The sequence below is a fragment of the Netta rufina genome (genome assembly GCF_964035555.1).
Source record: "Netta rufina genome assembly, chromosome: 2".
NCBI lineage: Eukaryota > Metazoa > Chordata > Aves > Anseriformes > Anatidae > Netta > Netta rufina.
The window spans coordinates 54,938,696-55,010,784 of record NC_140124.1 but is presented as its reverse complement, the minus strand read 5'-3'; the positions used below and the strand labels follow the sequence as shown (position 1 = coordinate 55,010,784).

Below are 72,089 nucleotides of genomic sequence, written 5' to 3'. Positions count from 1 at the left end.
CTCATGCTTATTAGAAACTCATTTTTCATCTTACCCTTTTCGTTTTCTGCCTCCCACAAACTAGGCTGGACAGGACATGAAAAGGATGGTTCAGGATGGGAAAGGCATGTTAATCCACAAGTTGACTCTTTCTTGCCAGTATTAAAGCTAGTCACTGGATTGAAGTGGAATTCTACTGCAATTGAATATGTATCTGTTAACATATATTGTTGAGGGCTTTTGTTTTTAAAGATGAATGATTTGTGATCACCTTAGCCAGATTCCAGCATAGGACACGCAACAAATGATATCCTTGCAGCTTTGTCTGTATTTATTATTATTCTTCAGTTTCTAGTCTAAATAAGTAAGTTTTGTTGTTTAGTGTAGTTAAATGTCTATTCTATTCCACTGTGGAAGAGATTGGATTTCAGGTTATAGTAAATGTTTATCAAATTAAATCTACATAATAGCAACAAAAAATAGTACATGTACTGTGTTTTGAGATCCACAACAATCTGCAAGGAAATGTGAAAGTGCAAAGATAATTATACATTTCTGTGGGGGATTGAAACCAGAAAAGGGAGAAGAACCTCCACTCATGTGCAATTTCTTCTCTGTTCTTTGCTGTAAGGTCAGGAATCCAATCTCCAGAATTTATGAAACTGGCATGACTCAGCACCCTCTTGAAAAGTACCTTGCCCACCGAGCTGTCTTGGGGCTTACCTTGCAGAGCAGCATGTCACAGTGTAGGATGTGGTCCTGTCTGGGATTTCGTGCACCTTTCAATTTGATAAAGAAATTGAGGTATCTGTATCCAGTTTGGGGAATGAAACAATTGGGGGAAAAGAAAGAAAGATTTTCTTCATTTTTCTTCTGTGAACTTAAAAAAAAAATAAAATAAAATTGAAATTACTGATTTATCAGCCACTTAGCTGGTGGGGCTGTGGAAAAAGACAGCACTTCAGTGCAGGTGGAACACATAAGCCACCAGCCCCCTTCCATTGCTAAATTCTGATGAAATGGGTGAAGACACTGACTTTTGTGATAGTTGTTTCCTCAAAGGACAGGCTTTGAAACCTGTATCTTTGTCAGAAAAACACATGAGAAAGTGAGGCTTAAATCAGACATCCTTAGAGTGCTTTGATGTTATTGCAAACACTGGGAATGTTCCCTCCTTTTCTCTGAGGCACATTGGATATCTATCCAAGTCTTTGGACAGATGGATCTGATAGCATTAGAGTCTGGTGAACTTTTCTGAGTTCAAGAGAAAATACCAAATGCAGAGAGAGAGCAAGAGGTGAGCAGGTTATCCACCAGGAGTGGTGGGAGTGCTACAGCACTGGTTGTGTAGACATGTTGAAGAGATGAGGAAGTGAGTCTAAGTCAGGTGAGGTTACTGTTGCTTTTTCTTCTCTAAACTTCTGTGCTTAGCTCATTTTAAAAAGAATATGTGTGGGACTCTAGCTGAGCTAGAGCAGAAATGAGGGAAAAAAGAGACCTCAAAAGTTATGGTAGTGCATCTAGATATTTAAAGATCTTTCATCATCAGTGTTGTCCCTGTCATTTATAGTGACTTGCAGTGTCTAACAGCTTTAAATCTGCCTATTTCTTCCCATCTCTTGTTATTTACAGATAGTAATATTCAGGTGTTTTCTGCTTTGGTATTTCTATGTTACCCTATTTCTCAAAGTGATTTCTTCACATATATGAACACCTTTACCTCTAAAATGATAGAGGCAATGGATTTTCATCAAACTCTTGGTGTCTTTACTAGGTAAATGATTACCTTTCCCAGCCTTTAAATGCTTTCTGCATGGTTCTTGCATTTTAATCAGTCGACCAATTGAACGCAGATGTTTCAGCTGTTCACCTCTAAAGCAATGATATTCAGTAGCAAACAGAGATCCTGAAATGCTTGTAGGGCTGTCTCTATTCAAAAAGTTAATTTGCTACAGTAGGCAGTTAATTCTGTCTTTTTCTCTTCTACCTTATATTAATTGTTTAGCACTGTAATAACACTTGTAAAAGAAAAGTACATTGAAGATAGTTTGTTGTCTGAGATACAGCTGTATTGATGCTACTTAATTATATCCAAAGAAAAGTACCCTTTTTGGAATTTTACAAAGCAATCTTAAAATATTTCAAAATAAGATGTTGAGAGTTTATGTAGTAATATCACAAGCTTATAAGTGGAGCACTGTTGCTCATTCAGAGCAAAAACTAATTATGTCTCTTTGGATGAAAGATGCGCAAATCTCCACCTTGCTTCCAACTTTAAGATATATTCTGAAACCAAAAATATTTGTTTGCGCATCTAAAAATGCACATCTGCAGTGGATAATAGTGAAATGTAGGTGGTAGTAATTTGTTGGTTTTGTTTCTAAATCATTTGTAGATTAAATGCTTTCAATCAGAATTTTTGTCTTTCTACTTGTCATGGTTTTGGCTAGGACAGAGTTAATTTTCTTCATAGAGGCTCACACAATGTTGTGTTTTGGATTTTTGATGAAAACAGTGGTAATAACACACTGATGATTTTGGTTGTTGCAGAACAGTGCTTACACAGAGCTTTTCAGCTTCAGACTTTTCAGCATCTCATGCTGCCCACCCAGTGAGGAGACTGGGGTTGCACCAAAAGCTGAGAGGAGACACAGCCAGGACTGCTGACCCAAACTGGCCAAAGAGATATTCCTTATCATACAATAATGTTCTCTGCAATAAAAGTTGGGGTAAAGAAGGAGGAAGGGTGTGGGTTGGGGTCCAGGGGACACAACAACATGTGGAGTGATGGCATTCATCTTCCCAAGAAACCGTTGTGTGTGATGAGCCCTGCTTTCCTGGAAGTGGCCACACACCTGCCTGCTGATGGGAAGTAGTGAATGAATTCTTGGTTTTGCTTTGCCTGCACACAGTTTTTCCTTTACCTAATAAAATATCTTTATCTCAACCCATGAGTTCTCGCACTTTTACCTTTCTGATTCTCTCCCTCATCCCAGTAGGGGAGAGTGAGCAAGTGGCTGTGTGGTATTTACCTGCCTACTGGGACTAAACCTCAGCAATCCTTTTTGGCACCCAATGTAGTGTCTGAAGGGTTTGAGATGATGACAGATTTGATTGCAGTGTGGAGTGTGCTAAATCAAGTCAACAGATGTTATAGTTGTTTAACTACTAATTGCCAGGCTTCTTTGCTTACCATGGAGCTTGCTTGACTTACTCTATTAGAGTCCAGTGCTTGTTAGTGGCTGCCTTTGCTTCTGTTGTTTGTTCTACTCCTTATCTTGCTTTGCTGTGCCTGTGGACATTTTGATAACAGCTACTGCCATGAGCCTGGGCTGGCAGACAGCCAGGGCATTGTTGATGTCCCTTTGCTGCTGTACTGGACAGGCTGGAACTCCAGACTGATCTCGAGTCAGAGGGACTGTGACCTGTGGATGTGCCCACATGGTAAAGAAGTCGTAGAGCACTCAGTGTTCTCCATGTCTGTTGTTACATGTTCACCCCTCTCATCCATCAGAAGGGGCATTGATACCTTACACTCTCCTTGGTCTTTCTTTTTTTGAGCAATATACCTATAGAATTCCCTCCTGTTATTCCTTGGATCCCTTGCCAAGATCAGTTCCATCTATGCCTTGGATTTACTGATCCCATCCCTGCACATCTGGACAGCATCCCTGTGCTCTTCCCAGACCACATGTCACTGCTTCCACTGCCTGTGCATTTCATACAATCATAGAGTCACAGAATATATGAATTGGAATGGACACACAAGGACCATCGAGTCCAACTTCTGAGTCCCCATAGGACCACCCAAAAGATCAGACCATGTGTCTGAGAGCATTGTCCAAATGCTTCTTGAACTCTGAGGGCTTGATGCTGTGACCAGTTCCCTGGGGAGCCAGTTCCAGTGCCCAACCACCCTCTCTGTGAAGAACCTTTTCCTGATATCCAGCCTGAACCTCCCTTGTCGCAGCTTCAGGGTGTTCCCTTGGGTCCCATCACTGGTCACCAGGAAGAAGAGATCAGCACCAGCCTCTTTGCTCCCCCTTGTGAGGAAGGTGTAGCCCATGATGAGGTTTTCCCTCAGTCTCCTCTTCTCCAGGCTGAACAATCCAAGTGACTTCAGCTGCTCTTCATACACCTTCCCCTCTAGACCCTTCACCATTTTCGTTGCCTTCCTTTGGACACTCTAGCAGCTTTATGTCTTTCTTATACTGTGGCACCCAAAACTTCACACAGTACTCGAGGTGAGGCCACACCAGCGCAGAGCTGAGCAGGACAATCACTTCCCTTGGCTGGCTAGCAATGCCATGCCTGATGCACCCCAGGATATGGTTGGCATTCCTGGCCACCAATGCACACTGTTGGGTTATGTTCAGCTTTCTGTTGATCAAAACCCCCATATTCCTTTCTGTGGGGCTGCTCTCCAACATCTTGTCACCCAGTCTGTACATGTAACCAGGGTTGCCCCTTCCCAGGTGCAGAATCCAGCATTTGCTCTTGTTAAACTTCATATTTATTGTTGGTGATTGCCCAGCTTTCTAATTTGTCCAGATCTCTCTGCAAGGCCTCACCACCTTCGACAGAGTCTACAGCTCCACCTAATTTGGTGTCATCCACAAACTTGCTCAAAAAACCTTCAAGTCCTTCGTCCAAATCATTTATGAAAACATTGAAGATGAGTGGTCCTAAAATGGAGCCCTGGGGAACCCCACTAGGAACAGGTTGCCAGTCTGATGTAGCCCCATTTACAAGAACCCTCTGGGCCCAACCCATCAGCCAGTTGTTCACTCATTTATTATTCTTTTATATAACTGGATTCTGGTCATTTTGTCCAGAAGGATACTGTGAGAGACAGTTTTGAAAGCTTTACTGAAATCTAGGAAGATTACACTTACTGTCTTTCTTTGGTCAACTAGCTGGGTGATCTTTTCTAGAAGGAAATTAAGTTTGTTAGACATGACCTTCCCCTAGTGAAACCATGTTGGCTCTGTGGCTCTGACCAATGACTGTGTTGTCTTTTATGTGTTTTTCAATAACTCCCAGAATAATCTTTTCCATAATTTTACTGGGCACTGAAGTGAGACTGACAGGCCTGTAGTTGCCAGCATCTCCCTTCTTGACCTTCTTGAATATTGGGACCACATTTGCCAGCTTCCAGTCAGCTGGGACCTCTCCAGATTCCCAAGACCATTGAAAAATAATTGAGAGAGGTCCCATGATGGCATCAGCCAGCTCTCTGAGTACTCTGGGATGAATCCCATCAGGCCCCATGGGATTGTATGCATCCAGGTGGAGCAGCAAATCCTGCACAAGTTCAGTTCCTTAATTTCCTTCTTGCACCTCAGTTTGACCATCAGGCCCTTGCTCAGCCATCCAGTCTGCCCTCACTGCCCACTTTCTAACACAGAGGGATGGAGAGTTCTTGTGCTCTAAGGAAAACATCCTTGAAGAGTCGCCAGCTCTGTTCAGCTTCCTTGGTTTGATCCATTTTAGGTAGTTCAAAGGCACATCCTTTTTTTTTAGAGGAATTGTTTTTTCTTTTATCAATATAAAATTTAGCCACTGTACACAAAATTTATCCAAGCAGAGAAGTATTATAAAGAGAATTTAAAGAGATGGGTAGCAATATATTTAAATGCTGAGGAGCTTGTATTTTTTTCTTTATTGACATAATATTTCAAAATCTCTATGCCTAAAGCATATGTTTTAGTTCTTGCTGATTATTGTTTTGGCAGAAGAATATAGACAAACAAAATATTTGTATCCCAACATCTCACCAGCTTGATAGGCAAAAGCAGTGAATTATAACAATAAAAATGTGATGATTTGTAGATATTTAATACATTATCTTCATATATCAGTGTATGGTATCAATGTAACAATGTTGGCAGGAATGGTAAGAAGAGAGGTGTTTTGACTAGTCAGGAAAACAAAATGATACCTCAAGAAAACTCCCTGAAATGTAGCCTATGCTGAAGAAAGACCTTTGGATCCTTGTTTTTGGTATATGGAGCCTGAGTTCATGTTTAAATATTACAGGGACAGGTACTCTAGAAGCTCGTGGAGTATTACAAGTTTTCATGACTGCTCTTTAAAGAGATTGTTGATAATAGCACTGAAATTAGAGCCCATTAATGGGTATTTTAGCCAGTAACAAAGGATGCCAGTCCTTAGCCTGGCAGACCAAAACTTATCAGTAATGTCCTTTACTGACCTTGCAATGTATTTATCACAGAAAACAAAGTGAATTCCGTCATCTCCTTTGTCCTACGGCCCAGCTCTTCTCCCAGCTAGGCAGGTCACTATTTCTTGATACTTTACTTCTAGAGTCCACCCTTCCTTTTTGGTAACAACACAGAACATTGCATCAGTCAGCTACAAGCTGTTCCTTCATAGCTTCTTGCATTTCCTATCTTTGCTTGTTAACATCTCTTACAACAATATTGTTTTTGCTGTTCCCTCCAGCTTGTTTCCTTTTGTCCTGGCTGCAGGTATGCTGTTTCTAGTTGTTATCTTCAGCGCATGCTGAAGACTTATGAATACATTAGACTTACAAGAACTGCTGCTATGTGAGGGTTTATTTACGCTAATCTGGGATATATATATATAGATGTATAAACCCACTGACATACATGCATACATTGAAATCTATATATATATTCAGTGACACTATATGTTTGTATATATATATATATATGTATTTGTGTGTGTGTGTGTTACTTTTTCCTGGTTGTTTCTAAGAAGTGATTATGATCATTTTGTACTATGAGTGGGCAGAAGTAAAAGCTGTTTTTAACGTGAACAACAATGTTTTCACTAAAAGAACAGCTTGTTCTGACAAATTCTAAAAAATTATCATTTCAGATAGAAACCCAGCTGGGGCTTTCTTCTGCGGCCTGCTATAACATCCACAATAACAAAATCAGCAACTTTCCCTTTTCTCCTTCTACACCACTCAACAAATAAGGCTTATGGGAGACAGACCAGCGGTCATTCTGCATTTAAAGGATGTGAAAAAACTTGCTGGGGTGATTTGTCATGAAGTATATATTCTGCCTCTGTCAGTTAACTAAATAGTTAACTAAATATTTACTTTCTATACAGTAACCTTTGCTTAAGTGGTATCTAGCTGAGGTTTTAAAAACTATTCTACCCAGCTGAGTCACTTTTTTAATTATTATTATTATTTATTTTAATTGTCGTGGGGAAAACCTTCTCATTCCATGTGGTTTAAACCAAATCAGGATCAAAGTGCTATATTGATCTGTCAGCAACATGAAATTAAGCAGCAATCAGTGAACTCTCAGGATCAATATTAGTAATAGGATAGTTAAACCTCCAAACTGGACATATTGATATTAATAAACATCAACAAATTTCTAAACATCCTTTATAACAAATGCAAAACGGATTGCTAGTCCCATGCTACGGATCTAATGACTGTTGCCCTTCACTGCGCTATGCTGAGACCTAAAATGTGTCCATTCCATCTTCAGTGTACTTTGGTACATGAGACAGACTGATAGCTGCACCTAGATTTTTATCTACTGATGTCCACCACAAATAACTGTGCTTTTTAAGGAGTATTCAGAGGCTATAGTGAGGATGACCAATTCCCGTATTGGGATGTCATGCTCTAGGGTAGTTCAGAAATAGGTTTTTGATCCCTGGTTCCTGCGTATTAGCACACAACAAACTCTGAATTTACTTGCTGAACTCAAGGGAGAAGGAGAAAATAACTCAGTATTTTCTTATATTATTTTTGATCCAAATCTCTGACAACTCTGGCTTTAAAATCACTCCATTGTTTTAAACAACTGATCACTAAACTTCGATTTTTATTTTTATTTTTATTTTTATTTTTATTTTTATTTTTATTTTTATTTTTATTTTTATTTATTTTTTTATGTTTGCACAGTAGAGGGAGCTGGCAGTTTTTAAAATATATTCAGTGTGTTGTTGCCTGTGAAGATAAGAAATGTGGGTGGAATAATGCATAAGGTTTTAACAGTGCAGCTCAGGAAGGTGATGGACATTTATTCTGAGCCATTAAGTGAAGTGAGTCAGAGGATTGTGAGTTAGTGGCATTAATGGCCTTTAATGGCAGCACTACTATGAGTAGAGGCAACATGCTGCTCAACCATATGATTTGCAGCTGATTTTATTAAACTACAGCTTGCCTTGCTGCTGTTGATGTTCACAAATATTTATTTAATGGAACAATTTAAATGAAAGACATGTACATATATGAGAAAAATTTCAGTTACATTTTTATGATTTGAAATCCATTTTTTTTTCCCCCTCATCTTGTATTTTAGTTTCTGTCAGGCTGGTTTCAGTACAGCCTCAGATTTGGTCTGTCAGAGCTGCCATTATAAAGCCACATGTACTTACTTGCTCCTGAGTCCGTTTCTGTGAAAATGATCCAGGTTAACCTCTCATTTTCCTGCCTCTGTAGGATTAAACTATCTATGCTAAACACATTTGGATAAAACTGGGCAAGGGAGAAGCTGTATATTTAGCTGTGCTGCTAGATCTGGAAGAAAGTATAAACCAGTCTTATCTGCTGCCTTCCCAGATCCACAGGCACCTCATACACTCTAATAAAAAGCACCTTGATCAGTGTTTGTTTCCAACACATTCAGGAATGATCAGGAATGATCAAAGAATAAGTAGTCAAGTTTTCTTCATTGTGATTTCTTGGGAGTCTCTAAACAGACGCAGAGAAGTATGGGGAGACTTTCCTGCTCTGCTGAGGACAGAATTTCTATCAAGTAATTTGGCTATATCCCAGCTTCCTTACTAATTACAGAGAGGGCCAGCTCAATCTGCTTCTTCTCAGGGTGCATCTGCTGTGTGGCACAACACCTGTGCTGGGTAGGTAGGCAGAGCAGTTGGAGGATAGAGACCTCATAATACAGCTTAGGCACATCACACTGCCGTGGTGATCTCATGCCAAAGCCATGGTGATCTCTGTGGGTGTGAGTGCTTGTGGTACTACCAGTTGGAGAAGCCTTGTTTTCCTTCATGACCTCTGTCTGTTTAAGGATTAGAGATGCATAAGGGAAACGTAAGTGTATAAAGGTGTTGGCAAAAGGTAGAGAGGGGTGTGTTTTGAAGGAGTTTTCATATAAGGATGAGTTTGAAAAATGAATTTAAGCAGCAGGATTTTCTTAATGTAATGAGCTGGTGAGAGCAGGTGAACTCGTGGCTTAAATTACTTTGAATTCAATTAGCAGGGGATACAATAGAACAAGAACTCTAGCAGCATGGACAGACAGACCTTAAGCAACAGGAGAGGGCAGCATAAAAATAATCAAACCTTTGATATGTGAACTTAAATGGGATCACAAAGTTAACTATATCAACAGCTGGGGTGTGTGAAAGACAGTGATGATGACAGTGCTCACCCAAGTGGCAGAATGAGGCTTGGGGGATGAACAGCAGGCTGGAACAGCTCTGAAGAGCTGCCTGTTGACCAAGTCACCTCACAACCAGCAGTGGGATGTCTCAAAGGAGACATTAGGATGATGGTGTGAGAGGCAGCATTAGGCAGAGAGGAAGAGGTCAAGATCGAAGCAGCAGATTGGAGACAAAGTTATCCAGAGACTGTGGGAAACAAAAGGGAGCCAAGGAGACTGAGTAGAGAAAAAAGGCTGACTGGAAGACGATAGAGTGACATTTGAGAAAAAGACAGAAAACTAGACAACAGTTATGAACAGATAGAGCTGTCAGGATCCTGAGTTCATTAACAGGCCTTAATGAACCCCACACAGGACCCCCCCACACCATCTCCTGGGGCTAGGGGCACAACTCTCTGGCTGAGGCTGAAGTGCCCCATCCTGCCCTGAGCCCCACGGCTGGTGGGCTTGGTCCAGGCTTGCCTCTGGCCCCATCTCTTGGCTGGCTTCCTTGGCTAGGTCCTGGACACAGCTGGGGCTGTGTCAGAAGTGTGGACTGGGAGCATAATGCACTTGGTGGTGTAGGAAGTTGTAGGGTGCAACAGGAACAGCAGTAAAAAGTGATGTTGGAAAAATAGTGGGAGCAGCATTTTGGAAACAGAAATTATCATTTTTCTGTTGGATTTCTGTGTTTTGTTAGCTGTGTTATTAGAATTGATTGCTCTATAGTCTATTATTTAATCATCTTAAGTCACTTATTCTTCTGTTTATTTGCAGGTGACTACAGGAGTGACAGTTTATGCTATTACCACAGGGTGTCTCTCCCTGGTAAAGTTTGATATCCTATCTCTTATGACTCGTATAATCTCTGGTCCGATAATTACTTTCTCTTTTTTTTAGTTGAGATAACTCACTTGAAAGGATTTCTTTGATTAAATGTATCCATTAATATTATCTCTAGAATAAAAAAGGAAATGTGCTTCTTTGCATAAATCCTCTCAGTTGCTGCTTGGACAGCACATTTTTCTACAGCCCTCTAAGGAAGATAAGCGTCTTTTGAAGTTTAGTTTGAATGGAAGCCCTGCTATCAATTAATGAATATTTGATAGGTTCCAGAATTAATTAATTGAAGAAAGTAAATATCTATGTAAGTAAATATCTAAAGTAAATATCTACTGCAGGAAACATATATGCCCATCTCTTACACAGACTGATTTAATGTAAATCCATGGAATTGTTCACCTGAGGAACAGTATCATTCTTGGGCTTTCTCAATCCATCTCACAAACTATCACAATGCTACCCACAATGCTGATTTTTTACTTAGTAGACAAGTTAAAGAAATATTGTTTAGGAAGTTTTGATATTTTTGTTCATTATAGTCATTTCTTCTAGGAAAGAAAGAAATATTAAATGAGTGTTAAAGGGAATCTCTTCCTTTAAGAGATAGGATTGCTATCTCAACCCATGAAAACAGCTTTCTTTATGAGATCAATTGCAGACATTTATTCAGAGTTAGATTACCAATATTATGAAGAGCAGATGATAAACAGAGATGATCCAGATAGAGGAACAGCTGGAACATGGGCAGAAGACAGGGCAAGTTTAAAATATTTGGGAGTAATGCTCCCTTTAAAAGTAGTTGCCAGATTTATGGTGTGCATTGATAGATACTTTTGGTTAAATATTTATGCTTTTTTTTTTTTTTTTTTTTTTTTTTTTTTTTTTTTTTTTTTTTTTTCCCCCCCACAGGCACTTTAAGGACTTTTGGGGAAGTATAATTATATCTTTGCTCTGGGGCATTCTGTCCGGGTTTTCTTTGATATATGCATTTGTTTTAACCTTTGAGGGATGACTGAGGCAAATGACAGACTTGTAACAGCAGTGCAAAAAAACACCTTGCATGTGTTCAAAATTGCTTGACATCACTGAGAACTTTAAATCTTGGCTTTTGGTCTGGGGAGAATTCGTAGTTTCTGATACCTCTTGCTTCCCTGAGCACAAGGCTGTACTTTCCCCTTATGGCTCTTCTACACTGGGATTTCCCTCAATTATTCCAGTTACTCCAGCCAACATCAAGCAGTAAATTCCACCTGACATCATTGAGCTGCAACTGATTAATCAGCCAGCTGATATACTAGATGGAGATGCCGTGTGTGCATGTGTCCTGTTGGTACAACACCTGCTCTGCCTGTCATCCACTTACTCACATCCTTCCTCTGATTTAAAAATCTCAGGAGACAATGGCAAGGATAGCTTGCCTTTGGAATATTTTACATTTATATCTACTGACAAAGGAGCTGCCTATCTCAGTTAATCTAAGTTATTTAAAGCATTCAGCCTATCATGCTCATGATCATTGTCCACTTCCTTTCTGTGTAACAATGTCTGGTACATTTAACTCATTATGAGGACAATTGCTATCTCTTTTTGTAGTTTCTGATCTATCTTGAAAACAAAAAGGACTGATGATAAGAAGAGATCCTGTTTAAGATTTCACTGATACTTCCATGAGATGTGATAACGTACTACTAGAGTTAAAGACAGGGACAGATTTTTACAGAAAATTGACTAGATATGAAGGGCTAGATATTCTGCTAAAGGTAATTAAACTTTCCATAAAGAGTGAACATTTCAAAAGAAAATTTTCTTTTCTTTCTACCATAGTTTATACTTTTATTTTAGGATATACGTTGTTTAATTTTAACTAGCCAATAAATGCATGCTTTAGTTTTCTTAATAATAGCTCAAATTTCCTTAAAATATAGGTTAATTCTCAGTGAATCAGTGATTAGCCACACCCATTTCAGCAGCATATGCTGCTATTTGACACAGAGTGAAGATAGCGAGTGCTACCAAGATAATTCAATTCATTGTTCCCACCCATGTCTAGATCTTATTTCTGTGTTGCTTCAGATGTTTGAAAAACATAATTTTCTTTTTCTTGATTAATTTTAACCTTGATCCAGTTTACTGCACAGTAACATAAATGATTGTGGGAACACCTCAGAGGAATCGGCAAAACGATGGGAATAGGTAGCACTATTGTTGTGAGGGGAGAGTAGAGTAACTTCTCTTGCCTAAAGCGCTAGCTTGTGACTTACAGTAATTCAGCACATTTAGCTCTTCTCTCTTTTGGGGAGTCAGAAGAATCCATGCAGATGCCATATTTTTTGTTTCAATTAAACCTGTAATTGATTCAATGGTAAATGCAAACACTAATTGCATTGCTATATCAGGGAAATTATTGGTCTTTATTGAAGTCAGTCAAAGGGAGTCCCAAGGCTTAAGAATTGAAAAAGTACACTCTTACAAAGTGGAAAAAAAAAAGACAACAACCACAAAACAAACCAGGTGAATGGATACATGTGGGATTCCTGGAAAAAGCTATGACAGTAATGGAAAAAAGGAGCAATTAAGTTCCTCTGACCCTTTCTTTCCTCTCTTCCCTCTTTTCAATGCCAGTGACAATCAGTGATGTGCTTTAGGCACACTGCCAACTAATTTTCTCTGAATTTCACAATGAAAAGAAAAAGCATTTACTGTGCATCACCTCTCAATCAGGGGAAAGGAATGTAATACTTATAAAGTGAATTCATGACATTAGGTAAGCTCTCTGGGTCTTATCTTGTCCTCAAGTGATGGAAACTGGAGCTCTGCACCATTGTGCTACAAAGGAGATGGGTCAAGTAAAATGTGGTAAGACAATCTCTGAGTCTGGGCACACATTTTATGCAATCTGTAGCAACTTCTGTGAGGTGGAGGCATAAGTTATCTGCAGATGAGCTGTGGTTACCTTGGGGCTGTAAAGATTACAAGGTTAAAATAATATGATTTATTATGACAGAAGTATAACTGTGAATGCAATAACTACTTGAAGTCCACCTTAATAAAATTGCTTATTCATTTATTTTTTTTATTTATTTTTTTAAAACTGCCTGTGTTTTACTTTAGAAGGATAACTGTGATATTCCTGAATAGTCCATGTTATGTCTTGCACTCTTTTTGTACTGCCAAATAACCCTTTATTAACTATGGCAATATTTTCCATTTTATATAGTGCTGCATTTTTCCGTGCTCATTTATGGAATTATCCCATCTAAGAAGCATCCTGGGATCTTACCTTGCTCAGCCCTAATGCCAGTCCTTCATTCATCTAAGAAGGAAAAATTGGTCCGTTTCCATGCTAAGGAGATGATGGCTGGCTCGTAATTGCAGAGATCAGAGGCAGTGCATGCAATCAGAATTCCTGGCCTCACTGAACTAGAAAAGGCTTTCCTGCTTTCTGTTGCAAGTAATTTTATGTCAGGCTGTGTGCTGTTTTACCAATCTCTGCAGAGTCAGCTGAATTTCAAGGGTTATAAAAAGATTGTTAAATATTTCTTCAGAGTGCTGCAAAAGAATTAATAATTCAATTTCTGTAAAATTTTGTATAAAGAGAAATCATGACATTTTTTCTAAAAGGAAAAAAAAAAATGTGGTTCCATCACTCTTCTTGTATCTTTCTCCCTAACTTTTCAAGCTGCAATTGACACATTCCCTGCAGACATTTCCTAAGCTGTTCAGTGAGTATTAAAAAAAAAAAAAAAAAAAAAAAAAAAAAAAAAAAAAGCCTCTTCTGAGTGAAAAATCAGGGCCTCAAGAACATATCTGAAACATATCTGACAGTGGAGTGTTTAAAAAGACATGAATTAATCTTGGTTTTATTTAGTCTGGAAGGAATAGAACATTGTGCATGTTTTTGAACGTTTACATTAAAAGAAGCCATGATTTGTTTCCTGTGCTGAAGCTAAATTACAAAGACTTTCTTTTATGCTAAAGCTCCTGCCTGATGTACAAAAAGAACAGTAGTGCGCAACAGGAAAAAAAGATCACAATGTGCATGATGTAAACTTACAAACAGCTTTGGGACGGTCCTTTCGATAAGACAAAAACAACTGGAAATCAGCTACACGTCTTAGTTCGTGCAGGCTAACTCTCAGGTCCCTTGAAAAGACCAACCAAAAAATTAAAGGCAGATCAGATTGGATGGGACTGAGGTCAGAAGAATAGTGTTTGTCCATCTACACCCTTCACAGCTGTGGTGCTGCCATGTCACTGGTGCTAGGGGCAGTAAAGCAGGGAGTGCAGAAGTCTTTCAGCTGCAGCCCAGGCTTTCAGTGGTGTGTTGGGCTCTCCTGATGTGCTCAAGCCCCCAGCTGCGGGGGGCTATGGGAAAGGGCACGTGCTTTGGTGGAGGGCCCTTGACCAAGAAATTGTCCTCCAGTGGGAGAAGCAGATACAGTGTTTGCTGCCCAAGAAGGAATGCCAGCTGCCTTCATTACTATCTGGCATGCGAAGTGGGGCTGGAAGGGATCTACCTCGAGTCCTGGTATCACCGACAACTGATAATTGTCTTTAATTGGATTAACCTAACAGCGGTATTTTAAGTGCTTCTTTCTGGTTTCCAGAGGGAGCTATTTATAGCTAAATATAGGTTAATATTTATATTCATTTTATATTTATATTCATTTTTATTTATATTCAATATAAATATATTTATTCATTATAAACAAAGGTCATTTTCTTTCACAGTAAATACAATGCAAAACACATACAAGCCACTTTAGTTATTTATTTCTTCCTGGAAATAAATGTGTTCTCCCAGAATACCTGTCTATTTTTCCTCGATCTCTTTAAAAGTAATTTTTATGTTATTAGTCATAGGCATTGATGTTGATGGTGCAAGATAACCAAGTAGCTTGAAATTTTTTTTTGGTTTTGTTTTGTTATTGCATGAAGACAGTTAACATGCTAGAAACCTAATAAAATAATTGTGTGTTCTGATTTCTTAGAAATAAGGTTCAAATTTTCAGGTTTCAAGGCTGTCATGTAATAGCTAGGTTTGTAAAATAAAATGGTTGTAGGGGTGCTAGATAGTCACACCTCTGAAACTGAGTGCATTTTGAAATATGTATTGATTGGTTAGGTGCTTAACTATGAACTATGCTCAAATGACAGAACGTGTTCACGTGTCTTGAAAAATGCAAATTTTTAGAATACTGTCAAAGTAAGTTTGCTTTCCTAATCCACATCGGCTTTTATGAAAAAAAAAAAAAAGAGGATTCTTACATGTCCTTTTCTTCCTCTTCAGATCAGATCATATAAGCATAAAGAGTTTCTGCTCATCCGATTTGACTGACTTAAAATCAATTTACCTTTTCTATGCACTGTGGTTTTCCATTCATAGGGAGAGGCCTTTTTAACACTGTCTGTTGGCATATTCATACATTTCCTATATTGGTTGTAAAAATACAGAAGAAAACATACGTGTGAAATTGTGCAAACAGAATGCAGAGGAGGAAATTATTTTAATGACCTGCTGGTGCCTGTTGTTTTTTTAAACTGCTGGAGTAGGAAAGTCACATTCCTAGGAGCACTGAATGGGAGAGCAAGATGACCTACTTTAGCTGAGATACAGATGAAGTGAACCTGCTCTTTCAGTCGTCATGCCAGTGAGCAATTCAAATAAAATATGGCTTTAAAATCTGAATGCAAAAATGTTGTGTTAGAAGAGCACAAAAAAACTTTCCAGTCTGTAACCCAACAAGGTATTTCTTCACACAGACAAGTGAGACTTGAGGCTACAGAAAAAGGTGATGCTTTTCATAGTGTAATATCTCCAACTTTTTATGTTTTATTTTCTAAGCTTTTTTTTTTTTTTTTTTTTTTTTTTTTTTTTCTGTTGCATCAGTTTAGGCTCTAGAGTATGAGAGTTTACTGCTGTATGTAATGCTGCCTTGAATACTCTTGCACTTACAATAACAATGGTCCTATATGGCTTGGCTCCTTCTATCTTTTCTTGTCTTGGATTCCTTGGCAACCTTCAGTGCTGAAAAAAAACTACCTATCTGTCTGTTGCTATTTTTTTTTTTAATCTGGAGGGTACATGAAAAAGGATGATCTGCAGAGGTGGTGTTTTGGGACACTAAGACAAACTATGGTTTTGAGGTTATTGCAACTGCATATTTTTGGGGCAGGATTCAGAGCTAAGCACAGCAGAGGGAATTTGTAGCATTTCTTATTTGAATTGGATTTCTACTGGCACAGACACATAATGTTACTAAGGTAGATTTGCAGAATAAAAGAGTTCACAACCTTTCCGAAGTAAACTTGTTGGTGTTACTGCAGCTGAGGGGGAGAGACAGTCTTAATGAAAACTTTTAAATGTCTTAAGTTGCCTCTTACCGAAGGTTCTAACCCTTTAACACTTGTTCATGGGTACACCTGTGTATCAGATATACTTGCTTTAGTTCACGTTGCTGAAGATATCACCTAGGATACTTGGCCTGTTATATACTACAACCTGACTGTCTCTAAACTAGTGCATTTGCCTATATATTTTAGCTATTTTTCTACCTTGAATATTTGCACTTTCATTCTATCTGCTGCAAGCATAAAATGAGAAGTGCTTGCTAAACCTTCCTAGCTGAAAGCAGTAACTTTCACTTGTAAAATTTGTAGATTTCTCATCTGAAGCATGTGAGGATGATGAATAAAAATTAGAAGAAAAATTAGTGCTGTTATTTCCGTATCCTATGTGACGGAAATATTGGCTGTATGCTGTATATTGTAAAATATATTGTTGAGTACATAATTAAGCACATGTCATAACACTCGTAAAGATCAGTCCAAGTTCCTGAAAATACTGATTGTTACTTCAGATATTGCCTGTAACTGATTTTATAAGGGGAACCAAGATCATAGCGATAGGAAGGATGCTATACTAGATCTGTGGTGTGAGGAGCTTTGTGCTTGTCACTGTGCTGTGCTCTGTACTTTCCTCTGCTCTTGCAGCTTGCAAGTGCTCCCGGCAAAGCACAAGTGGCAGCCCCTGTGCAGAAAGATGATCTCCTTGAGCTATGGGTAATTTATGGCTTATGGCATTTTACAAGATTTCATTTCAGTTAAGAGGAAAAAGTGACACACAAATAATAGAAGGTTTATTATAACTGATGCACTTAAATGTCTGCAGAGCTATTTCAGCACCTTGGAATTGCAGCCTTCTCTGTGGCTTCCCAGGTTTTCCATTTCCTTCAGCCTAGATAAACTCATCAATCAGAGTTACTCTTAGTTTGTGTATTCAGTAGCTTGCACTCGGATGCACGTGCAATGTGTAGTTCTGCCGTGTTTGGGGTCCCACTCTCCAAAAGCATTTGAAAGCACTGTTCTAGGCAAGTGCTTGAAGTTTTCAGGAGTGAAATGACTGACAAAGAAAAGCATCTATGTTCTTGTGCATGGCATGAAAATTTTTCTTAAATTTAAAGATTTTCTGTCATTCGACCTTTAACAATGACCATGATTTAATGTTCCACTGAAAGGCAGCTACTGAGGTGAATCGTTCCTTGTGCCTAGAAACACACTCTGACTTATTATTCCCTAGCAGTACAAATATCTTTAGCTAAGAAGATATTTCTTTAGGAGCTTCTCAATCTGTTGTTTCTTGCTGGAGACGGTAAATTACTAGAGAGAGGAGAGAACTCAAAGAATAAAGCGTTTAAGTATTGATGAAAAGGAGGAGCCTTACCATCCTCCCTCTGGATAGTGCCACACAGAGATGAAATAGAGACACAAAAATAAGCATTTTTGTAGAGCTCCTGGCTGCTCTGGCTCTGTGTGGGATTAGGCTATCTCTCTGCCCATGTTCAACCGTAAATATTAAGCAAGTTAACATGTTGGTGCTGTGTAGGCCAAACTGCAGGGGCTGAAGGTGGACTAAGGCAGGTGGCCACCAGCCCCTTGTGCTTTCAGCCAGGGTGAGGTGGCAGGAGGGGAAAGGCTGTTGCAGCTCCCTGGGGCAGTAGGGGTCCCCGACTCCCCTCCCCTCCCCCGTCACTGAGGGGCTGGGTGTTTGGGGGGAGAGACATTCCCTACGGGCAGGAGGGTCTCGCCCCCACCTTTGGCTCAGTAGGGTGGAAATGGTATTCCTCTGCTTGTCGTGGCTTTGGGAGGTCCTGGAGGCACAGGCTCGTCCCCACGCACACACATACGCGTGTGCACGCAGAGGCACACGCGCACACTCGTGCACATACCCCCACGCCCGCTCTTACACACATACAGGGCTCCCTCTCCCTGCCTCCACCCGGAGCATCCCCCCGGTGCAGCCCAGCCCAGCCCGGCCTTGGAGCCGCCCCCCCCGCTGCCGGCAGCCCCCCGGGGGCGGGGAAGCTGCTCCGCGCCCCCACCCCCCCGCGCCCGCCCCCGCCGCCGCCCGGGGCTGGCCGCCGCGGCATGACAAGGAGCCGCCCGCCGGGGGGCTGCGGCTGCCGAGCGGTCACCCCATGCGGCTTCTGTCCCCCCGCCGCCCAGCCGAGCCGGGATGGAGGCGCCCGGCTGCTGCCGCCGGCATCTTCCCGTCCTGCTGCTGTGGGGTGAGCCGGGGGGGCCGGGCCGGGGCGTCCCGGGTCTGGGCGCTGATGCTCCGGGACGCAGCAGCCCCGCGGGTGACGGCGTGGACCGGCCGAGCATCCGCACGGCGCGGGGGTGAAGCTCGGAAAAGGGAATGGAGCATCTCCCGGGGAGGGAGAGAGAGAGAAGGGTCGCCTGCCGCAGGGCCCTGCGGGGACCGGGGTGCTGAGTGCGGTGTGGTGCGGGAGGGCGCTCCCCGCCGCGGAGCGGGGTGGGCTGGGGTAGAGCGCAGCATCCGCTCTGCTGGTCCCGCAAACAGCACTCCTCTGAGAGACGGACCCGACTTGGTCAGCCTCGCGGAGCCCGAATCCGACCCTGGGGGAGGCAGGTTTGGTCGCGGGAGAAGGGGAAAGTTTGCAGCTGACGATGAAGAGGGGGCTGTTGTTAGAGCGCTGAGTTACAAATGGGCGTTGGTTAGAAGTGTAGATAGCCTTCAGCTCTTTTGCTAAATGTAAGATTAACTTTATTGCTAGAAATACTTGTGTAGTGCTTTTTTTTTTTTTTTTTTTTTTTTTTTTTTTTTTTTTTTGTCAGGTTTCTAGTGTTAGGACTCCCAGATACAGTGTGTTGCAGTTAGGTCAAAAGCTGCTGGGAGGAGGCATTTCTGACCTTCCCTTTACAATAAACCCAGAGATGAGGTTAATTCCCCACAAGTCACAGATAGCGGAGAAGAAAATCAGACCTTGTAGATTTAGAAGGGTTATCTGAGGACTTTATAACTTCACTCACTAACTTCACACTCCTACCGAAGTACAAAGCTGGTAAACACTGGACAGCTTTCTATAAAAAGACCCACAAATAAATGAGTAGTTGTATTTATAGTGTTCAGCATCGTTGTCTTACCTGTTCGGTCAAAAGAATTACAGGTCAAATACATAATTTTTCTGGTCTCTGTGACTTGAGAATTGCTAAAATCTTATATTGATTGTTCATTTTATTTTTCTTTACTTCTCATCTGAAAATGAATAAAAAAATGTCTAACACCTGCCTTGATAGATGAGGATTTATGCAGTCTTGAAGTTAGGGAAACAAGTAGTAATTTATTTATTTATTTTTTGACTGTGGAGACATCCTGATGTTTCTGTGACTTTTACAAAACAAAATTACTTAGTGAAGATTTACTTTCAGAGAATGTGTGGAGTGAGGGACAAATCCCTGTAGCTCAGAAAGCTAGCAGACATTTTTTACCAGAGACACAGGTAAATCAATTGTGCTAGACATTTTTGACTGTGCTAGTTGCTTTCTTAAAAGCATAACAGCGAAGAAATGAGTTTAAGGATATCTGTTAACTGATAATACATCACTTTTGCTTTAAGTTGGAAAGGACAGATATAATCAAAAACTAAATTAAATCAGAGTAATTTCCTGGTAGAAAAGCCTTTTGGGAGCCTTGAAATTTTTATGACATAAAATAAGGAAAGTTTTTAATAAGGAAAGCCTTAACTGCTTGAAAACTAAACTTCTTCAAGCAATGCAAACATGCTTTTAATATCAGTTATTTCAAAAGGTTTCTATTTTGCTTTCCTCCTCATTTTCTAATGTCTTCTTTTGATTAACCAGAGACCCATGAACTCTCTGGAAGGTGAGGAGTCTTCAGTGTTAACACTCACCGAATTCTGTAGGGAGCTTGTCTTGGTAGGGACTGGGACCTTCTCCCAACTCAGGACACTGCTTTCTGAGTGTCTTTCCGTCCGTGGCTCTAAAAACATTATCGCTATATAGAATCATTGGCTGTGTTGTCTCTCTTTGCAAAGATGGCAAAAAAACCAGTGCGTTTGCTTCTCGGAAGCTCAGAAAATACAGGAGAAGTTGGGTTTGTGGTGGTGTGTGTATGTATCTGCTGGTGGGAAGGAATCTGTGAACTGAGGTGGCTGGCACAGGCGCACATAATTGATAGTTTATCATAAGAGTGTGGATGCTTAGAAGGTATCTGTGGGTTGCAGAATCTAGGGAACTGGGAAATAATCATATATTTAAAAGAATCCAGTAGGATATTATGATATTCCACTCCTATGTATGGAAGCTAAAGCAAGGAGAAACTTAAGACATTTAATGACTTTAATGACTTGACTAAGACATATAACAGACGAAGTAGGCTTTTTATACAAGTAGTTGTTGTTTTGACATCCCTGTCCAAAACTTTGCTCCTCCATCGTTTGCATAATATCCACATTTCAGTGGTATTATTTGTATATGAGTTGAAAGATGCTATCAGAATAAAGCTGGATGTTTTTTCTAAATTCTAGAGGAGTCTTTCTCAGTATGTGTATATATACAGCATGTGTATTTATACACATACAGAGAGATTAAAGTACTTATCAGAAATAGTTTCCTATGCAGATTTCCAAGATTGTATATGGTTGTTCACATTTCTTAATCCTGTTTCACAGCAGAAGCTTAACATTTTGGCAAGAGGTGAACAACCGGACAGTTAGAAAGCTGGGAACAGAGACTGACTTCACACGCCTGTTCTTACTATCTTTTTTTAAATACCATATCTCATCCTGTAAACAATCCTGGAAAAAAATATGTATTAAAATCTGAATTTTGTAAGGTCCTGAGTTCCCTTTGCCTGGAACGCAGTGTCCATAACTCCTAGGAAGTTTGGACTCAGATGGGCGGGAAAATTAATGGGAAATAATTTTGCTAGGTTAAAGACTGAAAACCAAATCAACACGTGTGTGTGCGTGTATTTATTTCCTTATAAATCTATCATGCTGTTCTGCAGCTGCAAAGGGTGGGATGAAGAAAGGGAAAACCAGTGTGGGAGTGCTGAATTTAGTAGATCCAGGCGGGTGTGCGTGTAAAACAAATAAACCTTTGCAAAGAAGAACATCTGTTTTTGAAACAGAACAGAAGGTTATAACAAAAATACTTTTCTACCAAAATAAATATGCTTCATTTTCTAAATATATGATTTTCAACACCGGATGAACAGGAAGATCAGTGGACCCCATCAAAATCTTCTGAAAGCAAAGCATTAAGTGTATAAGCAACCTGTATTCCAACTTGTTGTTGGATCCATATGTTCTTCCCACTGTCCTTCACCCTTTCTGTTTCTCCTGATCCCTTTTCTTGGGAAAACGTTGTCCTTTCACTGAGGACATGGACATGGGAGACAGGTTCATGCTATGTGCACTTGACAGCAGTATTTAATGTTTGAGTTCAGTTATCTAAAGTTTCTGGGTGTGAACTGTAGGTGGTAGCACAGAGCATCAAATGCCATTTCCAACTCTTGGTCCCAGAAGCCAGTAGGGATGATACCAAAGGGTTTGCAGGTAACTCCAGATTGAATGTGGGAAGGAAGGAAGTGGGCTGTCTGAACCCAATTTATACCAATCTAAGTGAGATCCAATCCTGAAAACCGTTAAGGTAGTAAACACTTCTTGAATTCGTAAGATTTCCCTGCCTAAATAGTAGTTCAGTTTCTAAATAGCTTTGAGGTCTGAGGCCCCAGATTTTATGTTTGTTTTAGCTATATCTGCAAGACAAACCGAGAGGATGCAAACTGAAGCTAGAAGTCTTTACTGAGATAGGCAGGTAGCACATAGGCAGGTGAAGATACACAAGAACCATGAGATCTTAAGAAAAGGGTTATGAGCAAGAACAGATCACCTCAAGGAGAACTGTGGGAGGTTTTGTCAATTAAGTTGTATTTTAAACATTGCAGCAGCACCTGTTTGGTTTTTTGTTTGTTTGTTTTCTTTCTTTTTTTTTTTCTTTTTTTTTTTTTTTCTAGTTTCTCCTACATTTCCATTGATAAGAGATGATTCGTGGCTTGGATTAGAGTCAAATGAATCAAATTTCAGTTTTTCCAACTCAGGAAAGAAACAAAGTGAGGGTGTCCTTTAGAAAACTTCATTTGCTACCATCTGTGTCTTTGTTGTTGAAATTAGTGCTTGAGAGAGAGGTACGAAGAAAGCAAAGCGTGTTTTCATTTAAGGCTCATAAAGAAATTAATTTTCACAAACATAATGAAGCCTGTTTTAATTCACACCTTTTTATTTTAGTAAAAGCTGTTGTGTGAAACATCCTATTTCAGAATAGAGGTATATTATTTTGTGTTTTATGAAAACAGCCTGTTCTTTTTTTCTAAAATAAGAGTCTCTTCAAAGATAGTCTTGTATTGAGACAAACTGGAAAATATAAATGACAGAAAAAAAAGCATTATTTTAGAGTGGCTGTATGTGTAGAACAACCTAAAATTCTGCCTGAAGCTTTTGGAGCATTTGGGAGGAAGATATGTGGGTATGAGTATAAGGAAAGAAGTGAGTAGAAAGCAAAAAAGGAAGTCTTCATTTCTAGAAATTTTTAGTTTTGGTTCCCTGAGACCAGACTGAAGAGAGGAAGCAGTTCAGTTCCTCACAAAGGGCTTTAAAAGTGTGATGGTGTTTTTCAAAATGATCTGAAGGCTAGAGAGGGTCCCATCCTTTATCTTGAGAGCAGCTTGACATGACCTACTATATTGGCTTGAACAAGGGGCATGTCTGCATAACAGCTGGTGGCCTATATTTAGCCCCGGAATAGAGAATTTTATCTGTGTGAAGCAGACGGCCAGATTTATGGCCTTTTGCAGAAAGGATTTTATTTGCTCCACCTATGCTCCAAGTGAGACTCTGATTTGAAGATGATAATGTGATAGGCCCTGCTGAGGCCATAGCACAGCACTGGACTGACAAAGGCACATCTTGTTCGCATCTAACTAGATTAAGCTGAGTAAGCAAAGGACTATGCAGAAGCACCGCACCCTACAATAAAGCATCTGTTTTATTACTTTCACACCCTAATAAATGTGACTAATTTGCCCTTATTTTGGAGAGCTTGATATGGGGAAAAATTCTTCAGGCAGTGTGAGAAGAAATACTGTAACTTACATCAGCCAATAATGACTGTCACTTTGCATAGTAACTCAGAGTTTTGTTTCCAAATGTTGTAAGTGACCAATTTCTTTTGTGTTCCTCTGTGTGCAGTGAGATTAATGCTAGAGACTGTAATGTTTAGAAAATATTCTTGTACGTTTGATTTTTCAAAAATGCTTAGTTTGGGATGTGACAGGATATGCTTCACTTGGTCTATGTGGCCTTCCTGCCTTCAGTGTCAAGGAAAAGACAGTTCACAGCCATTGGGTCTTGTGAGCAGACTGTCTAAGTATCTTCCAGAAATAATACTTTGTAGAAGCCATTCAAGTGTTCATTAATAGGACAGAAAATCTGGGTTTCCTCCAAGGCTTGAGCTCTTGAACTTTAGGTTAGAGAGTACTGGGACAGAAGAGGCTTAGAAATTGTTGGATTTGATCTGTAGTCCTCCCTGTTGCTCACCCCCCATGCTTTGTGCACTGGAGAACATCATTGTGGCTGTGAGGAAAATGTCCTCACAGATGTGGTAATAAAGAGGCCATGTGGGTGCCCACAGTCTCATGGACGAGGCTCCATTGTCTGTGGAGTACCTGGACACATTCTGCAGTTTAGAAGTGAAGGGGACCCTTTGTTTGGAGGGTATCTGTTTTTGCTGCCTGGTTGCCGCATGGGGCTCTGGAGCAAATTTCTTTGTGTTTGTGTTTGGCAAGTCATTGCAGGTGTTGCACAGTCCTTCCACACCTCATGAGTTCATGAGCTATTCCAGCTTTGCTCTCAGCGGATCTCCACATATCAAGAATATAACTTGTCCAATGTAATGTTAGAAAAGATTTAAATGTTTAGCTGTTTACTATGTACAGTATTAAGTTTACATCTTCAAGGGAAATATGAAAAAAAATTGTTTTGTTTTCATTTCAAAGACTCTCAAAGCTGGAATTTCCATGGTTGTAATGCAGTATGTATGAAATCTCCTATATTCCTATTTTAGAAAAGCACATCACTATATAGTTTTGTTATAAGCTAAGTATCACAAAACAAATAAACAAAAACCTCACACCACAAAAAAACTCAAACTTAGTACTTACTGTATCATATTAAAAAGTCATTGAAATACCTCCTTCCTTGTTTTTGATCACTGGACCTAGGCTGGATTTGCATTCAGGCAACCCAGTCTTTATCATTAGGTTAATGATGCTGCTGAAGATATTTCCAGGAGGTTGTTTGGAGTAGGAAACATTATGCCATAAAATACTTAGTGATGCACAGTGAAATAGAGCTAGTATTGATGCAGTAACTATGGGTCCACTTTCTTTTTTACTAGCTGTAGTGTAAACTAGAAACACCAAAGGAAGTCAAAGCAATGTGAAGGAAAGGTGAAAGGAAAAATTAAGCTCCACAAACTATTTGTGTTTTCTTGTCTTTTTGCATTTCAAGATTTTGGAAAGAAATCTTAATGCTCTTCATGCATTAAATTATGTATTTTTAATAAAAGATAAAAATCTGTGTGGTAGAGTAATATTTTAAATCTGGTATTATTCAGTGGGTTTTAATTAAAGTAGGCTTCAACTGTATCCTTTTCTTGCTTTTCTGTCAGGGTGGTACGGGATACATAGACTGGATGTTTGATATACTGGTCTTCTGGAGATTTGGGCTGTTGTATGCTTAGATGTTTGGTTTCCTTTTCCTCTGAGCTACATCATACTTTATCATGTAATGAATTATGAAAAACCTTGCCAAAGAAATAAATACTGGCAGAAGCAATCCAAAATAAACATCTCCCATAGGAAGTGGGAATTCTCCATCACTTTCAATCTTGAAAACTACAACTGGAAATATTTTTGAAGAATACATTGTCATTTGAACAGAAGTTATTGGCTTGGTGTAGAGATTATTGGAAGACGTTCTTCCCTACTTTCTTGTACTGATTTCTTATATGACTCAAAAATCTTGAGGATAATTTTCCTCAGACAAGGGAAAAGCAAGTTCACCTCAATATGAGACCAAAGAAGGGGAAAATTTAAGACCAAGAAGAATGTTTCTGAGACTGAAAGCAGGCAGATTTAGATAAACTTTTTTGCAGCTTCACTGATGGTGTTTGTGCTTAAGAAACTCTTACGGTGTATGGATCAATAGAGAACAACAAATATTGGTCAGATTATGTCTATGCTTTCATTTTAGTTCCCCCTTTTTGGTTGAAAGATATGAATACACATTGAAGTGACAGGAATTGTATGAAGTGCTCTTTTCTGTAAGTGAGGGTGAATTAAAACACTTCACTTACCCCTCAGTACAGCAGCAAAGAGTTATAGAAACATTCTACAGTGATGCAGGGAGGCTGGTTTTGTGCAAAACTAAGCAGTCAGCTCAAGTGCCACTAATTAAATTCACAGTTATGAAACCAAAGTCTAGCAGTCACACAGTACAGTTAGCTCCGATGCTTTTTGGAATAGCAAGACATATATACATACATATATATATTTGCATCTGAATTTATGCAGATATTTATTTGCGTAGTCCCCAAAATGAGGGATGAGATTGTTCTACTCTTAAATTACAGAAAAAGTTCTTAACTATTTACGGTGTCAAAGTTTGAGAGAAAGGCTATGCAAATAAGTTTTGGATAGTGAAACAATAGGGTTGCTGTGCATCAGGGAACTCTGGATGACGGATCAACCACCACAGAGCTCAGAAATGTGTAGATTTGAGAATCTCAGGAGCCTGCTGTTCAAGGTCGGTTGTGTTCACTGTTTTAACCTGACTCCGTAAATAATTTCATCACTCCCTAGCAATTCTTTTACCTCAGGGGACCCAGTGGGAGAAATACTTTCGGTATTTTTCCCTACAGTGTTTACCAGCAATAGGATCTGAGGCAATGGCATGAAGGTGTGTTGGGGAGGTTCATGTTGGATATCAGGAAAAGGTTCTTCACTGAGAGTGATCGGGCACTGGAACATTCTCCCTAGGGAAGTAGCACACCAAGCCTGCTGGAGTTCAAGAAGTATTTCAACAATTCTCTCAGACATATGGTTTGATTTCTGGATTTGAACTTGATGATCCTTGGGAGTCCCTTCCAACTTGGGTTATGGTGTGATCCTAGAATCCTATGAGCTCTGGAGCACTAATAGACTACTTTGTCTACTTAAGAAAACAACCTCACACTTGAATGGTCAACCCAACTTACTTTTTCATGGTAGACATGGAATACAGTGAAAATGTGACTCTATAGAAGTTATGTTGATAAAATGACACAACATGGTAAGTAACAGTATGAGGAGAGTAGTGCATGTAGCATCAAGACAAGATGGATTTGCATGGTGGGGTTTTTAGTTGTCTGGTCAGAATGTGAAAAAAACATTTTCCCAGGCCTTCTGTGTTGGCAGTATCTTCATTTAAATGTTCTGCCTGTCAAAGGAACAAGAAACTTTCATGTCTTCAAGTATCTCACGGTTTTAAAGACTTCCTCAGGAGGGAGTGTGCTGTGACCCTCGTCTGTGAAACTTATATGGGTCATTTCCCTTTCACAAGGTTATTTAAAAGAAAATAAGAGAAAAAGTCGCTTAACCTCTCTTGGGCTATTCTAGAGAAGCAGATTAGAGTCCTTATTTGCCTTGGGGGACTGGTGTTTTACACTCATTCACAGGTGGATAGGCATAAAGTCAGTATGGTGCTGACCTTACGTTTCCTTATTATAGGGAAACTTTATGTTCCATCACATTTTATTTTGTCTTTTCCTGCCTCTTCAGTTAATGACAGGCAGCTGAGTTGCAATAATGAGTACCCATTACATCAAATACATGCTTCAAGGGTGATCAGATGCTAGTGTCAGACAGGTCCTGGATATGCATACTGCTTTGGTGGAGATCAGTGTTCTTACATAGACTGGGAGAGTGTCTCTCCACTGTAGTTGCAAGTTGGATGTCTTTTTTGGGGGAGTAAATCTGAACTGTATTGCCTCATTTATTCATGTACCTTTTCCATTAATTACACAGCAGACACATTTCACAGTTATCTCGGGCAGAGAGGGATTGTTGTGTACTTCAGTTGCTCTGGCAACATTATCTGAGAGAAGGGGATGGCTGTGTGACAGGTCCTGGCACAGGACTGCTGTTGGGGTGACACTGTACTCAGTGTGATGTTGATTTCTGTTTCTGGCTTTAGACAAATTTCCAGTTCCATCATTATTTCCATAGTTGATGTGAAGTGGAGATTGCAGTAGTAGTTCCTCACAAGGCTATAATGAACTTGAAGTGCAGACATTTAGGGGAGAAAACAAGGTTTTCACCTCCTTTTGCTAAAAGCATATTTATCTTTGATCATAAATAAGAGCTATGATTTGGTTGGTGAAGAGATAATAAATCTGTGTGACTATCACTGTATCCCAAGACCCCAAAGACTAGGTCTCTCAGAAGTTTAGATGAAAATGAGCATAAGGTTTTTGCAAGGCCTGTAGATACATCCTGAATAGCATTCCTTCCTAAATACCCTGGGAACAGGGGGCAGAAGAGAGTACAACCAGAGATGGTTTGGATTTGTTAGGAAAAGCTGTTCTTATCATTTCTCCAGGCAGTAGCCTATAGCACTTCATGAGGAGCATCATCCTCTGGAACCTTCTGGCCACTATACATTAGGTCATAGTCCCTGTAATGTCTGTCTAATAACTGTCATGTCTAAACATTTTAAACAGTTTCTAGTGCCATGAATTTCTTTCTACTATGGAAACAAATATACTGTTCTTATTCTTCTTCAGTTTTATGCTCTGGGAGGATCTTGAGTTACAATTTCCTTCAAGGAGCACATTGATTTATACCACTCTATTAAAACAGTGTGAAGAGAATTTACTTCAAGCAAATGGTTCTGCTTTTGGAATATTTAGTTCATCTACTGTCTGAAGATCAGTGGTTGTAAAAAATACCATTTTATATTTCAGTTACACAATGCTTCATCAAAAACATCATAATTGGACAGGAAAGAGTTGAAGAAAACATTTGGCATTTCACATTGAGCCACATGACTTCCATGTAATGCAGATCTAAATATTTGGATGATTGCTAAAAAGTATCTCTCCTAAGTCTGTTGTTGAAATGGTATGCTTTATTTAAATTAAACTATTTATTTAAATACTGCATACTGGCTATATATTTATTTAAATAAAGAAAGCATACTGGTTTCAAGCAAAATACTAGAAAACCCATCAAGCAACTCTGGGAGTAGATGTAGGCTGTTCAGAAAGTGTCAAGTACAATTTATATGCTGGCAGTAGAGCTTTAAGCACTTTACAAAGGAATGTGAAAGACATTTGTATTTCTTCTCTGAAAAATTCACAATTGAAGTATGAGTTCAGAATAATTGGCACGTTTCTTTGTAGTCACTGGAAAGCTGGGGAACTGAACCAACATGAGACTGAGCAGTTGATGCCCTCAGTAACATTTCCTGTTGATTTGCACTGATGAAATGAAAAAGCTTAAATTGCTTCCTTTCATGCTTTTCTTGCTCTGCAGGAAGAAGACTCTAATGTCCAAAATTGTTAACTGTCGGAAATTACTTTACCAATTCAAAGGCAATAACATAATGCCTCAAACCATGATAAAGTGCAGCACTGAACTGCACATTTAGTTTTAAATATTACGTTTCTTTGACTAATGTCTTCCACACAGCTGACACAAGAAAAGAAATATAAAGTATTAAAAAGGTATCAGCATCAAATCAAGGAATAATGCAAAGCTGACTTCTGTGTTAGCCTTCGTCGCTGGGTAACTTCCTGGGCATAGAGAAACTTCTTCTTTAAGTTTCCAGGTTGTACCTTAGCCAAAACCAGCTGCATCAGTTAACTCTTTCTCTTCTGTCTACATTCCTTTAACAGACCTGGGAAACTGTTAACATGGATTAAAAAAGAAAACAAACAAACAAACAAAAAACAGAACTACATGTATTTGTCCCACACGAGATCTCCCACTCACTGTCAGCACTGAGAAAATTCCTGAGTTTTCCTTTTGAGTTCAGCCCAGTAAAAATCTTTTCATATGTGCCACATTGCATGCTCACATCCCCTAGTTAGCCCAATGTTCCTTCCCAAAACCAGATTGCTTTGTAGTGTGTTACTGACATGTAGGAGGAGTCAGAGAGCTGGGATGATACTATACTTTGCTGATGCACCAACAGATTGATCTACCCTGCTGTTTACCTTGCACCTGCATATCCATGTGCTGATACAGGCATGTTTCTTTTGGGGACAATTTTGAATGCAAGTTTGACACTTTTTTTTTTTTTTTTCCAAGTACTATATTTATTGCAAGCTTCTGTTTATTTCCAGCATCCTTCCTTTGTGTTGGATTCCTGTCATCGCTTGGCTCCATGAACTTCAGTTGCCTCATTTCCTCTGCTGCTTTCACACTATATGGTGATGTTCCTGTGTCCTGTCCTTGTCCACCCTCCCTGTCCTGGTCCTTTTATAAGGAGAAGTGTCAAAAGTACAGTTAGTAACTGAGAACAAAAGGTAACCTTCTGAGTCATATATATTGTAGTGAGGATTATTTAAAGATTAGCAGGTGGGACTTCAGTTTTTGTACCAATAGCATTATTTTTCCTTTCGTACTTTTACAGCACCTCCTAGACTTGAAACAATGCAGACATTCATGTTAGTTTCCTCTTAGAGGGTGGGCCACCTGAGAAGATGTGGTTTATTTTGCTGTAAGAATGTGCTTATATTTCACTGCATAGTGGGTAGAGGTACCCAGCTGGACCACTTTTTGAATGATGATGATGAAACAAGTGAGCAAGTTCAATTGCAGTTACCTTGCAGGGTGGGGAGACCTGGCATGTGCTGTCAGGGAGTGGGAGAGCAGGGCTGGCCTTGGGTGGTAGATCAGGGGGCTGCAGGTGGTGCAGAGCTGTTGGGAAGGCTCAGGGTCAAGTGAAGTGAAGGCTCTGGGAATATCTTTGACTTGCTTATGTCCTTGCATAACAGAGCAGAAAAAAAAAATACATAGGGAGATGCAAACATTTTGAAATTCTAACTTATCCTAAAGGGGGAAGTATTCTTCTAATTAGCTTAACCAGGTGGTAAATTAATATATGACGTATCTATGTATTTTAAAAGGTTAGGTTTGCTTTTACAGCCTTTTCCCAACATGTTCTCACCTGTAACTTCCTGTTGTTTGTTTCTTGTGCTGTAGGGTTTGAATCACGTTCATTAAGATTGGGTAGAAGGCTGGACTTTGCTTGCCTATTGCTCACATGCTTGTCAGGACTGTCAGCACATCATAAATCCCCTGAACAGCCTCACCAGGTCCCCCTGAACCCTGTGTATGGGTCTGGGGAGCCACATTCACTGATGTGCACCATAGGTGGTCTGGCCCTAGCACATGTTCTGGCTTGCTGGCAAGCTTTCCTGTATGCATTGTGAACCGAAGTAGTGACTCACTTTGTCTCCCATTCTGCCTCTGGCACTATTTCCTCATTTATGTCTGTGCTCCCTGGTTTGTCCCCTGCAATGCTGGGGCTGTTGGCGCAGCATGTTATCCACTCACAGCTCTGCCTACCTGGCTCAGGCTGGGGGGCAGCATCCCATTGGCAAGGGTGACCTGCACCATGGTCACCCCAACTTGTCCCTCTCACACAGCCCTGCTCCTGCTGCTCCCTGATAAATGCCCTGCCAATGCTGTGCATAATCAGCCTGGCAATTGTGAGTGGTCCCTGTGCTTTGCCTGTGAGAGCTTGCTTCAGAATGGACAGTCCTCAACAATTTTTGCTTCCCTGAGTGTGTTTCAGGCTTTTTCTCTTAGCATAAGTTTATGCTTTGCACATCTATGTATAAATTTAATGCTAAATTTTCACTGTTACCTCTGTTGAGGGTTTAACGTCCTGGTGGGATTAGCTGGAATAAGAAATGGGCTCAGAGAAGTGATTCCACATATTAAAAAAAATAACCCAGAGCTGCAATTTGTGGGAGTATGAAGTAGGCCTAAAAAGACAGTAAGGATAAAGACTTAGATCCTTAAGCATGGGCTGCAGCATGGAGAGGACCAGCCAGATGCCTAAGGCACTTGAGCGAGGTGTATGGTGTGGATCCTGGGAGCAATATGACTTTACGCTTTCACAGCCCTTTGTGAAGCTAACACTGGTGAGACTCTTCTCTTTGAGCTGTAGGCAGTGGCATGGCAGGTTTTAAGCTAAATCTGTTTCAGTAACCTGGTTGTCATGTCTACTTTCGCTTTTGGTAGATGGGTCAGCATATGCCAGCGTCAGATCCTTAGTGAACTGAGATGATTGAAACTCAATGAATGCACTTACATGCTAACTAAGGATCATCCCATTTTCTCCAAACAGCTGGTGCAGCAAGCCTTAGATTGTAGCTGGAGGTGCGAAAAAGATACGTTTTTTCATGTTTCTCTTGCTGTCAGGACATATTTCTGCTCTGGGAGCTCCGTGGCCATATTCTAATTAACTATACTTCTGCCCTTCCTTCCAGCACTGTGCTTGAGCTGGCATTACAAGCCTGTGTGCTCTAACATAATGCAAAATTGTAATAGAGAGGTGTATGTTCATCTGCCTTTAGGAAATGCTTACTGTTGATAGCTGCCTGAAGGTAGGTATGGAGGTTATACAGAGAAGGTATAAGAAGTTTGACAAAATATATTTGAAGGTTTGTCTTACAGTCCTCTTATTCAAAGGTTGTCATTGGGAAACTCTTTATTTTTTTCTCCCAAGACACCCCATCACCACAAAAAGTTGTGGTAAAGTGAGGGGTGAGATAAAAGTGGATCCCAAGTTACCCCAGATGTGAACTGGCTCCTGGCGCCTTCTGTCTGCCAGGAAGTCCCAGGAGGGCTCAGGTATAGGCTTGTCATAAGCTTTCCCATCAAGTTTCAGGACTGCTCAGGCTCTTCATAATCTGAGGTGTCTTGAACACATACATTTGAAAATTCTCCCATACAGGGCTTGTAGAGAGCTCTTTGGAAGGCAGACACATGACATTTATATTTTCTTTCCGTATTTATACAGACTCCAGTGCAGTGAGGTTCTTGAGCTCATAAATGCCCATGACAACAGATAAAGAAATCTTACCCAAGCTGTAACCAATATTTTTGTGGTGTAATAGGGTACTTGTTGACATTGTGTCAGAACATAAATGAAGTAATTTCCACATGAATTTTTTATTAGATTAGATACCATAAAGTGTCTGTGCATTCCTGCAAGAAAACTTGTAACAGCATAACGTTAGGTTTAAATAAAAGATTGCTGAATTTACTGGCTATGCAACAGGTAACTTTATGTAACATTTAAATAAATACCTGGAAGAACTTTAGTACAGTTCTGTAAGGTTGATTTGCTCAGTATTTAAAACTAGATTTATAAAATAAATGTGACTAATGAGATTTGATCAGTATGACAAAATTATATTAATAGAATTTTCAAGTCTATTCTGCATCTCCAACAACTTACAGGTGCATGATTGAAGAGCAACAGATGTCATTTCAAACTGTGGTTTTAATTGCTGTTATGAACTGTGTGTCAGAGCAGTTCTTACATAGTAATGTGCTGCTATTAATAAAACTTAAGATTCTGGAGAAAAGTAGATAATTGTTTAGTGGGTAACTCCCAATGCTGGTCTGATGTCTAGAAATGTAGTTATAGATTATATCATGGTGACTGGCAGGATCCTCTTTAAAAAGAGATATAGAAGTAAGTGGGGTATTGACTTGAGGTTCAACTTGAAGTCAGTATTTTTTTTTTATTTTTATTTTTATTTTATTTTTATTTTTTATTTTTATTTTTTATTTTTATTTTTATTTTTTTTATTTTTATTTTGGTGAAAAACATGATGGAGAAGAAATACATTTATGGATCAGACCACAGAAATTTCAAAAATTTCAAATCTGATTGTATACCAGACAACATATGTGTAAGAGTACACTGCTGTAATTGCTGATGAAAAACTGCACAGTGGTCAGATAAAACAAGAATTACTTCATGTCTATTTTGAGGAAGTATTGGAGCTTCTCAAAAATAGTTTTATCTATTTTGTCAGTAATTGCAGCATCCACAAGAAATGTTAAGGCAAGGGAAATTAATATTCTGACACTTCCTTCTTATATACTTATACAAGGTCTTCAGAATTATTATTACAAAATGATTAGTGTAACATGCAGTAGGATGTACACACAGCAATCCAAAGGTTGTTTCTGATCTATGAAATAGTTGTGATGTAAAGGCTATAAGCCTCTGAGAAAAAAGTAGCAATGAATAATAACAGTATATTAGAAAAATAAACTTAAAGAAGTATTTATCTATCTCACAGCAAATCAAGTTTCTACACTTGAAACATTATAGACCAGTTTCCCTCTTATGTATCCTAATGGTGAATTTCCATATTGCTGTGGATCCCATTCTGACTTTCTTTTTTAATGTAAAAATGGTGTCTGTTTACAGAAGGATAGTATAGATAATAAGAGGCTGCAATATAGGTCTAGGATAAGTGTTTTTTTTTCTCTCTCTTTTTTTTTTTTTTATCTTTTGTACAAGATTTTGAAGTAGATTGCTAATAAAAGCTTGTTATATATATATATATTTTTTTGGTTTTCTTATTTTCTACTACTTTATCGTAGTTTACTTATCTTTTTCTTAAGAAAGGCTCTTCAAACCTATTTTTCCTCATCTGTACTGGTGCTTTCCTTCACCTTTCTCAGGCTCCAAGTTGATGGTCTTGTAGTATGATTCCACTAACACTAGGAGCAATCATATCTTCTATTACAGTATATGGAGAAAATGGAAGGCCATTGCTGTAATCTATTATTGACATGATTTAACATGCAGGCAACTACTACAGTTAAACTGAACGTCCCTTTTGTTGGTTCAGGTAGGAGTGTATCAGGATGTGTTTTGGCAACTGTTTATTTTGAGACTATGGCGACATCTTCTTGCAGCAGTGACCCACTCATTTTCCCATGTCTTACCTGGTAATGATGTATGTTGGTATCAGTCTTTCAAGAAATAAACTGAACTTCACCATTCCTAAAAAGGGCTGCCTGAAGGTTTTTTTTTTTTTTTTTTTTTTTTTGTGAAAATTGTCACAACCAACGAATTATAGTCTAGTGATTAAATCTTTGTTATGAGTTGAACATCTGAGAGCAAAGAATACAATGAGGCTTGAGCACCATAGCATGTGTCAGTGTTTATTGTTGTTTTACCCTTATCTGAATCTGTGTGGACTCCTTTGGTTTAGTATAGGTGTGAAACATTCTGTGCTACTCTGTTTGTATCAGATCAGAAAGAGCAAAAAGGAAGTTTTTCGGTGACCAGGGGAATCTGTGATGAGACCACAAATCTGTGAGCCTTTATTCTGTACACATCTTCTTTTACTGGTTCTCTCTCATTGTAAATTGTGTTTCATTTACCTCACCAAGGTCTTGTGAGGATCACTGCAGCAATAACTATGAAGGATTTAGATATCAGTGGTAGGAAATAATATAGTAGGAATTGCAGGTGCAGTCTGTGGTCATCAAGGGGACCACGTATGATAGTGCATCTAGGTAATTTCCTAAGAATGGGTGGGTTTGGCTTTCCTCATAGAGTGTGCACTTTAAATTTGATCTTCAGTTTTCTAGACTCGATAAAGCACGTTTTCAAGTATAGATTAAAGAAAAAAACTATGCAGGGCATCAAGTATATTTACTAATATAATAACTAATGCCCTTGGAAAAAAAAAAAAGGCCTTATTTATGAAAGAGATACGGCCATCAGAGTGTATAATAATATTTTATCTGCGTGTTTAAATGCAAAAAAAATTTCTGATACATGGATTCCTGCTCTTCACAGTTTCAGTACATTCTGGTTCATTGGTAACTAACACAGAGATTATTGCTTGTCTGGAATAACAATATATTCCTGGTAAGGACCAAAATTTTTCTCAGATGTATGTATGTAACAGTTCACTTTTAGCAGTTGAGAGCTTGGCATATTTCAGTGAAGGCAAAGAATCAATATGATTTGGACTGATATTCTGCGACATATATCTTGGTTTATTTTATTGGAGTGACATGCTGGTTCTGAAAAAGGAGCAGGAGGCAACCATCTGTGTGAAATTACTCATTTCACTTCTGATGTAAGGTTAACACTAAATATTTGCCAGCTTTTTTTTTTTTTTTTTTTTTTTTTTTTTTTTCAGTAGGAGATCAAAAATAATTGAAGCCACATCCCTCTTAGCTATGTTTGTGAAATCCAAAGTGTGGCTGGAGCTGTGCTAACACAGTGGGCTTCTGTTAATTTCATCCATCTGGAAGTAGTGCAAATTGATGAGCAGAAGACTCTCTTTGTTAGAATAGTGTGTGTTTCCCTTTGGATGCTCTTCTGACATACCTGGGTTAACATGACATCTGCATGAAACGCTTAGGGTTTTATAACATTTTTTTTTTTTTTTTTTTTTTTTCAAAATGCATGGCTCCTTTGTGTAAAAGGTGGAGAACATGAAGCACAGGATTACGTTTCCAAATGCACAGGGAACACATTTTTGATGAGGATTCATGATGAGGGTGGTGAGGCACTGGAACAGCTTACCCAGAGAAGCTGTGAATGCCCCAACCCTGGAAGTTTTCAAGGCCAGGTTGGATGGGGCTTTGGGCAACCTGATGTAATGGGAGGTGTCCCTGCCCAGGACAGGGTTAGTGAAACTTTGATCTTTAAGTTCCCTTCCAACCCCAAACTATTCTGTGAATCTGTGCTTGCTTAACTTTAATAGCAGAGGGATTTTTATGTACTTTACAGTTTAGAATGTGCAGTTGACCTACATTTCAGGTAGATGCTTTAGCTTCTCCAGCTCTTTCATGTTAGTAGTCTCAAGAAACTAAAATAAAAATGTTGCTGTTCCTAATTGTTTACACTGGAAATTACAGGAAAGAGTGGTATAGACAGACCCATAACAAGTCTGTATGAGTCTCCCATTTAAAGGATAGATAAATAGCGACTTAAAACATAAAGTTCTCTAAGTACTCATTTTTCCTTTCAGACTTACTCTTTAATAAAACCAAAACTAATGTTCAAATTAACATTTTGAATATTCTGATATTCTGTTGAACCACAAATTATGTTCAAGTTTGCTTGTATCTACATTAATTCTTTTAGATGATAGAATGAAACTATCTAACTGATCTCTTTCTTTTCCCCCTTCTAGTTAATGGTCTAATGACACTTGGATTAGCAGGTGAGGGATTAGCAGGTGAGTTTTACTTCTAAAATTCAAAACTTACAAATTTCTGTTTTGTCAGTGACAGCCATTTGAGAAGCACTTTATTTTATCTCATTTCAATTATTCAACCTTCAAGCATTTTTTTATAGTCAGTCTTGTCCACTGGCTGTATGAACAGAGAGTGTTTCAGTATTCTGTAAAGGTCAGTCTCAATAGAGATGGCAAAATTGTAAAATTATTCATAATTTTGAATCCCTTTGGCCAGGGATTTAGACAGACTAGTATGTTGTCCTATTGTTACTGTCAAATGTCTCTATCAGAGCTTCTCTTACAACTCTGCAAAATACCGAAGCTCTAAAGAGAGCAAACCAAAAATACCAAGGCTATGGAAAAATCACTTTAAATACTCCATTGAGAAAGAGCTGGAGTAAATTGTCAGTATACATTACATAATGGAGAAGAAACTTGTATTCTGTTCAATTTATAGGATTATAAATCAAGTGATAGTTGGCAGTTTAGATTGCCCTGCTAGGAAACTCTGCATTGCCTAACTTTTGTCCAAGCATCAATGCAGGATTTAAGTTGTCAGACATACAACTATTATATCTGGTTTTGAATTCTGTCCAGCTTTAATATTCATCTGCACATCTAGCATTGCAAAGTGTAATTTATAACTGCTGCAGCTGCCAGATGAATTTGTGGGAATTCTTAAATAAAAAGGTTCATAGTATCATGTTAACTTCCAGAGGATAAAATTACACTCTCCTTATTTCATAATTGTCACCATTTTTGTCACTATTGATTAACTGTAGATCTGATTTTTTTCTGATGTTGACAAAGGCTTAGTGTCAGCCATGAGAGCTATGCCAGTCAGATGTACTGAAGGAAGTATGGGCAGATGTAAAGGGTTTATTCAGATGGTGCCATTTTATTAGTCATTTGTACACCTGGACAATGAATACTGTTTGTGGCCAGTATGAAACTGTAGGCTTAGGGTCTCAGGTTTAGGATGGACTGTCTAGTTATGAATGTGCTGTTGTTTGAAAGCTTGTTTTCATGCTTTCAACAGATATGATAGCTGTCTCTTGATTTACATGTGGAATTAGTGAGTCAGTGACTTCACCATCTGAAGTAAGCTGTGATAGCTTGAGTTAAATCAAAAGGAGCTCCTGTCTGGGTTCTGAAGGAGCTGTCATCTTCATGAGTGGGATACATAACATGCACTTGAAGCTGTTTTACAGTCACACATCCCATTTTGAATGGAGATGTTCAAGTTTCTGATTGACAGGTTAGTCTTGATAGGAAGTATGAAACCAATCAAGCCTCAGTACACTGTTGAGAGTGAGGGCTATGTCTGACTTCTCTTTAAGTGAAGACTCGCATACTTCACCTGACTGTGTTTGGCCAACACAATATAAAATTAGAACATAATTAGAAAAGAGGGAGAAGTTGGGAGAAACTTTGATTTTCATTGTGAAATTTCCTGACAGCCTTAAGTTATTAGTATTTGTTATTTATGTAGCAACTGTGAATGAAGTAACTGAAGCTGAGGAAAGAGATAGAGAAAATGAAAACCATAAAGCAGTAATTGGTTGTCAAGTAGGCAAGCAAGTAAGATTCCTTTTTTCATGGAAGAAGGTAGGATTTCAGGTTCTCTGGAGCAGCAGAGAATGAAGTGGGAAAAAAGCCACCAAATCTTTTCAGCAATGATGGGATCTTACTTTCAAACTAATTAATACAAGGAAAAGAAATGGAATGTTAGGTTTAGGTTTCCAACAGAAAGAGGCAAGCAGAATTATGTGAGTTTGCAAATTATGCGTTTGTGCTTCTTCTATTCCAATATTTGGCATTTAAGGTGCTTTCTTATCTTACCTAGGTGCACATCAACAGACTAGACCCTGCAATGAATCTCTGATGTTAGAAAAGTTGCCTGCCTGTGGAAAATTCTTTGAAGAGATGATGAAGAAAGTGGACTCCAAAAAATGGTGCAACCTGACAGAATTTATCAAGTAAGAGTTTGAGTTTTGATAGTTCTCACTATACAACAATATTTGTCCTTATGAACAAACAAACAAAAAACCCTGATGATCTCAAATACTTAGAACAGTGAACAGCGTAATACCTATTAAGGATGTGCAAGTTCTCTAAAACAGAATAGTTTGGACATCCCTATTTTATTCCTCACATATAACAGGCTAGACTTGCCAAATTTGGGCAGTTTTTTTCAGGAAAAATTCTACTCTACTCAACATCAATTATATTGTATTCAGTGAAAGGTGTTTTTGTCTTAGCCATTCGCTTGCCTTCATGTTGTCATTCAGTTATGACAACAGTGAAAATTCATGATAATACTTCATCAAGGAATAATTCCACTAACACTCCTTTCTTCAGCTTTTTATGTCAGAGCACCTTTCACAACAATTTATGTTTGGTGCTGGATAGCTTTATCACATAATGGGAGCCAGGATTTATTGTTATCCCTAACACATGTAAAATATTTATGTTCCAGACAAATTAAAATCCTCCTATATTTGGTTCCCACTAGCATAGGGCTAAGCTGTAGCTCCTAAGTCCCTGCAATGTGGCCCCATGAACACAGGTAGACCCATTTAACTCAAGTGTGCATAATAGAGCACATTAATGAAAACCAACTAGTGAGTTAATCAACACTAGCTGGTATTATTTTTACCTCAGGCAGTTGTTTTTATATTTACTTTATATTTCATTGCATTTTAGACAAATGTTACTTATATCCATGTTTTTTTTTTTTTTCTTTTTCTTTTTTCTTTTTCTTTTAAATTACTAAAGCAATGTACTTTTAAAATCATGTAAGTCTGTTTTCCTCTGTGCAGTTCCCTCTTCTGATTTCCTTCTCAGTAAGAAGACAATAACATTTCTTCATACACCAATTCAGAAATCCACCTCTTGTATGAAACTATCCTGTCCAAATGTAAAATTATGTGTTGTATTGAAACTGCTGCAGTTTGTTTCTATGCCTGCCAGATAGCATGAAGAGTGAGTGCATTTTGTTTGAGTGACCATAGCACTGCAAGACTGACAGCAGTGAGGTTATCTTATCTCTATTTCTGTTTTGTAGTTGCTGGAGCTATTTAGACATCTCTCTACAAAGCTGCACACTTCAAACTGTACTCTGTAGGAAACTCACAGGGCTTGTGTAATTTGTGGCATTTTTGGCTTTGTGGAGCATCAGCTTCTTCGATGCATGTCTGCTCATGCATAATGCTTGGTTTTTGGAAGCGCTGAGTACCCTTCACACCAACTGAAATCAGAGGAAACTGCAGGTGTTCAGCACTTCAGAAAACAAGAATCTAATGAATTAGCTCTGGTGTGATACAAGATAGCCTAATGCAGAACATCCTACTGGATTTGAAACTGCACTGGTGCTGTTTTGGGTGCTGCTCTCAAGGCAGGGTAGTCACAAGGTAGATGCTGCCACACCTGCCCCAGCTACATTCTTGTCTCATATTAGCTCTGATCTTTTCTCCTATTTAGTATCACCTCATGTGTATTATGCAAGATCTTAACCAGCTGATAGACATGATAGGTAATGAAATGTACTTCAGTGCTATGTGTTAAACAGTTCCCTATGTTTCCCTATGACTGATATCCATGTTGAAAAGTTCCACCTGTTGACAGTATTTCATAATTTAATCTTACAACTTAGACGTTTTTCCCTTAGGACTTTTATTTGCACACGGTGGGTGACTTTACAACCTTTCAGCCTTTTAAAGGGTAAAGTCTTGAAGCTCATGGCATTGAGTGAAAGATGCATTCATGAATTTCCCCTCTAGCTGTGGGAAAGAGCATCAGGAGTTAAGGAAAGTAGGCCCTTCTTGTCCAGCTAGCAAAAATTGCATTGAAATCTGCCAGCGGCATCTGTATACAAAGAAAAAGTCTTGCAATACAGGTACTGCAAGTACAAATACCTCTATGCTATAGAGCAATAATTTTAATGTTGCAACTCATAGAATTATAGAATGAGTTGGATTGTACTCATCTAAGTAAAAAAGTAATTTTACTTATTTTGAAGGAAGCACCGTAGTTTTGCCCTGTTTGATCTCCTTTACAAATGTATTATAATCATGAAACTGAGTTCTTTGATGATATCTTGTTCATATTGGTAAGTATCCTTAACTAATGGGATTAATTGCAGGAGAGAAGGATGCTTACAGGAGTCAAAGTATTAGACTGCCTTTGTTAATGCAGGTGAAAAAGCAAGCAGCTTTTTATACACCTTGTGCTAAGATTTCTTCAAGAGTTTAAGTATTCTGGTGCAAGATTTTTCCAAGGTTTGGAGGACTGATGTTTCTGAATTCTCTTGACATTCAATTAGTTAAGAACCCTTTGATAGGGTTAAAAATGCCTTTGTTCTTTGTGATAGTACTTCCCCTTTGGTGTTATTTTCATTGCCTGTACGAGAAAATTCCTGCTGTTTTTTTCCTAAAATTACCTGTCAGTCTGAAGGTTTCCTCATTTTTCCTCATATGCAGCACTGGAAGAAGAATGCCATCAATTACTCTGCATTATTTCACTGCTTGGCCAAACAGTCATGAGAGAGATTTCAGTGACTTCAATTTGCTGTCACTTAATTTTACTGCAAGATTTTCTGACAGTTCTGTTACTTATTTCCCAATTTCATTCTTAACAAACTTGTATTCTTTAAAAACCACACTTTTGGCTAGTTTTAAAGAGATGATGCTGTCATATATGGCAACTGGTACTGGAAAACAAAATGGGACTTTTAATCTCTGAAACTGATCCTAATCTTGCTGAAAATATATAGCAATCACATATCAACTGCAAAACATCAGGATACCAAGTAACATCTTACAGAAGCACTGTCTAGTAACATTTTCTCCATCAATTTTCCTATTTTTCTGTGAGGATTCATACAGAAATTAGGATACACATTCTCTGGGTCATATTGTCAAAAGTTTTTGAAAGCTTAAATATATTAAGGGTGCAAGTGGGGTTTTCAAATATTTTCAAATTGTTTAGACACATGGGTTTCAATGGTTCATGTTTGGACACTGGAATATGAAGGGCAACCAGAAAATAGAAAAGTAACCTCCATGCCTCTTTTAATTAAAAATAATAATAATAAAAAAAAAAAACCTGGGGACTGACAAAAGGGAAGGGGATTGGTCATTTCCAGTTTTGTTGATGCTTTTACGTTATTTACAAATAGCTCTGAAGATAAAAACATGAGTAGGTAGTTAAAATGGTGGGGAATTATAGTATACAACTGAACAATCTGGTTGATTGATTGGCTGCTGTGGTAACAAACACTATACAAATATAGGAAATACAGATCTACATGGCATGTCAATGCTAAAAACTTTAGTACCAATTTGTACTGAAAAGTGACATATATAAAGAGCTTTGATTAATTAGAAGCTTTTACTTAGTGTATGATATCAAGCTTTGCTAGATTAATATGTGCTATTGGTTAATCTTGCACTGCATTTCTTAAAGACAAAGAGCTCTACTACTTTTTTTCACAAGGACTCATCCAGTAATTTGATTCAAAGAGAACATTCACTAAAAAAAACTGTCCAAAAAAAATGGTATTGTAGCACAGTCCTGTCACCTTTCCTGATTTTACATCATTATCATCTCTAGAAATTAAATATTTTTAGTGGTAGTGATAGGGCTAATGGCATTTACATACTCGTGTTATTTATGTACTCCTTTTGTTGACAGATCACCAGGCACCTCTGTTCAGAAGTATGTGGATTTCCCATTGATTTGGGCTTGTTTATTTTTTTTCTGCAATTAAAAGACTAAAAATACAGAGAAATAAATAATCAAGGGGTCACTCCTGGAAAAATGAAGATGGCCACAATGTAGCTATTTAGGTATAAGCCATCTCCTTTCTCTAATTCAGCTGTTAGAGTTATGTTGTTATGTTAATTTTATTGAGCTGCCAGAAGCATGCCTTTTTAAGCAAAAGATGCATGTTGTGTTTTGGAGACACTGAGAAGCAAATGTCACTAAAGAGTGCAATCCTATAACCATCATTTAAGCAAATGTATTGGGAAAGAAAAAAGAGGGCAGGATGCTGCATGATTCTGGACAGTAAAAGATACAGTGAAGAGAGTATCCTTATGTTTCCCATTAGAGCTGACCAATTTTTCCAATGTAATTAGGGACAGTGGTGACAGATGAGTCCAGAAAATGATCATCCTTCAAAGAAATTCCTTTCAGCAAAGACAAATGGATGCCTACTTGTTTTCTATGTGTCTTTTGCTGCACAGTTACTCATCTTGTATCCTTACACATCTTGTCACTCCGAAAATCCTCTCTTAAACTGAATTTCAGGAGAAGCATGGCAACTTGGAGTTTTAAGGAGCACATCCCCAAACTAATTTCTCATGGATAAAAAAGAAAACTATAGAGTGCTTTTCTTTTTAAGCTGAATCAATAAATGAAATAACAATTCATAAATTAATATCTAAGAGACTGTTATGAAATTCCCAGTGTTTGAATCTGCTGACTGTTTCCTGAGGGGGCAGACCAGTCTCATTTATTTGGTATTGGACTGAAATTGAGAAATAAAGGATTTGATTGTTATCTGTATTGTCTGTGTTAGTCATGTGTCACCTGTTTCAGTGTAAGGCATTCTGTTATTTGAAGCCTGCATTACTGTTGCAACAGTCATTTTCTTGCAACAGTCACATACCTGTTTCCCTGGGAGCTCCCAGCCAATCATTCTGTGTTTGCCAGCAGTGGAGTAGTAGGCTAGGAATGAAACAGCAATTTATGTTTTGGAAGAGAGTTCTGACAGAGTAGTATATGTAAGGAGAATGTTTTTTTTTTTTTTTTTAATAAGTTATAAATAATAATTTTTATTTTTATTTTTATTTTATTTGTTATTTCAGCAAAATAATTAATTGCAACGGACTTGTTCCTGCTGTTCCTATGTTTCTTTTGACCCCATCATGTCTATGATGTAAAGAGACCCTCAGTTTTGCTGAGATATGGCACAGCTTTATGACACCTGGAAGATGTTAAAATTCTGATTTTTCTAAAGTCTTAAATTTGAGTCCTTAGCATGAGAGAAGAGGGAAAAATTTGTCTTTAGCTACACGTCCAAAGCTGACAGATTGCAAGTAAACATGTATCTGACTATGCTTTTCTATGCTTTGGCATGAGCATGGTCTGAGGTCCATCCCCACCCTGATCAATTGTTTTCTTTTCAATACAGCCTCAGTTTAGTTTTCTGAGAACCCTTTACATCAAAAATGAATTGCATAAACAGAAGCAATAGGCTTCATTCCCACTGAAATTTTCTAAGAAGATCCACCCATGTTCTGTACAGATGTTTAAGATTTGAAAAAGGAAGTAAGGAAAAAATATGTATATGACTAGAGCCAAATTTGGTCTAATCTTCTGAAAAAATAATCCTAAAGCTGTTGCTCAATTTTAAAGTTAATATAAATTTTGCCTATTCAAGTTTGACCTAACTAAGCTAATTATAGAAGTGACTAGTTTGCAAAGAAACATAGTCAAATATTAAAAGAAAGCCAGTTGGCATTAATATAAATGGGAAAACAAACTGTAGAAGGAAACAAGATGATATTTTATGCCCCCAGTTCCAAAATCTTTGAGCTAATAACTTCTCTTGATTGAAGTGGGGCAAATGCCCTCCAAACTGAGACATTTTCTTGGTCAGTTGTGAAAGTTTTCTTCATCTTTTCTACTGACTGCTGCAAGAAGTCTCATCCAGATGCTGACTGGTGATCATATCCAGCTGCTCATGTCAAAAAATCTCTAAAAGGGGAATATGATGTGAAAATCTTAGAAAATCAGTGGATTTGTTTTGCAGCTAAGGCAAGGGACTGATTCAAGTGAGCTAATTATGTTTCACAATAACGTATCTCATACTTAGAAATTGGATACCTTAGGCTCATTCTTTTCAACATCATCAGAGAAACATAAATTCTGGATTTCTGCATTTGTATTTCTCACATAAAAGATGGAAAAGAACAAAAATAATTGGTAAAGCAGGAGTATACTGTAAGTAAAGACCAACTTGTTGAAACACTGAGTACATGTCTCTGGTGTGAGTGATGGCTCTTGCTCCAGTATAGACCTGGTCACCTACATACCTACATCTAACACTAGCAGGGAACCCCTGAATGAGAAGAGCCAGTTATTAGGAAACACTAGCTGTGGGGCCCTGAGGTGGAAGTGAGGCTTGCTGGAGCTGAACCCTTGAACATCCAGCATGTGTGTGATTTTAGAACCAGAATAGTACCGATTTGAAAGGAGTATCATTCTTCCTCAGTTGTGATGCTTAGGGCTATGTGTGTGTTTTTGTGTCAGGATTTATATCTCAGTAGACTCATTAATACAGTGGTTATGGTTTATTTTAGACAAATTCATGCTAAAATGTTGCAAATCACAGATGTGCTTGCCCAGCAAGAGTTCACTTATTGTTGCCGGGTCCCTGGATCATCTTCTGCAATGTTTTTGAGTAATATTCTATATGTCTGAAAAGAATTCTCTTATTTCTCTGAAGATTTATAGGGAAGAGAACCAAAATTCCTTATTTAGCCTGCTGTAGCACTTCCCAGTTTTGTCATCCCAGATTTCATAGAAGAAAATACTCTTCATCAGCTTAGTGTCTTTGTTAATGAAGGTTAAAGAAGCCTGCAGTTTATGTGACCTCTTATTATATGTAGTTTATTCACCTTTAAATGTTTGGTGCTCTGGTATAGAACGGAGTGTTATGATACAGTACTATTTTCTTTTTTAACAGGGTCTTCCTTCAGGCTTCCTCTATAGACATAGCTGCTGCTTTTTTTTTTTTTTTTTTTGTGCGCTCTCAGTGAAATGCAGATAATAATGATATTTCATCTGTTCTTTCTGTGTATTTCTTTTTTGTCTCTTTAGCTATCAAAGCTTAAAATATTTTTATATGAAAAAATCCTCCTAAAACCTCCTAGGTCATGGCAGCAGAGGCAAAACCAGGCTGGTAGTAATTGCCCCCAGTAACCTTTTATGTTCCTTCTGGGACTCATGCCTTTCTCACCAAAAACAAAGAAAGCAGTTTATGAACTACAGGTTCAGGAACATTAAGGTTGGAAAAGACCTCCAAGATCCTCTGGTCCAACCATCCCCCTACTACAAATGTCACCCACTAAACCATGTCCCTAAGTACCACATCCAACCTTTTCTTAAACACCCCCAGGGATGGTGACTCCACCACTTCCCTGGCCACTGCCTGACTACTCTTTCTGAGAACTGTTTCCTAATTTCTAACCTGAACCTCTCCTGGCACAACTTGAGGCTATTCCCTCTAGTCCTATCACTAGTTACCCCCAGCTCCCCACAACTTCCCTAACTTCCTTTCAGGTAGTTGTAGAGAGCAATAAGGTCTCCCCTGAGCCTCCTCTTCTCCAGACTAAACAACCCCAGTTCCCTCAGCTGCTCCTCACAAGACTTGTGTTTCAGGCCCTTCACCAGTTTCGTAGCCCTTCTCTGGACATGCTCCAGGGCTTTGATGTCCTTCTTGTAGTGAGGGGCCCAAAACTGAACACAGCATTTGAGGTGTGGCCTCACCAGAGCAGAGTACTGGGGGATGATCACCTCCGTGGTCCTGCTAGCTACACTATTCCTGGCACAAGCCAGGATGCCATTGGCCTTCTTGGCCGCCTGGGCACTAAAGGCCACATACAAATTAGTTAGGTGCTAACAAGTAAAATAATGGAAAGGGCTATCACATCTGAGCAGTTGTGTTGCTATCTTGCTGGTAGCTGACAATTTTTCATTGCAAAAATAGTAATCTATTATTTAAAAATGGGAAATAAACCCTACAGTTTATAAAATCTCAGTACACTACCAGATGCACGTCTGTGCTGAAAATGTGTGTGTTCACCTGCTCAGCTCAGTTTGATCAGCTCTAAATGTGAAGGTAATGCAAAGGCACAGCTTTTCCCTGAATGAGGTTATATTAGAGCATCTTTAAGTGGAACTGCATTTCAGGTGAATCTCCATTACTTCCATATAAAAGATATTTGCTTTGTTTGTATTGTTTAGATAAGAGTATATCCTGATGAATGTGAATAAAGTGGTTTGTTTGAATTCAGAGACCAGGATTCCTTATTAAGCAAGAATGTTTATTACTGCATAACTGCTTTCCTCCTGACAGATGCAGTGGCTGAAATATGGTTTCTTAACACAGTTATATATTTATTCCTTCACTACATAGGAGAGGGAAAGACTGTTCATGCAAGTCATGGTTGTGAAAATGAATCTAGGTTTGATAATTCCAGATGACAGTTTTTTTCTCTCTTTAGTGTAAAGTTATGGCAATGTGCTCCTATATCAGTCTGCTGTGGTCACCTTACAAGGTGATGAAGAGCATTCAAAAACATCAACTTTTTAATAAACTATTCTAAGCATGACTTCTGACTTTTAAGAATTTATTAAAGAAACTGGCATTTATGAATGCTGTGAAAACCTTGCAGATGGTTTTGCTTTTAAATCCAAAGCCATGGCTGGTCTGCAGCATACTGTAGAAATATCAATAAAATCATAGAATCTGGTTGGAAAAGGCCTTCATGATCATCAGATTAAACCTTCAACCGATCCCCATCACTAACATTCACACATCTTTTAAATACCTCCAGATATGGGGACTCCACCGACTTCCTGGGCAACCCATTCCAACGCTTGCCCACCCCCTCCATGAAGAAGTTCCTCCTAATTTAAACCTCTGGTGCAATTTGAGACTATATTACATACTAGCAAAGTGTTATTTTCATATGATGTGATTACTTGGGTTTTCCAGTTCTGGACACTGAAAATCTTACTTTTTGGAAAGAAAACCTCTCTTTGAAGAGCTTCTTTGAAACAGGTGAATGGGTTGAATGAAACGGTATAAGGACAAATTGACCAGTTGTTTAGGAGGCTGCACAAACTTCCAAGAGTTCAGATTTGATGAACCCAAATAATTTTATTTGTTATATACCACAATATATGTTACAATTGCAGTCTACAAAAGCTTCAGTTCAAGGATACCAATACTGAGGAATGGGTAAAAGAGAAAATTTTTATTTTTGTATAAAACGGAAAAAAAATATTTTTTTTCCATCTAGGAAAATAAATATTTCTTTCTTGTTAAATCAATGGAGGTCTGCAACTGAGATAATTATGATGACTATCATACCAAAGTAGTGTGCTTTTGCTGCCTATTCTCCATCTCTATCAAGGCTGTTAAGAGCTGAGACCTTCCTGTTCATCGTTTTACAGAGACTTCTGCAAATCTTTGTGAAAAGTTTAACAACCTATTAAGAAAAGAGAGGGATATTCTGAGCCTGCTACTATGTACAGAAAAAAAATAAAATAAAAATTAATTACCAATAGTTGCAAACTCATCAATTTTTGATATCAGATGTCAAGTTTTCAGTTTCAGTTTTTCAAGTGTTTTTTTTCAGTGTTTTGACATTGGTTACGTTTATTTGCCATGACTCAGTGTTTTAAAAAAGAGAGTGAAATCTGGCACTTGTCATTTACCGAAAGGTCACCAGTATAAATATTGGTAATTTCTTCTTATAGTTAGCAAGGCTGCTGTGACTTAAATTGATCTGATGATATAATTCTGTGATTCTATACTTGTCCCACCTTGTGCGTGCAAGTTACCAGCCATTAGTCAGATGCATCCACTGTGGCACAGATCAATTTGAGTCACGGTAGCCTTGCTAAAATATTGTAACTGATGGTCTTAACTTCACCACTGTTAAAAACTCTGTCAGAACAATGCTTACTTTACCAAATCATTTTTAAAACATTTTAATGTATAAGAATATAATGATCCTAATGATTAAAGTCACTTGCAAGAAATTAGCTATTTAGAAGTGATGTTGGAAACCAATCCCCACTTACATGTAAATCTTACGATTGTCAGCTGGTATGTCCTTTCAACATCGTTCAAGCTGTATTTGAATTTTATTGTGACAAGATCATAGAATCATAGAATAGTTTGGATTGGAAGGGACTTTAAAAATCATCTAATTCAAACCCCCTACCATATGCAGGGACACCTCTCACTAGACCAGGTTGCTCAAAGCCCCATCCAGCCTGGCCTTACACACTTCCAGGGATGGGGCATCCACAACCTCTCTGGGCAACCCATGCCAGTTTCACCACCCTCTGAGTAAAGATTTTGCTCCTAATATAGAATCATAGAATCATAGAATATCCTGAGTTGGAAGGGACCCTTAAGGATCATCAAGTCCAACTCTTGACACTGCACAGGTCTACCCAAAAGTTCAAACCATGTGACTAAGTGCACAGTCCAATCTCTTCTTAAATTCAGACAGGCTCGGTGCAGTGACCACTTCCCTGGGGAGCCTGTTCCAGTGTGCAACCACCCTCTCTGTGAAGAACCCCCTCCTGATGTCAAGCCTAAATTTCCCCTGCCTCAGCTTAACCCCATTCCCGCGGGTCCTGTCACTAGTGTTAATGGAGAAAAGGTCTCCTGCCTCTCGACACCCCCTTACGAGGAAGTTGTAGACTGTGATGAGGTCTCCCCTCAGCCTCCTCTTCTCCAGGCTGAACAGGCCCAGTGACCTCAGCCGTTCTTCGTACGTCTTCCCCTCCAGGCCTTTCACCATCTTCGTAGCCCTCCTCTGGACACTCTGCAACAGTTTCATGTCCTTTTTATACTGTGGTGCCCAGAACTGCACACAGTACTCGAGGTGAGGCCGCACCAGCACAGAGTAGAGCGGGACAATCACCTCCCTTGACCTACTAGCGATGCCGTGCTTGATGCACCCCAGGACACGGTTGGCCCTCCTGGCTGCCAGGGCACACTGCTGGCTCATATTCAACTTGCTGTCTACCACGACCCCCAGATCCCTCTCTTCTAGGCTGCTCTCCAGCGTCTCATTGCCCAGTCTGTACGTGCAGCCAGGGTTTCCCCGTCCCAGGTGCAGGACCCGGCACTTGCTCTTATTGAACTTCATGCGGTTGGTGATCGCCCAGCTCTCCAACCTATCCAGATCCCTCTGCAAGGCCTTTCCACCCTCATTCGAGTCCACAACTCCTCCAAGTTTGGTGTCATCAGCAAACTTGCTCAAAATACCTTCTATATATCTAATAATGATATCTAATATATAATAATATCTAATCCATATCTACCTTCTTTTAGTTTAAAACTGTTACCTCTTGTCCTATTACTGTAGTCCCTGCTAAAAAGTTGCTCTGCATCTTTTTTATAAGTCCCCTTTAAGCACTCGAAGGCTGCAATAAGGTCTCCCCAGAGACTTCTCTTCTTTAGGCTAAACAACTCCAACTCCCTCAGCCTGTCTTTGTAGGAGAGGTGCTCCAGCTCTTTAATAATCTTTATGGCTCTCCTCTAGACCCATTCAAACAGGTCCATGTCTTTCTTATGCTGCAGGCCCCGGAACTGAATTCAGTACTCCCAATGGGGTCTCAAAAGGGCAGAGCAGAAGGGGAGAATAACCTTCCTTGATCTGATAGATACATATATATATATATATATGTATATTATATATATATATATACATATATATAATATTATATATATATAATATACATATATATATTATACATATTATATATATATATATAAAATTTATTTTTTTTCTGTGCATCCCAGGATAAGACTGGCATTCTGGGCTGCAAGCTCGTGTTCAGTTTTTTGTCCACTGATAGCCCTGAGTTCTTCTCCACAGGGTTGCTCTCAATCCACTTGTTGCCCAGCCTATATTCATGTTTGGAATTGACCTGACCCAGGTTCAGGACTTTGCACTTGGCCTTGTTGAACTTCATTTGGTTCATATGGGACAGCTTCTTCAGGCTGTCAAAATCCTTCTGGATGACATCCCTTCACTCTATCATGTTGACAGCAGCACTCAGCTTAGTTTCATCTGCAAATTTATGTGGGTGCACTCAATTCCACTCTCCATGTCATCTACAAAGATATTGAATAATACGGGTCCCAGTAGAGACCCTTGAGGCAAATCAAGATGTCGTCCTCAGAGTTTTGAAAGTGAACATCCAGCCAATTTCTTATCCACTGAGCGGTCCATCAATCAAATCCATGTCACTCCATTTTGTAGACAAGGATGTTGTGAGGAACAGTATCAAAAGCCTTACACATATCCAGGTAGATAGCAAAAATATTGAATACCTCAACCTTTTCCGTGTCAATTGTAGACAGTAATCAGTAACAGAAGACAATCCCCATGGATCTTATTATTAAAGATAACATTTCAATATAAGCAATTTGTAAAAATTTTGTCTAAAGTTATTTGGTGGTAAAATAATGTGGCATAACCGATAGACAGGTATCAGTTATTCAATACAAATTAATTCACAGTATGTTTTTAGAGGCAACAAATATGCAAAAGAAGATAAATATGTTATGAAAATGAATACTTGATTACAAACATTTATGGTTCTTCTGTTTTGTTTTGCAAGACAGTTTCTACATGCTTGTTTTTCAAATGGATCCACCATGAATAATAGCAATAAGATTAACTCGTCAGAGGCAAAATCTGGATTTTCTTGCTTCAAGCTAGATGTGGTATTAGTCGTGTGGTAATCTGTTGACAGCACAATGAGGTATGAATTAACAGTATCCATTTATTCTGTATTCAGGGTCTTGTTTCAATTACGGAATTTTATTATCTAATGATACTTAAATAAATAATAATAATAAAAAAGTATTGTACATGGTTAATTGACAAGGTTCTGCCTTTTCTGTTCACCCTTGCTAATGGTATGTAATTCAATGCTGGAAAGTAGTTCCAAGACAAGAAATGCTGTGTTCTGCACTCTTAAAGAGATCACTCACCTTTTCCAGCCTATTGAATAATTTGCAAAGGGCAAATAGATGTGTTACTATCTCCATTGATTATCTTGATGGCAATGTATAAAATGACTATAGTCACTAGGAAAAATGATACCCAAGAGATACAGCAGTTTTGTAAAACTGAGGATTTTCTTATATGGTAATAGCTGAATATATAAGGTATGGAAAGAACAAAAGTTTCCAAGGCATGGTGGGTAGGTGAACAATTATAAGCACCATTCTTTTCAGCTTTCAAGAAAACAATGTTTTACATTTCTCTGGGGTATACAGATCTCCTTCACACATTTCACTGACTGCTGAGGTTGCCCATTTCATATTAAAGTGATTATCATTTCATAACATAGACATGTTTTAAGAAGAAGAAATGTTAAAACAAACATTTTGGTAACATGGATAAGAGAGAAAGATATAAGAAACTTTTTCTTGGATTTGGAATAAATCAGAATGGGGAAGGGTGAGGAAAACTGAAAGAAATAAATCCACCTTCAATGGTGTACAGGCTACACCTTCAAAACTCATGGGAAAATATAATCATGTACTTGAATAATTGTTAAGCAGGACTTTTCTATACACAGCTTAATCTTTATGCTATCATTTTCATTCCTTTCTAATGGTGTTACTGTTCCTCTAATTCTGTGGTTAATTTTTCATCAGTTTTGGTCTTGTTTGTGAACTGTCCAAGGGCAGATAACAATTTAAATAAAATGTTTGTTATTCAAACCTGAAAGTGAAACCACTTTTTCATTAATTTGTTACATAGTAGCAGTAACGGTACTCTACTAAGAATAGTAGATCTGAAGTTCAAGGTCTGTAATTTTAAGATCTTAGTTGCTTGACTTTTAACTCTATTATTTAAGGTATGATTTGAGCAGAAAAAAACTTCCACTCTCCTCCTAAAACAAATGCACTTTGTAATTAAAGGAATTTTATCTGTATGTATAAAACCCATAAGTTTTTCTTAAAAATCTGAAAAAATCTATATTCTTATAGTGCTCAAAAATCAAGTAAGGAGGGGTATAGAAATTGTGATGGAAAGTTCTGCTCAGAAGCAGATTATTCTTGTATTTAGTTTATTTTTCATCATACACACATGCAGCAATGGGTATTTCCTAGAGTCTTAGGCCTGGTTGAGCTGTGATTTTTGTTTTACAGCTGGATATAATCAAATGTTTCTCTCCCCTGATTCCACTTTAAGATATCATACTCTGGAGTTATAAAAGGCGTGTGCTACTTTGGACTATGTGAAATCTAATAACAGCTTCTACTCAGCAGATGACACTTCAGCAATGGAATCTGAAGCAGTTGTTTGTAAATGAAAGCTGAAATGAATATGGAGGGCTCCCATGCCTTTTGTTCCTTTTTTCCCTGTAATTTTCTTTTCTTTTGGTCAGAAAAATGACTAAAATCACAGGTGCTTTTTTGAATATCTGTCTGGAGGGCCAGCTGTGTAGTGCTGATCTGGATTAGAGCCACATTTTTCTACTTCTAAGTCAGTTTCATTCATGTACATGGGAAGAAAAGCCTAGAGCTGTTGCAATGATATGAGGAGTGTGCTGAGAACTACTAGCTCAGAGCAATACTACCGGGCAGGGAACTGGCTCTTTCCTCATGACTTTGGCTTCTCCACAAATGTTGGAGGACTGTATTGAACCTGATCGAATGTTCATTTTGTAAACATTGGTAGAATATTCATTATAGTATGATTGCTGGAGTTGGAACATTTTGAGAAGAGTGGTGTAAAATAAGCTGTTATTTTCAGCAGATTTATGAAGTGAATTATCAAAGTGACTGATGTGTTTGGGAGAAAGCAGAGTTGCATCAGCAAATGTCTGATGCTAGGGACTTACCTGCGTACTTGCATGCAGTTAGTGCATTTGCACTCAGGTTGATTGGAGGGATAACTGTGCAAACAAATGGTGACTGATTGTAATATCTCAGGAAAGGAGGTAATCTTGGGTAGATACAAGGAAAGCATATTGTTTGGATGGTTCTCTGTCATTGATGGTGGCATATTTGAGCATAATTCTTGAATTGCTTTTTGATGACTCTCTTGATTCAGGTGTGGGATTCATCTATCCAGTGTACTAGTTGTCCTAGACTTACTTCCTAGCTAATAAAAGCATAAGGAAGACATCTTAAAAGAGATCATGTACATCATGCCCTACAGTTATTCCACTGTCTCCACTGACTATAAGGGCATCCCACTTCATAAGTGTGTGGAAGTTTTGAAATCTAACCTGACAAAAAATAGTGTGAATGTGTCTTCAAGTGGTGTTAGTAGCTTGGATCATGGCCGTTGTCAAGTTAGCAAGATCTTTTTCTCCTTCATTTTATTTTCTCTTTCTTTCTTTCCTTCTGATGAGTAAAATCGTATAATATTTACTTTTAAGCAAGTTTCAATGTGGGATCAGCAGAAAAGATGAGCCCACTGCTTCTCAGGGTTCTCATTGCCTTCATGCTTGGGCTTTTGAAGGATACACACTAGAAAACAATAATGATATTCTTAGTGAGACTGAAGGGGGAGGAAAAGCTGGTAGGAAAGAAGAAATTATTGGTCTTTATCTGCTTTTGCCTTTACCTTGACATATGAAATAATCTGAGTTGTATCGAGAAATAGCTGTTTGTAACAGAGAAAAAGCAGATGAGGCAGCAGAGAATGTGCATCTGTGATTTTTGGCACTGAGAAGTATCTATTAGATGGTCTGATTACCTGGGTCTGAATTCTGGTGTACTTCCTTGTTCCCTTGACAGGTTCTAATACAAGGTTCTAATACAAGGATTAAAATTTTAGATGTAAAATTTTAAATACTGATGAGTATAGTGACACAAAAACGTGATTGAAATTCTTTACTATGAGGGTGGTGAGGCACTGGAACAGCTTGCCCAGAGAAGCTGTGGATGCCCCATCCCTGGAAGTGTTCAGGGCCAGGTTGGATGGGGCTTTGAGCAACCTGGTCTAGTGGGAAGTGTCTATGCCCATGTCAGGAAGGTTGGAATTAAATGGTCTTTAAACTCCTTTCCAACCCAGACCATTCTGTGATTGTATAATTCAAAGATGTATTTGAATACCTGTGCCAGAAACACGTCATCTCCTTTCATGAGAAACCCAAGAAGGTGAAAGGATTTCAATAGTTAACCAAGGTGACAATAGTTTTGAAACTTGATCTTTGAAACTTGGTTTTAAAGTTTTCATTTAATTTACAGAAGCACAAGCTTGAATTGTTTGATTCCAAGGGGTAAATATGCAGTGTTTCATGCTACTTGTAGTGAACTGACATTGTTTGACATGTATGTTTGTGGTCCGGGAAGCAGTACAAGTTTATATGACCAGGGTGTTCCCTAGCATGTTATCTGGCCAATTGTATTCTTACATAAAGGATATTTTAATTGTGCTAGTTGGAATTGTCACACATTAATCCTGTTAATTTCAGAACTATACCTCACTTCTTTCTTTTCTTTCCTCCCTTTTCTGTTTTTTGTACTTTACGTATGGGTGTGTCTTGTGGATATATGTTTTTGGAAAGTTAAAAAAAAATATCTAAAGAAAATGCTCTGAATTCAGATACTACTTCGAGGGGAAAAATTATATTGAAGATATCATGTTTTTACATGAAAAGTGTTGCAAAGTTTGCACCAGACAATAAGAGGGTGAGACACTAAGAAATAGTGAACAAGATATTTGATGAGCACTGAAAACACAGGCATCAAGTCTTGACAGATATTTTTGGTATCTGTCCAAAAGGCATAAGTTAGAGACCAGTGTAAGGGACTAGTCATACTGAAGTAGCCACTCAGCATTTCATGGGTCTTGAAAAGCAAACTAAAAAGAGAAGACAAAGAGTCATATAAAAAAAATATATCTTTGGAAGTAAACTCTGTGTGGGTCTATAAAGATTCTGATGTTTCCTTTTATCTGGTTAGCATGTCAACATTGTGGGTGTGCATGTGTTAGCAGATCATCTGAGCAAAAAAGCTGTTTTCTAGTAGCAGGCTATTCATCTTTCTGAAGGAGGTATTGTTCCTTGGCAGAAGAACTTTTCTGCTGGGTTTGTCCAGCAGCAGGTAACCCAGTTTTGTCTCTCTGAATTCTGTGGTTGGAGACCGTTAGTGATAGAAGAGATGTCTGCAGCAGTTCAGTTCCCTGTAACTTGTTCTATGTACCCATTGCAATCCCCATTCATTAGGGATGTGTCTATCAAAACTGTAGCATTTGATACCTTGAAGTGAGTAAGAATTCAAAGTAATGTTCTTACTGCTAAACTGTAAATGTATTGTTTGTATGCACTGGAGATATTTTCCATGGGTAAAAATTTCCCATTGTAGAGACAGCAAAAAACAGAAGTTTTTTTTTTTTTTTTTTTTTTCTAAAAACAGAAGTTTTTAGAGAGAACTGTCCTTAAGTAATACTTCTTTTCCTCAAAACCATGCTATGTCACAGAGGTTTGGAAGCGCTCAGTGCTTTTACAAAATGTAGGATTTAAATGTGTTCAGAGTCAGAGAGATTAAGCTTCAAAGTAATACTCTAATATGAATTACACAGATTTTGGGGGAAAGTTTTTTCTTCTTTTCTTAAAGAAGAATCAGTGCTGAACAGCATTGAATTGTTCAGTATAATACTCTCGTATCAAGATAACTGTCCTCACTTAGGATGTTTAATACAATTAATTTATCTGAGCCATTCAGCTACCTAGTGCTTTTGTACAATTTCTCCTTTCCAATATGATTTTGTATGAAGCAGGAGTTTTGTTCTCTACTGACTGTTAACAAGTGAATACCAGTTTATGCAAGGAAAGTCCACAGCTACCTGTTTTGGCTTTTTTTTTTTTTTTTTTTTTTTTAAATCTTGGCAGCTGCATACGGGAGCTAGGAGATAAAGATAATGATGACCGGGAAACCAGGAAATAAGTGATAATTATAAGAGTTTATCTGTGGTTGTGGTAGGGGTTTTTAAAGATGCAGTGTCACCATCTGACTTGTAAACTTTATGCAACCAAGGTTTTCCACATACAGGAAGGGTTTTGCTCAGTCAGAATACTCTGGGAAGGAAGACATATATTTTGTAACAGTATGAACTCAAATATAGCTTTCATGAACATTGTTCAGTGTCCTTTCAGTTTTGTTGTCTCTGACCCTTCTTACTTGAAGATATCAAGCACCCTTCCTTCTGTTGTTAGCTTTCATTTACATTCAGCTTTGTTTTTCTTGAAAGACTGGGGAAGCAGTAGCAGTCTTGGAACAATGAAGCTCAGTAATCTTGTACAAATGTTGCCATGACATTCCTTATTCCTTAGATTCTGTGATACTATTTTGAATATAAATGGGATGGGACTTGATCAACAAGGGCAAATACCATTTGTCTAGATGATGTGAATCTTGTTATTTTTAATTTTCAAGTAGTGCCAAAAACACGACTCACTTTGCAGAAACATAAAAATACATCTACTAATAAGAATGGATGTCCCCTATTGGCTACTGTTCTGCAAATGATCTATTTATTCAAATGAGATCAAACAGGTTTTCATCTCATCCATATGACTCATTGCTTTTGCAGTAAACTAGGAAACTATGCTTTCTTAGAGAAGAAAAAGGAGTCTTGCAGTGGATGTGTCCACCTAGAAGCTTCATCGCCAGATGGGATGTAATGTCAGCTCAACTGACTTCGTTTAAACCACATATATTAGTAATAATACCAGTCAACTCCATAGACAAATACAGTTGAGCAAATCTGTCTGCAAAAAAGAGGTACATGAACTTGTTCTGAGGCACATGTAGGTAAAGCTAAACCACATCTAATATTCAGGCTGGCTAATAGAAAGTTACAGTATTGTAATTGTGTTGCACTGTTAGTTTAGTGGCTCAAGTATAAACAGATCTACGTACTGAAAAAGCATCTTTTTATTTATGAATCATTTCGTATAGGAATAGTGGCTATGGACTCATGTTGTATAATTATAAATACTGGGAAAGTTTCTGTGGTACAGTTACCAAAGTTCTTTCCAGCAAATAATTATTGAGAAACTATTATCTTGCTGCTTAGCCAGATTAATACTGTTTAGTCCCTGGCCACTTTATTAATGATATTAAAGGTAGGAGTTTTTGGACATTATGTATGCCATATACATGGATTGTTTTTTACTGCCATTCCCACTAGAATGCCACCTCCTTTATCTGGGTATGGGTCTGGAACTGATGATTTAAATTGCAATAAAACATTATGGCTGAGGAATTCCACTCTAGGTCTGTGATTTGACTGTAATTTTGTTTATTTCTTTCTGCTATTGAATTTGAGGGTTAGGATTCTTTAGTGTGTTCAGTGATTTGGCTGGAGAAGGAGCTCTGTTCCTAGGGGAATGCTACATTTCTTTAGACCTAAGTTTAGCAGAACATGGCTATGGTTTTGCAGTGACCACTCCCACATTGCTCATCTAGATTTTCATCTTCATTTGAAAAAGTTAGATTGTCAGTAGCAGGATTAATATGATTGATGTGGGATTAATTCTCAAAGTATTAGGGCTAATTCATCGTTGTAAATTTTAATTAACAGGAGACCTCTTCCCTCCCCCTCCTCCCCCCCCCCATTTTTTTTTTTTTTAATATTATTGATAATAATATTAGAGGAGGTATCTGTGTTTTTGTATGCATTTGGTTTAGTGTTGAGGCTTAGTTTTTCAAGCAGTTAGTTATTCAACAGAGATTCTACCCAGAGCCCCAGGCAAAACTACAAACTCTGCTGCTGTTCATGCAGGTTTCTGTCTTTTAAACTGTACCCATTAATCATTTTGCTTACTGTAAAACTAGCAGTACAATATGTCTTTCCAAAAGCAAAACTTCTGCATAGGGCCTGGAGAACAAGTCCTACGAGGAGCGGCTGAGGGAGCTGGGCTTGTTCAGCCTGGAGAAAAGGAGGCTCAGGGGCGACCTTATCGCTCTCTACAGGTACCTCAAGGGAGGCTGTAGCAAGGTGGGGGATGGTCTGTTCTCCCACGTGCCTGGTGACAGGACGAGGGGGAATGGGCTTAAGTTGAGCCAGGGGAGTTTTAGGTTAGATGTTAGGAAGAACTTCTTCACTGAAAGGGTTGTGAGGCACTGGAACAGGCTGCCCAGGGAAGTGGTGGAGTCACCATCCCTGGAAGTCTTTACAAGACGTTTAGATGTAGAGCTTAGGGATATGGTTTAGTGGGGACTGCTAGCGTTAGGTCAGAGGTTGGACTCGATGATCTTGAGGACTCTTCCAACCTAGAAATTCTGTGATTCTAGCCGAGGGTATTATAGGATAGGGTATTTGGTATTTAGCCCCTCAAATGCACAGTCTGTCACGGGCTTGTGTTCTTGCACCTCATGGGAAGTCATTGCTTCTCCCTTGTCTGTGTCAGAGTGTGATTTCCTGTGAGGAAATAACCAGTAACAGGATCTCCATTTCTGCCATGAATTACTTTGTTGCAGGCAAATTATGGATCTGTATTATAGTTGAGTTTTGTCATCTATAAGACAAAGGGAACATTTGCTTCCTCTGTAAATAAATGAAAGGTATTAGATGAAACAGAAATTATTAGTCATACTATTTTTTTTTCATATAACCATTAATAAAAAATAGAAACCATGTAAATGTTTGGATGTTTCAGTGCAAAAGTCGGTGTCTGAGATAGCAGTCTTACATTTTTTTTTTATTATTATTGTTTTTATTTTGTGTTACAATCCCATATTTAGAAACCAGTTGATTTATTTTAGTTAGCATTTCATAACTGCTCTCTGACTTTGAAACCAAAACTATACAGCCATCCAAAATGGTCTTATTTGCTTACTCATTTTTTCAGTACTATCTGGTCTCTTACTATCACTACAGGGATGCTTACTTGTGTGGCTTTTTGAATGAAGAAATTGTTAAATGATGCTGAAACTATGCCATATTTTTTTTGGCTGTTTTATAGCAGAAAATATAAAGGGATGGCTTTCTTTTCTTTGCTTAACCTATTACCTACAGTTGAAGCAGCACCGCAAACAGAATTGAGAATGAGAAACATATACAGCTACTGTATCTTAATTTTAACACTTACATGGCAATCTAGTACAGGGATTGTTGTTATGTACTTGGGAAGTTTTTGGACTTCTAAACTGAGTGCATCCATTTGCATATGGCTCATACGGTCCCTATTAAGGTAGTCATTAGAGACTGCATTGTCTCTTGTGCACAGTATTTTTGTGAGGTTAGACAATACTACTTTAGCTTCATTTTACAGAGGGACAAAGAAGGAACGGAGATGTATAACTGAAGAGCCCATGCAGACTGTATTGGCAGCACCTCCCTTTCTTGAGTGTCTGCAGGGCAAGCTACCACAGTTCCTTGTGGTGCTCCAGCATAGTGCTGCATGGTGCAGTGGCTCAGAAGCTGATTCCTGAAAAGTACAGATCACAGTGCTGGAGCGGGAGGAGTACAACAGAGCATAGAAAACTTGTTACCTCTGCAAAGTTAAACCACCCTTGCTTTTTGGTAATATGACCTGAATTCCCAAATAATTTTGGAATGATTGTAGCTGCAGTTCAGGTACAGACACTTTAGTAGCACCAAGAGAAGAGGGAAAAAACGGGACTTGCATATACTTCATAGGGAATTAATGTGTATCAAGTCATCTGTTTACTGCAGAATAACACACAATTTCAGGGGCTTTTAGTGACTATAGGGATTTCAGCAGTGCTAAAAATCTGCCTTTAAACAACTTACTGTAGTTCCCATAATGGCTCATGTCCCTCCAGATACAGACTACATACTTTAACTCTGCTCACAACATAAAATGAATAACAAATAACCCTTCCTTTCCCTCTTGCTGTTCCCTCTGTTTTCCATCATATGTCAGTGTTACTACAGTATCTGCTGGTGTTGCATCAGGGCACAGAACAGGTATCAGACTTCCTAAAATAGTACCAGACCCAGTCTTTAATCCTGTTTGAATGTTACTTGTTAAGTTAATTCTGAATTGAGTTAGCCTGGCTGCTGCTGCAAAGCTGAGGACATCTGTTTACTGAGGAGCTTATTAGCAAACAGACTTGGTATGTCTTGGGAGTTAACACAGAAATGAGCTGCTAGTTGTAACTACGTTTTTATCAGCTGCTCTATCACCAAAGTTGTAATTTAACTTTATAAACTGAACAGTGGTTTAAAATCAGTGACTCACAAATGATCCTATTGTTACAGTAACATACAATTCTAAGCCAGAAATGTAGTGTACAGTGTGCATGTTAATATTAATATAGCAGCTTATTATCTGTTGTCTTGAACTGGTGAAGGGATTTGCCTCAACTTGGCAAATTCCAATAGTACCCATGTTCACCACAGTGATAACTGCCCTTAATGTTTGCAAAAATCAAAAAGCATTTTTCCCAACAGAATGTGGTAGAAGATTGTTTAGCTTTCCATGGACCCTGAAGTTCAGTTGTATGTATACTTGTATAAATGTATACATGCATAAAATCTCATTGCCAGCAGAATTTTGTTGTAATGGACATGAAAAGTATACATTTTTTATGTTCCTCCTGTAAATATCGAGTACACTAAAATAGCGTGTATTTGTTCATTGCTACATACATATTTCCTCTGAAAGCTAGCTCTAGAAGGATTTATTTGGAGTAGTTCTTCCTTCTTCATTTTAGTCCTTGTCCCTGAAGAGTTCATGATTAAATAGTTTTCTGACATAACTCATTGCTCATGGAATAGGATAGTAAATAAAGGTTTTGACAAACTGCATTAAAGCCATAGTTCTTGAGCCAGATCACTGCATAGAGCAGAGTGACACTGCAATGTTGTAATAATTTCTAAGGATCAAACCAAACTCTTTATCTGGAAGGTACAATACACAAATAAATCTTTGCAAGCCAGTTTGCAAAGTATTTCGGTGTTTGAATCCCATGATGCCAATTCCACGTGCTGCTCTTGAATCCTACATTTTCCATTGCCCTGCCCAGTGCCTTCCCTTTATCTCTGTTTCTCTCTCTGCCACAGAGGTAGGAATTCATGAGGTGACTGACAGCATCTGAGAACCAGTGTGGAATCTTCAGTATATTAAGTACATCTTTTTTCACACACTGTCAGTGATGGCAATGGCTACTTGGGTAGTGAGTGCATTTAAGATGTTGGCTACATATGGTTAAGTTTTTGCAGGATTAGGATTTCCATCCACCTAGTGTTTTGAATTTGCCTAACACGCAGGAGTTATGGGACTGTCTTCTGTTGCCATTGTATAACACTGGTTTCAGGGAACGTTCCCCCTCTAAACTGGTATTCCCCCCAGACGGATTGTGTTTACAAGTAAGTAATTATTAAAATATAGCTCAGGAGTGGTGGAAGGCGAAGTCCACTTCCTAGTAGTAGCTTCTGCCTTGGTAAAATTCCAGTGCTACTAGATCTCTGATTTTTATAGGGTAGTACCTGGTGTCAGGCTATATTTCCCTCCCTGTTCTAGAATTGCTTAATATGGTAGCTTCTATTGCCTATTGGAGATTAATATTATGTATATAAACTACTGTTTCAATCTACAGTTACTCTTTACATTTATCTTTTCTTGCTATACTTTTAGGAAATTAACAAACTTTTAATAATAGTTATGTATTTGGGGGTTTTCTGTTAGATTTATTCAGTCACTTTTCATTTTCTGGCCAGCTGTTGATTTCAAGCCAAGAATGGAGATCTGCAATTATTTGAAAGGACATCATGTATTTATTATTTTCAAGCCAAGTGAGTAAATCTGTCCATTAATCAGTGGCATGAGTGTAAACCATACTTTATGATGTTGTCATTAAACCAGCAAGATTTTTTTCCACATTCATTTCCTTCCTTACATTTTGTGGTGTACTATTTTCTGTTGGCTGAATTCTGTACTAGAAATGCACAACAGCAAATCTGATTAGGAAGTTCAAGTGTTTCTGTGAGTACACTCCTCTTGGCAGACATCTTAGTAAGGGAATGGTGAGATGCAGTAACAAATCTATTTGACATGTTAAATGAAAAAAGCTCAGAAGCATTCTACCATATGTGTAGGTTCATAGCTGATAATACTAAGGCTTTCTTTTAAATGTAATGGTGAAACCTCAGCAGATAATTATTTTAAGGTTTGGAATATTATGTGAAATTCATCCAGACAGTTACAACCTTAAATTATGTACAATCTGACTAGATATCATACAAGATAATGGGGGGGGAGGGAGGGGAAAAGGGGGAGGAGGTAGGGTGGTAGTGTTGTTTGGTATTTTCTGCCTCCACTTCAACTCAAAATGCTGTAAGAAGAGCCTTTCTCATTACATGTTATTTATAATTATTATTTCAGCATTTCTCATTCCAGTCTGGATGGAGGTTATGACAAGGATGATCATTCAGTCTGAACTGTAATGAAGCATGTGATTATGTCTAAGGAAATTTCTTGGTTGAATCTTTAAAAAAAATAAGATGCTTAAAGCATCTTTATTTACTGAAATATGCCACACAATTAGTAGTACCCTGGAACAGTGATTCTAAATTCTTAATCAGGATTGTGGAGTAGCAGAAATGAGCACCCCTGAAGTATTTATTGCCTGATTTATGCCAAGACTTATTTATGCTACATAAAATTTCCCCCTATTTTCTGAATACTCATTAGACTCAAAATAATAAAAAATAACTCATATTGTGTGTACCTGTCTGTTTGACAGTAAGACCTTTCCATCATTGTATTGTATCACTAATAATGCAGATGATTTGTGTAAAAGAGGATAGTGTAACTGTGATGCTTCTTGTTTGTTTGTTTTTCTTAATTCCTGATCCATCTCATTAAGCAATAGCAAAACATCCCTGTCTGCATGTGTGCAGAGAGTCTCTGGGGTGGTCTGTCTGTGAGTGCTGGATAGAGGGCATTCTCTTACTAGAACTGCCAGTGATCTACTGCCAGTGGCCTTCAAAAATCCTTGTTTTGAATAACATGTTACATGGTACTCTCCGTTATAAGAACTGTTCTGGATTCTTTGAAAGAACAGTTTTTCACTGGAAAGTGCTTATTTGTGGAAGCTCTTAATGAAACAATCTATTTGGTTTCTTGGCCTCATTGTTAATAGAAATTTGGAGGAGGGAGTTGTATTTTGTGTGTCTGTGTGTGTTTGTAAATCAATCATCTCTGTAGTTTTTCTGTGCAGGGAGCTTGAGGAAAAAGGAGAAAGAATTCACTATTTTCCTCCCTAGGGATGTGGGAAAATGTGGATAAGATTCAAACCCTCCACTTCTGGTGCAATTTCCTGCATGATAGGTGGCTACATACTGTGAGATGGGCAAGATGCGATACATCCAGATGTCTATTTAAATAATGTGAATGGGTGACCCATGAAGCACTGCCCCATTAAGGCACATGTGTGCATTAGCATCCCTGATAAAAACAAACAAACAAACAAACAACATTGTCCAGGTTCTTGGTTCTAGTTATATATATATATGTATTTATCAACTGTCCTGGCTATCGGGGGAGGTCCCAGTTGACTGGCGGCTAGCAAACATGACGCCCATCTACAAGAAGGGCCGGAGGGCAGACCCGGGGAACTATAAGCCTGTCAGTTTGACCTCAGTACCAGGGAAGCTCATGGAGCAGATCCTCTTGGAAGTCATCACACAGCACTTGCAGGGCAAGCAGGCGATCAGGCCCAGTCAGCATGGGTTTATCAAAGGCAGGTCCTGCTTGACAAACCTGATCTCCTTCTATGACAAAGTGACGTGCTTGGTGGATGAGGGAAAGGCTGTGGATGTGGTCTACCTTAACTTCAGCAAGGCTTTTGACACCGTTTCCCACAGCATTCTCCTCAAGAAACTGTCTGCTCTTGACTTGGACTGGCGCATGCTTCATTGGGTTAGAAACTGGCTGGGTAGCCGGGCACAAAGAGTCGTGGTAAATGGAGTCAAGTCCAGTTGGAGGCCGGTAACTAGTGGCGTTACCCAGGGCTCGGTGCTGGGGCCAGTCCTCTTTAATATCTTCATCGATGATCTGGACGAGGGCATTGAGTGCACCCTCAGTAAGTTTGCAGATGACACCAAGTTAGGTGCGTGTGTCGATCTGCTTGAGGGTAGGAAGGCTCTGCAGGAGGATCTGGATAGGCTGCACCGATGGGCTGAGGTAAACTGTATGAAGTTCAACAAGGCCAAGTGCCGGGTCCTGCACCTGGGGCGCAATAACCCCAAGCAGAGCTACAGGCTGGGAGATGAGTGGTTGGAGAGTTGCCAGGCGGAGAAGGACCTGGGAGTGATGGTGGATAGTCGGCTGAATATGAGCCAGCAGTGTGCTCAGGTGGACAAGAAGGCCAACGGCATCCTGGCTTGCGTAAGAAGCAGTGTGGCCAGCAGGACTAGGGAGGTGATCGTCCCCCTGTACTCGGCTCTGGTGAGGCCGCACCTCGAGTACTGTGTTCAGTTTTGGGCCCCTCGCTACAAGAAGGACATCGAGGTGCTCAAGCAAGTCCAGAGAAGGGCGACGAAGCTGGTGAGGGGCCTGGAGAATAAGTCCTACGAGGAGCGGCTGAGGGAGCTGGGCTTGTTCAGCCTGGAGAAAAGGAGGCTCAGGGGCGACCTTATTGCTCTTTACAGATACCTCAAAGGAGGCTGTAGCAAGGTGGAGGTTGGTCTGTTCTCCCACGTGCCTGGTGACAGGACAAGGGGGAATAGGCTTAAGTTGCGCCAGGGGAGTTTTAGTTTTTTTTTTTTTTTTTGTTCTTTGAAAGTGAGTATTTTAAATAATATGCATTATGAACAAGTAGTTGGTTCCTTAATAAAATTTATAGTGATTCTCCTGAGCATACCAGTGGAAATCATATCTTTATATGAATCACAGTGCACAGACTACGCTTAGTTTTTGTTCTTCAGTAGCAGCCTAGTAAATTGAGCTGAAACTCATGGCTATATTCATTTTTCAACCCACTACTCACAAAGCTTGTGATATGGCTCCCAGTGAATATACCTTTTCTGAGTATTAACTCAGAGGGTTAATTTTCTGAGGGTCTTTGTAGCTAGCCTGAAAGAGATGAAAATGTGGCTCAGCTCAGAGAATAATAGCCTTCCCACACATCTTTATAATCTGAGATGTGAAGTATTGGAGCTTGTACTACTGTACTGCTTTCCAATTACTTGTTCTGGGAATAAGTAGAAAATTGCATTTTTCTTTTCCTTTCACAAAGTGTGTAATTTTTATGTATTTGTGTTGAAGTACCTCCAGTCAGGCCAGAATTTCATTGTGATAGGCATTTTTTTTTTTTTTACAGATAGAATGGTTTTCCTACTCTAGCCTTTACAATTTGAATAAAGGGAATGACATAAAGCATAAGACAATGAAGCATAAGAAAATAAAATTTGCATTAAATATTTATTAAACAAACAAAAAAACACTTGCAAACTAATTGATCAGCTACAAAATGCCCATCCTATTGTAATTAGAGTTCAGTTGCTCCCTTATAAAGCAGCTGTTACACAGTACCATGCAGAGATTTTTTTTGTTAAAATGTGAGCTTTCTGTTGTAGTGTATAAGCTCTAAATTGCTAAATTGCACCAACATTTGAGTGAATTGAGCTTTACTATCAGACACATAGTTCTCAAATAGCTGAATTTTTGTCTTATTCACATTCTACAATTGAAAGGAAAAAGAGTTACAATGCAGGTAACCTTTTTATTTTAAGAGAGAGTATTAAGAGAAAGTGGTGAGGAATAAAAACTATTAAGATAATATTTATATTCTATTTTGTCTCTTAGGGAATCAGTCCTTCGGTATAATATAACTCCCAAATTATTTTTATCTGGTCTTTTGGCATCACTTAAGCAGATTTTTCTGGCTATGTTTGGGCTTGAAGTGCAAAATCAGTGGATGATTACACCATCTAACATTTAAGAAAAACAAACCAAAAAAAAAAAACAAACCAAAAAAAAAAAACAAAGAATTTGTGGAAGAGTAGTGAACTTCCTACACCACTTCATGATCATCCAGGAAAAAAAAAAAAAAAAAAAGCATAATGAAATCTTAGTTTAGGGTCCATTTCTGTGAAGTCTGCAGGTTACCTGGATTTATTGTTTTTGTTACTCTACACAATCAGACAGGCAAACTGAGGTGGCTGTGGCAGCAAGGAGCTGGAGCAGTTTTGGTGGAAGAGGCTTGCCTGCAAGTGCATGGCACAGAACAGGGCTGGAACAGAGCCTAGTGCTCTCTGGAGCCCTGCCAAATGTCTGTGCTAGACAGAACATTGACCTGTCTGGGCAACTCGATGCTAGCTCTGCCATGTCGGCATTGTAGTCCGTCAATCCTCGTAGACATGCCCTTAGATGTATTTTATTTCAGGTCCTCTGGGACTGTCTCTTCCATATTCAGCTAGACATCTTTAGATTCTAATTTAGTCCAAGAACAAAGAGAATGGATGCAATAGGGTCACATGGAAGAATGGCACTAATAAAATAACAAACAGCTAATATTTATGTTTTATTTTTAGCTTATTTCCTGTTTTTCTTTTTGGCTGCGGCTGCTGACCTTGTCACAAAAGCTTCCTTTCTAGTTGCTTTGCTTAAAAATATACATACACTGTGCATGTATGCATCTGCGTGACAGAGCATCAAGTTGTGGACTTGTGAGACTATACCAGTATAAACTCAAACTCCACAAGAATGAAAATGGGGCTGCAGAAGAAACTTCCTGTGAGGCCTCTTTTCCTTCTTGGAGAATGTTACTGTGCAGCCTGTATTCCCATTTTGTGCTCTTGTAGCAGGGGCAGGCAGACCCCTTTCTCCTTAGAGACTGGCGTCTTCAGTCTTACCCAGACACTGAATATCTCTCCTCCGCTACTTCATAGCAAAGGATGGAGTCAACATCTGTACCCAGTGATATTTCACGTAAGAAAGAGTAATTAATCAAGAGTTACCTTATTTAAGCATACTAAAAGAGAGGGTAGAGCTTTCAAATAATAATACAGAATGCTATCCCTTGAGGTATCATGTGGTTTCTTGTTCTTTCCTTTCTATTTTTTCTTTCCCTTTGAAGTGAGTTTACTGAGTCACATAAGACTAAAAGATATATATAAAATTATTTCTTCCCCTATTTATGTACTGACCAGAAGCTCTTCATCTTCTTAATTTCTGATCTCTTCCCCCATACTCCATTTGCTTCCTGATTTTTTTTTTTTTTTTTTTGGCTTACAATAACACCACAAAACCCATTCAATTACTCGTTTGGGCTAATTGTTTGTTATTATTATTATTTTTTTTTACTAAGAGGGGAAGCCATTTCTCATAAATACAAGTAATCCCTCTACAAATAAGTTTCAACACATGCTGTGTTGAAAAAAAAAAAAAGTCATTACAAGGGGTTCCCAATCTTTCATGAGTATTGAGAACATGCATAAAGAGAAATGATTTTTTTTTTTTTTTTCCTGTTGGGCATTTGCTGGAGTTGAGAAGGTTGTCAAAGATAAAGGTTGTCAAAAGCTGACTTTTTTGTGTGTTTATTTTCCCATTGTCTTCTTGCTGCCTTGGGGTGCGACAGAACTGAAATTATTACACAGTAATGTATGCTGTGGCTAAATTCCAACATCATATCATCATTGTTGCCACAAACTCATGTCTAATGATGGATGAGGCACAAATTATGCATATTTTGCTCAAAAAGTCCTGTTCATGCCACATTTGTGTGCATGTTTTTTAATGATACTGTAGATGTTTCTATTGAGGGGTTCTAATTCTGCAGCGCTTAAATGACTTTAGGAGGTCTGGGCTGTAGTAACTGTACCCCAAAGACAGGGTTTTGATCACTGTCTATCCAGAAACTCAGTATTTCATATGAAATCTCTTGGTTGTATGAGTACAAGTTAGTCAGTTCTCCCTCTGGCTCATTATGTTGTGTTTGATGCCCACAGTCTCCATTAAAGTTACTTCAGCAGAATATCTACATGATAGACCCAACCTTACAGATTGCACCCATTTTTGGTTTCTGTAAGTATAATATACATATGTGTTCTATTTAAATTTCTCTTCATTTTCTTCTTTTCCTAGGTATTACGATATCTTTACGCAGTGCACAGAACATGAAGCCTTCTACGCAAGTTGCTTTTGGCCAAACCCCCTTGTAGAGGGCTTTATCACTAGAATTCATAAACAATTCTTTTCAAACTGTACTTCAGAAGATGTTCTCTGGGAAGATCCGCCAGATGAAATTCTCATAACTCTGATCTTGATCCCAGTCATGTTAACATGTGCCATGATAACACTGGTAGTATGGTGCAGTAAGAGAAGTGATATCCTGGCGTAAGTTGTTCCCTTGGGCTTTCTTTTTCCCATTTCCTTCTTCCAAAAAAACCCAAAAAACCAACAACAAACCACAACCAAAAAAAAACAACAAACCAACAAACAAACAAAAAGCTAAGAAAGGAGGACAGAAAGACAAACTCAACATAAAGATTTCAGATCTGCAAAAATGGAACCTGCGCAATGCTGAGATAGAGGCAGTGCTTCTGTAAACCACTACTTCTGCCAAAAATAGTGCTGCTGAGCTTGGCCATTGGTGTTGCTGGTGCAAAGCTCTCTACTACCATCAGGTGTCATCATCTTGGAATTCATAGGCAATTCTCAGAAACAGGGGAGTCTCCGAGCAAATGGACCCCTTAGCTGCAAGAGAGAAAAAGTTACTTTCCCATGGGTAAACCTGTTTTGTAAACTAAGTTTTTCAAAACTGTATGTAAGTGTATGTACACACAGTATAACATTAACTATTGGGGAGGTGATATTTCTTGAGTTTTCATTCAGGACACCTGAGGTTTTCATCTGTGAACTTTACGATTTGGATGGAAGATCATGAGCAAAGGAACTGAATGTGGATATGTAAACAAGTGGCAACTTTTCTAGAAGATAGTTACAAACATCATTATCAAGAACTGGAAATATTGTATTGGCAAATGGAATAATTTATGTGTCCAGTGACTATTCACACAGGAGAAAAGTCATGCCACATTATAAAATAGCTTAGGAAATGCCTTTGAGCATAGTTAGTTGGAATTCTATGGCTTACAAACTCTGGGAAGGATACAGTTCTTACTTACAGAAAAACTGCAAGAGGATATTAGTTGGTTGTAAATGCACTAAGGAAGACACTTTGATATACCAGACTCTTTATTTTTCACTTTTATAATTCTTATTCTTGATGACTTGTGTTCACTGTAAATTCCCTGTTCTCACTTCAGTTTGTGGAAGTGACATCCTACAAATAAACACAAAGGTGTGATGCTGATTGAGGTGCCTTTCAGAGGATGATTTTGTACATAAAGCATTTTTCATCCCATGAAGAGTGTGGAAATTGAAGTATGAACATCAAAAGAAGTATTAACATAGCTTGGAATAGACATAGGAGCAAAGAGAAGAAAAATCCACTAAAAAGTCTTATTATATAAAGCTATTCCTATGTAACAATTTAAATAAACATGGCCAAAATAATAATAATAAAAAAATCTGTGTTTGTATTATAAACCTTTCTTTTCTGTCATTTCAAGAATGGCTTCCAAAAGCTCTTCTGTTATAAGTGACCCAAATCTGTTACAAGTAACTGTTTGTTTTCCTATACCTGATACAGATAAATAAAATATAGTTTGAATGGAAAAGTAATGGTCTTTTATATCTACTCTAGTTAGATTTTCTCCTTTAAGATTCTGGCCTGGTGTCTGAAGTCTGTCTGTATGTGGAGTGTTTTCCAGGTCTGAATCAAATTAGAAGCGCTCCCATTATAAAATTGTGTAGATACATAAAGGACACCTGTAGCTGTATTGTTTTGTTTTCACATCCTTTCACAAGAGTTGAACATGCTGGGTTGTTTTTCCATTACCCTATGTGGTAGAATGATTCATTTCATAAGGTGTTTCCTGTGCATTTTTCCTTTTTTTTTTTTTTTTTTTTTCATTCACTGGAACCTAATAGAAAATTGCTATTTGTAAAAGAAGAGCAAAATATATACTAAGATTTTCTTTTACTTTTCAACTTAACTATTGTTTTACGTATTAAAAAGTTCTTGTCCTCCAAAACCAGTGGTGAACAAAAGAAAACAAACAAACAAAAAAAAAACAAAACAACAAACAAACACACAAAACACCCAAAAACCACAAACATTCATTTGAACCAAAAGACTCATCAACCATTTTGTGTGGCCAGAACCAAATAATTTTATTTTTGCTTTCATGGAGTTTCATTTAACTCATTTCATTTTAAATCTAAATAAGTTTAAAAGCAAAACAGTTATTTGGAAACATATAGTAAAAATTCTTACTTTTTCATAAACATGTTTATTTCAATATGATTGCCTTATTTCATGCAAGTTCTTGTCCAGTTCTGGCTCATTTGAAACCACGTTCAACTAATCAGCTAGTCACCTGATAGGTATGAACCAGTCTAATTCAGTATAAAACAGATGGGCTTAGGAAATAATTGGAGTACTGTTACACTGATGACATCTTACTGCTAAATATATCTTTAAACAAATGCCATGTTTTAATGGATTTTGTTTAATTTGAAAATAAAACCTACAGTGAAGGTTTCAAAGTGTGTAAGAAATGTAAGATTTAAAGAACAGTGGATTTTCCTTCATGTGCACGTACTGGGGTAGGGGAAGGATTCTACATCTGTTCTGCACTTTGGATATGGAAATATAATCTGTGTGTGTATGTGCATGTGTGCATGTCTGTCCCATACTAAGTAGGATCTTGCATTTTTTCTTAATACATTTGATAGAAGGGCAGATAAGCTCAAACATTGCATGGGAAAAGACATCACTAATTTAGTGCAGCCTTGGTGGTTAAATCTGTAGAAACACTGCTAGTGTTTGTAAAGAAAAAAGCAAGCACAGCGTCCAGTTTTTAACCATTGTGTGCGTTAATAGGGAACCAGATTAGTAACTGTTGGATCTTTTGACATTACCTGTACTATATGTTAGCAAGAGTTAGTGGTGACTTTCTGCAGCATGAGGCTACCTTTCCCCCAAAGTCTGTTTGCATTGACAAGAAAATCACATCTAGGACCAAGAATCTAGCTCATTTTGAAACTGGAATTTAACTTTATGTTACAACAATCTCATGGGAAAATAGGCAGAGATAAAAACAAAAAGAAAATAATGATTAAAAATTCTTCTTAATTAGAATAGTGGTTGGATGCAGGCAATGCTTAGGCCAGAAAAGAATTGACTAAACAGCTAGCAAAGACAGTTGGTATCACTGTTGTTGTGTTTTTTGCATTCAGGAAAAACTGGGAAAGTGTGTATTTCTATGGGTGCTTCAGTAAGGAACTTGACCAGGCTGTATCAGAGATCTCCATTCTTGGAGATGAAAGACTTGGTTTTGAATCTGTGATCCT

General features: G+C 38.5%; 1 protein-coding gene across 1 annotated transcript; it reads left to right on the top strand.

Moving 5' to 3' along the window:
- The first annotated feature begins 18,672 nt into the window (after positions 1–18,672).
- RAMP3 (receptor activity modifying protein 3) lies at positions 18,673–70,340 on the top strand. The gene is made up of 4 exons (XM_084281207.1): positions 18,673–18,790; positions 36,849–36,893; positions 38,740–38,872; positions 68,754–70,340. The coding sequence occupies exons 1-4, from the start codon at positions 18,739–18,741 to the stop codon at positions 69,007–69,009; spliced, it is 486 nt and encodes a 161-aa protein (XP_084137333.1). The 5' UTR covers positions 18,673–18,738; the 3' UTR covers positions 69,010–70,340.
- The last annotated feature ends 1,749 nt before the right edge of the window (positions 70,341–72,089 follow it).

What these genes read in the sequence shown, in the direction of transcription:
- RAMP3 (XM_084281207.1), top strand. Translation starts at nt 18,739, where the DNA reads ATGGAGGCGCCCGGCTGCTGCCGCCGGCATCTTCCCGTCCTGCTGCTG. An exon ending in AGCAGGTGAGGGATTAGCAG is followed by an intron (nt 36,894 to 38,739) that starts GTGAGTTTTACT and finishes TATCTTACCTAG; the next exon opens with GTGCACATCAACAGACTAGA. An exon ending in AACCTGACAGAATTTATCAA is followed by an intron (nt 38,873 to 68,753) that starts GTAAGAGTTTGA and finishes TTCTTTTCCTAG; the next exon opens with GTATTACGATATCTTTACGC.